The sequence below is a fragment of the Nicotiana sylvestris genome, chromosome 12, assembly GCF_000393655.2.
Source record: "Nicotiana sylvestris chromosome 12, ASM39365v2, whole genome shotgun sequence".
Taxonomy (NCBI): domain Eukaryota; kingdom Viridiplantae; phylum Streptophyta; class Magnoliopsida; order Solanales; family Solanaceae; genus Nicotiana; species Nicotiana sylvestris.
Genome location: NC_091068.1, coordinates 53,698,804 through 53,759,751, shown reverse-complemented (window position 1 = coordinate 53,759,751; position 60,948 = coordinate 53,698,804). Strand labels below are relative to the sequence as shown.

General features: G+C 37.5%; 3 protein-coding genes across 15 annotated transcripts; 1 reads left to right on the top strand and 2 right to left on the bottom strand.

Moving 5' to 3' along the window:
- Positions 1-367: 367 nt before the first annotated feature.
- Positions 368-21,190, bottom strand: LOC104224941 (uncharacterized). 4 transcript variants are annotated; one of them, XM_070164847.1, is made up of 4 exons: positions 21,072-21,190; positions 20,106-20,761; positions 7,996-19,999; positions 368-7,235 (listed from the first exon to the last, which is right to left on the bottom strand). In XM_070164847.1, the coding sequence occupies exons 3-4, from the start codon at positions 8,347-8,349 to the stop codon at positions 7,158-7,160; spliced, it is 432 nt and encodes a 143-aa protein (XP_070020948.1). In that variant the 5' UTR covers positions 8,350-19,999; positions 20,106-20,761; positions 21,072-21,190; the 3' UTR covers positions 368-7,157. The 4 variants fall into 4 exon arrangements, with proteins under 4 accessions (XP_070020948.1, XP_070020949.1, XP_070020947.1 ...); XM_070164848.1 differs by having other exon boundaries at positions 368-623; XM_070164846.1 differs by having other exon boundaries at positions 368-8,391; positions 12,868-19,999.
- Positions 20,997-35,094, top strand: LOC104227906 (amino acid transporter AVT1A-like). 6 transcript variants are annotated; one of them, XM_070164841.1, is made up of 13 exons: positions 20,997-21,486; positions 21,931-22,144; positions 23,950-24,233; positions 24,591-24,805; positions 26,501-26,524; positions 26,614-26,794; positions 26,873-27,092; positions 27,171-27,306; positions 27,382-27,405; positions 27,502-27,643; positions 28,795-28,838; positions 33,686-33,748; positions 34,769-35,094. In XM_070164841.1, exons 2-13 carry the CDS (start codon positions 21,957-21,959, stop codon positions 34,859-34,861), a joined length of 1,614 nt encoding a protein of 537 aa, XP_070020942.1. In that variant the 5' UTR covers positions 20,997-21,486; positions 21,931-21,956; the 3' UTR covers positions 34,862-35,094. The 6 variants fall into 6 exon arrangements, with proteins under 6 accessions (XP_070020942.1, XP_070020944.1, XP_070020943.1 ...); XM_070164842.1 differs by lacking the exon at positions 20,997-21,486 and adding an exon at positions 21,521-21,819; XM_070164840.1 differs by lacking the exon at positions 20,997-21,486 and adding an exon at positions 21,521-21,834.
- Positions 35,095-43,125: 8,031 nt separating this feature from the next.
- LOC104227904 (uncharacterized) lies at positions 43,126-49,539 on the bottom strand. 5 transcript variants are annotated; one of them, XM_009780273.2, is made up of 4 exons: positions 49,453-49,539; positions 45,749-45,948; positions 44,234-44,257; positions 43,126-43,601 (listed from the first exon to the last, which is right to left on the bottom strand). In XM_009780273.2, the coding sequence occupies exons 1-4, from the start codon at positions 49,476-49,478 to the stop codon at positions 43,300-43,302; spliced, it is 552 nt and encodes a 183-aa protein (XP_009778575.1). In that variant the 5' UTR covers positions 49,479-49,539; the 3' UTR covers positions 43,126-43,299. The 5 variants fall into 5 exon arrangements, with proteins under 5 accessions (XP_009778575.1, XP_009778579.1, XP_009778576.1 ...); XM_009780277.2 differs by lacking the exon at positions 49,453-49,539 and adding an exon at positions 48,181-49,196; XM_009780274.2 differs by lacking the exon at positions 49,453-49,539 and adding an exon at positions 48,210-49,196.
- Between the last annotated feature and the right edge of the window lie 11,409 nt (positions 49,540-60,948).

Below are 60,948 nucleotides of genomic sequence, written 5' to 3'. Positions count from 1 at the left end.
CGTAGTAGATAGATATATGCCCTTTTTAGACTGCGTAGACTGCTATGATGTTTTATACTTTAATACCACACAAGAGGGGCGTGATTTGTGTGGCACCCAATTTTCGCTTAACTTGATTATAGAAGAACCTGGTTCTTCTATGTGTTCCAACTCCTACTATTTGCAGAATAATAAGTAAAGAAAATAAAGAACACAGAGATTTTTACGTGGAAAACACCTGGCTCAAAAGGTAGAAAAACCACGACCTACTACTCAGTAGGATTTTCCCAAACTTCCACTAAAATCACTGAGCCAAAACAGCATTTACAAAACTCTTTGTAAACCTAAGAATTAACTCTAATCCCATTGTGAAACACAGCCTCAACTGCTGCGACAACTTCAAGTTGACTCTAATTTGAATACTCTAAGTACATAGTACAATTGCTTCTATAAAAGCTGAAAGGTACAATGTAAAATCACCTACTACAATTGAACTAGAATAAAAGATAGACACTTGAAACTGGTTCTTCTATCTGGTTCAAGTAGCTTCAGCATTGCACGCTTGAATCATACATAAATTGCTTGCAAAATTGTCTTGCTATTTTGCTCTCAATTCACGTTTAACTTCTGCTTAAGGGCATTACCTGTAAAAGATAACAACACTGATATTTAATGGGTTAGTAATTAGAGATTAACTGGGATACAGATGCTACCCTTCTATGGTAGAAGAGTTCTAGTTGATCTCATACTCTAACACTATCCTCTTCATAAACTGTATTCTCTTCATGTAAGGAGTCCTTTTCTGTTATCCAATATGCAACCTTTTCGATCAGATCAGGAGATATTACTTCTAATAAGTTAGATTTATCTCATTCACGTGCATCTCACGTGTTTAGGTTCATCACGACTGTGCTTCACCCGATGAACCTGGTCCATGTCTGAGTTCCTTTTGTCAGTCTTCAAAATTTCACATTAACTTGGGCCAACAAATTCCCTCTTTTTGATGATGACAAACTCTGAGCTTTTTACTCACTTAGACCCTATAAGAACTCAGCTTAACCATCAATACAAAGTTTAGAAAATTCACTTATCATCAAGGACCAAGTTAATTAGGTTATAAATATAACTTATTCAGAATATGTAAAGCACAATGTCTCTTTCCCCTTTTGGCATCATTGAAAAGTTGCATAAATAAAGTGTGAGTCCTAGATTTTAATAAGTACTCATGGCCACTGGGGCAACTGCAAGTGCAATCATGGATTAATCATCAGTAATCAAGAAAACATATTTAAACTATCAAGGAAATAGTAACATTCAACAAGAGTAAAAAATAGTAGATATCATTGATAGAAGATATGTTGCTATCACAATTCACAACCAGAAAGCAAAAATATTCAAACTATGAGCAAAAAGAAAGAAAATTCCCTAATCCGGGTCACTGAAGGTACTAGACAGGTTCAGGATATAAAGGCTAGAATTCCTAAGGCTTGGGGGAGCTAGAGGGTTAGTTTTGGGCTTGGAGAAGATTCAGCATATTGTGAAGAATCCCATCATTCTTCTCCTTTTTCTTGGTAAGCTCAGTGCTGAGAGCATCCCTCTCAGATTCAACCTCTGCCAAACGAGCCTTTAGCCTAGCTATCATAGCATTCTTGGCCTCACTTTCCTGAACAAGAGCCCTGACTTTACTGTTGATAGGTGTCTTATTGGACATTTGGAATGGCATTGACCAAATAGTCACAAGCAAGCAGAGTATTAATGCCAAAGTAATCCTTGCTTGTGGCCATTTCCCATTTCTTTAGAGGCACATTGCACCTATCCATAACCATAATCAGAATAAAGCCATAGGGGGTGGCATGAGCCTTGGAGCCATTGATAACCCTGTCCAGTAGCTTGATGATAAATGCAGGCTAGTTAATTTGCCTTCCACTTTCAAGGCACTCCATCAGAACTAAGTCCATATAATTTGCAATATGCCTTCTTTCCTGCCTAGGCAGTAGGCACTTGTTGACAAACTCAAAAATGACTTTATGATGTGGCTTAATTTCACTCTTGTGCACAAACTTGGCCTCATTCACTTCAGCAACATGACAAAATCTCCTAGTGATTGTAAGGGCATATGGAAGGGAATCCAGACTTGGTCATCTCTGTCTGGTGTAATCATCATATCCCTCAGCAGGGATGTCTAGAATCTCTCCCAGCTTCTCTACATCAAATGTCACTTAAACTCATTTGATTTGCTTGTAACTTTGCCATCTTTTACCTCAGCATTCGCCATGAATTCAATGATTTCATTTCTGACCAATCTCCCATCCATCTGAAGGACCATGTCCTTCCGGCCCTGAGCAGCTAGGGTGTCAACCAAACAAACCATTCCTAGTTCCATCAAATCTTTCAGCAATCTTCCCTTCAAAATTTCCTTTTGCCAAACTTGGCCAGCTTGTCTTGTTCACTTTCTTCTTCACCACTTCATTCCTCATCTTCAGAAATTCTAACTTGTTTGCTTTTCGCTACAGACCTTGTCCTCTTGGCCAGTGAGGGTTCAGCAGCCTTAGTCACAGAGGAAGACTTCTTGGAAGAAGTCTTGGTCTTTTTGGGCTTGAAGGTCTAAACCTTCATTGTTGTATGGTTCTCCTGATGGACCTGTTCCATCTGCTCAACCTCAACCGCTTCAGAGGACTCTACAACCTTACCTTTTCCTTTATCCATCCTCTTCTTCTTACTTTCAGCCAAAGCCTTCTGTAGGTCACTCTCACTCTGTTTCATCCTACTTCTTGAGGCTCTTCCCTTTGGTAGAGGAGTTTCAGTAGTTGTTGGAGAGGAAGCCTTTCATTTCTTGGAAGACTTAGCAGCACTGAGAGCTTTTGGTTTTGGAGTTTTCCTTTTCTTTGGATCATAACTAGAACCTACCTTTTTCAGAAGGTCTGCTAGGGTCTCTTCAGTTGATGAACTAGGTTCATCTCTCTATGAGCTTAGATTAACTAGCCCCTCAACAGCTTCCCCTGAACCGCTTTACCCTGACTTCTTGCCACTTTCTTCAATAGTTTCTTGTGCAACCCGACAAATAGCAGGTATAGGAAATTCAGTAGTGGGTGAGTAATCAGCCATTCTTTTTCCTTTTCCCCTCACATCACCATGTTCACCCTCTCTCTCCTTTTCTTTTCCAAATTTATTTTTACCTCCACTCCTTCCTAACTCAGATAATTCCACATCACTAATAGGCCCAACCAAAACAAACCTATTTTCTAAATTTTCAGCCAAAGAGGAACTTACCTTAGAAGGGGATTTTTGAGCATTCTCAGAGTCAGAAGACCCAGGTCCTTCCCCCTCACTAGCATATTTGAACGAATCAGAATCAGAGTCAGAATCAAAATCTTGGGCCTGACTTTCCTTTAATTTCTCATTCAATTTCTTTGAACGAGCACCAGATGCCACCATTTTGCGAGCAAGCATTTTTACTCTCCTTCACCTGGGTTGGGGAGTCGTGCTAGGTGGAGGAGGGGTAGATGAATCTGAGGGAGTAGGCTGTGGAGGGGTTTCAGGGTTGTCTTGTGGGTTCGTCATTATAGCTGATTTCTTGAGAGAATTGGTGAGTTAAACCTTTGGAGAAGAAAGCAATTGAGAGTGAAGAAGGTTTTTTTACGGTTTTGAATTATGAGGGTGGCAAGAAGTAATAATGAGTATTTAAAGGGAAAGACTCATTTAATGGATAACGGTAGCTTTAGCGGTCAACTAGAGGTCTAATCAACCTGAAATTGCAGGTTTAGATTTTAGGCAATTTTTGTGGTTAGAATTCTTATAAGGACGGAATTGGTTAAAAAACAAACGGATAGGATTTTCTAAGGAGTTGAACAATTGCAGGACTCTACTCATGATTTAAATATTTATATTTCTAATTGTGCAGAGTATAGAAAATATACCTTGGCATTCAGATGAACCAATACTGATGAACCAGGTTCTTCATTTAAAATTCTCTTGATTATGCCTCAATTTACCACAGTGGAGAAAATTTTGTTAGAGATCAGTGAGTCATATTAACACATGTCACAGGAGTATACTAAGCTGGTCCTATTAGGTAATCTTAATCATCCCTAATTCTAACTTGTTCCTTTCAAAGCTTTCTCTACTCAGTGCTTTAGTAAAGATGTCAGCAATTTGTTTATCAGTAGCACAGAATTCTATGGTAATCAATCATTTCTCATAGTTCTCCCTTAAGAAGTGATGTCTAACATCTATGTGCTTAGTCCTCTTATGATGAACTAGGTTCTTTGTCATACTTATAGCACTAGTGTTATCACAAAAGATAGGAATGCAACCAACTTCAATGCCAAAATCTATCAGCTACTGTTTGATCCACAACAATTGAGCACAACAAGAGGCAACAGTAACATATTCAGACTCAGTAGTGGATAAGGCCACTGAATTCTGCTTTTTAGTGACCCATGATACAAGACATGAACCAAGAAAATGAGCCATACCCGAGGTGTTTTTCCTATCCACAAGGAAATATGCATAGTCAGCATCAGCATACCCCACTAGATTAAAATTACTACCTTTAGGGTACCAAAGACAAAGATCTATAGTGCCTTTCAAATATCCCAGTATCCTCTTGACAGCAGTCAAGTGAAATTCCTTAGGATTTTCCTAAAAACGAGTACAAAGCCCTAAACTGAAAACTATGTCAGGTCTACTAGCAGTAAGATACAAAGTGAACCAATCATACCCCTATACAACTTCTGATCAACAGATGAACTAGGTTCATATATGTCTAATTTAGTAGCTATTGCAATGGGTGTGTCTATTTCCTTTGATTCATCCATTTTAAACTTCTTAATCAACTCTTTTGTATATTTCTATTGATGGATCATGGTTCCATTTGGGTTTTTTTTATCTGTAAGCCTAAGAAAAATTTAAGATCACCCATCATACTTATTTCAAACTCACTCCCTATTAATTTGGCAAAATCCTTACTCAGTTTGTCAGTGGTTGCCCCAAAAATTATGTCATCAACATATATTTGTACTACAAGAAGATCCTTACCTTTTTCCCTCAGGAATAGAGTACTGTCAATTTTACCTCTCTTGTAGCCATGTTCAAGCAAGAATTTGGACAGTCGTTCATACCATGCTCTAGGAGCCTACTTGAGTCCATAGAGAGCCTTGTCTAATTTGTACACATGTTTCGGACACTCCTTGCTCTCAAACCCTGGAGGTTGTTTGACAAACACTTCTTCTTTTAGGTAGCCATTCAGGAAGGTACTTTTGACATTCATCTGATAAAGAGTGAATTCTATGTGTGTTGCAAAGGCTATGAGGAGTCTTATTGCCTCCAGTCTTGCAATTGGAGCAACGGTCTCATCATAATTTATGCCCTCCTCTTGGCTATAACCTTGGACCACCAGTCTTACCTTGTTCCTTGTAACTGTTCCATCTCCATCAAGCTTGTTTCTGAAGACCCATTTAGTGCCAATTACTGATCTATCCTTGGGTCTTGGAACTAGATGCCAAACTTGACTTCTCTCAAACTGATTGAGTTCATCTTGCATAGCATTTACCGAATCTGCATCATGTAATGCCTCAGCAACAGTTTTAGGTTCATTAAGAGATAAGAAAGCATCAAAACCATACATATTCTTTAATTGTGATCTAGTTTTGACTTCAGATATTGGATCAGTAATTATATTCTCAATGGGATGAGAACTTTGATACTTGTAAGGTTTCACAACAAACTAGTTTCTGCTTGATGTTTCTTCCATGTTCTGTTGCTGAGGAACTGGGTCATGGATAGGTTCCATTAGGGGATTGGTTTCAGTTCTTCTTTGTTCAGTTCCCCCGGTCAGGTTGCCATGGATGGAAGAACCTGTTCCATCACTTGTTCCTTCTTTTAGTGTATCTTTAGCTTGAGCTGCGACTTCACTCAATTTTTTTACCAGCCCAATAGCTTCATCTTCATGTTCCTGTCTCTCAGAAAGAATGTTAGTTTCATCAAAAACTACATGTAATCTTTCTTCTACATATAAAGTTCTTTTGTTGTACACTTTATAAGCTTTGATATGTGAAAAATATCCCAAGAATACTCCCTCGTCACTTCTGGGATCAAACTTACTAGAGAGTCCTTTCCATTATTATGCACAAAGCACTTGCATCCAAATGCCCTAAGATGGGATATATTTGGTTTCCTCCCTTTAAGTAACTCATAAGGAGTCTTCTCTACAAGAGGTCTAGTAATGCATCTATTAATGATGTAAGATGCAGTATTTACAGCCTCTGCCCAGAAGCTATGGGGCAGTTTACTAGAAAGAAGCATAGTCCTAACCATATCTTCAAGAATCCTATTCTTTCTTTCAACTACTCCATTTTGTTGAGGAGTCCTAGGGGCAGAGAAATTATGATCTATACCATGTTCATTATAAAATTCAGCAAACTTAGCATTTTCAAATTCAGTTCCATGATCAGACCTGATTGATGCAAGTTGATTACCTAGTTGTTTCTGAGTTTTTCTAACAAAGGCAGTAAACATGTCAAATGTTTCATCCTTAGATGTTAAAAACAATACCCAAGTAAACCTAGAATAATCATCAACAAGTACCATCACATATTTCTTACCACCTCTGCTCAATGTTCTTATTGGACCACAGAGATCCATATGAACCAATTCCATCATCCTGGTTATGCTTACCATTTCTTGCTTTTAAAAGATGATCTTACTTGCTTCCCCCTTGCACAGGCCTCACAAACGTTGTCTTCTTTGAACTTGATGTTAGGTAACCCTATCACCAGGTCCTTGGAGACTAATTTGTTGAGTTGATTCAGACTTGCATGACCAAGTCTTCTGTGCCATAGGAGGGGATCATTGTCTAACACACTCAAGCAAGTGAGTTCATTTTCTGAAAGAGTGGACAAATCTACAATGTAAATATTGTTAACTTTTTTTCTCTACAAAACAATCTTGTCAATGGTAAGATTAATCACAAAGCATTTGGTAGAGGTAAATGCTACAAAGTTACCTCTGTCACATAGTTGTGATACACTTATTAGGCTATATTTCAAGTCATCTATCAAGTAGACATTCTCAATAGAATGTGAGTATGTCTTACCTACCTTTCAGACCCCAATGATCTCACCTTTCTTCCCATATTCAAAGGAGACATTACCTCCTTTTAGATCCTCAAGTGAAAGGAACTAGTTCTTGCTTCCAGTCATATGCTTTGAGCAGCCACTATCCATGTACCATGTTTGGCTACTTCCCTTCACTTGGACCTGCAAAACAAAATCAGGGGCTAATCATAGGAACCTAAACTAGTTTGGGTCCCTTTCTATAGGCAAAGGGGTGAATTAAATTCCTTTTGGCCCATCCAGGCAGCCTATTTTTCTCTTGAACAAAGGTTTTATTCTTTTGACTTGCCTTTTCTTGTGCATTACATTCACTTTTGTAATGACCAGTCTTGCCACAGTGTGTGCAGATTTTGTTTTCAGAAAGTGTGATGTATTTTCTTTTGGGATCCCACTTAGGTGCTGGGGCCCCATAGCCAAGTCATCTCTTGTTGCTACTGTGGTGCTCTTGTAGCCAGGATAGTGCATCAGAGGACTTATTCCATTTGCAAGTTCTATCCAGTTCATGCTTCACCTTGCCTAGATCTTCTTTTAGGACTCTTATTTGCTCATCTTTCTTCTACAACTCATCATTCATATTTCCTAGATTTTCTTCTAAGGTGAGATATATGTGATCAGCTTTCTTCTTACCTATTCCTAATTTCAATTTGAAATTTTCAGACCTAAGTTCTAAGACACTGGTGTCAAGTTCAAGAACTTGGTTCTTCAACTCAGCATTTTTACTGTCACTCTCACTAGCCCTAGATTCTAGATTTTTGCACTTGGCTTTTAAGATCACACACTCCCTAGACAGTTGTTCCTTCTCATTGTTTATTACCTCAGACTCATCGATGAAGTCTAGCAATAATTCAGATAACCTTTCTTTAGACAAAAATTTAATCTTGTTTTTTAGATAAATAATACTTACCTCTTGTTCATCATCTGATTCTCTAATGGCCATAAGTGCTTGTTGATCTCCAGCTTCATCTTCTGAATCCTCATCTGATGTTTCTCCCCAAGCAGCAACCATAGCCTTTGTTGATCCTTTGTTCCTTTTGGGTTGAACCTGTTCCTTCTTCATGTTCCTTTGTTCAGTCCTTTTCTTCTTCCATTCTATTTCCCACTGAGGACAATTCTTGATCATCTGGTCAATCTTGCCACATTTGTAGCATCCCTCGTTGGTCTGCTTCTCAGGAGGCCTTGGTTTGTTAAAGGTTGTACCTCTTGAAGAACCCTTTCCTCTCATCAGGTACTTCTTGAAATCCTTTATGAACATGGCCATTTCATCATCCTCTAGATCTGCACCTTCAGCTATTCTGAGCCCCTGTAAAAATCCTCCCAAAAATTGAACATAGCCCCTACTTGATTTTCTCCTCTTTTTTTTCAAGTTCTAGTTAGATGAAAACCTAGGGTTTGAAGAACCAAGATAGAAGCTAAGATATTCAACAAATAATGTAAGTTTACTTCTCTCTTTCATCTATTTTTTCTGCTAGAAATGTATGGAAAGTCGTTCTTTATAGAATATAAGGGTCCACCAAACACTATAGAGAACTAGGTTCTATATCAGGTCCAACAGTACACGCACACACACAACAGTAATTAAATGGCAAGAGGAATTTTACGTGAAAAATTTCCAGCTCCATGGAACCACGACCTACCCTTGTAGGATTTCAACTTCTCTACTAGCAACTTTTAAATTACAATCTATGCAATCTAGAAATTAACCTCTTAATCCCTCACTAAATTGTAATACTCTTATTACAAGCCACTTTGTTATAACTCTATTACAAAGACTTTACAACATGACTAACTCTAGCTAAGACTCAAACATACTGGTTTGATGTTTACAAATGGGTTCCAATAGAATGCTTATAAACAAGCTAGATAGTAATTACAATTAAAGAACTATTACAAAGTTACAACTCAACTAACGACATATAATAACTCTATATGGGAACTGGTCCGTAGTTGCTTTGTTCTTTGTTCTTGAAGCACTTGAAACTTGCTGGCTCAATGGTCACGTGAGTGAGTTTGTCAAATGTTCAAGTATTTTGTTTTACCTCCCTTGAATGCATATATACATGTGTGATATCACTTATAATGATGTAAGAAAGGTAGGTAAAAAGTCTTCCCTAGAAAGTTGACTGCAACACTGTTTCTGCACTGTAACGTGTGTAGGCAGCAACTTTCCAACAGGAAAGTTGACTTTGTATAGTCTCCTCAGGTACTGGTAGGGACCTGTTCCCTCAGTTATTCCTTCCACTCTGAAGATTTGAATCATAACGCAAGCTGGATCCCAAATTGGAACCTTATGATCTTAAGGTCTTGTAAATGTGTAACAGGTTCCTTATCTGGTTCTGGATAGTAAGTTTGTTAGATCATCAATACATAAGGTAAAGTACTTATGACCAAAGTACTTGTAACCTATGAGTTCTATAATTGTAAGAACTCATGGGATGATGATCGTAAGCCGTGAGTTCGAGTTATTCAACTTGTACTGGACTATTATGTGGGAAATTTTGTGTTGTTGTTGGATTGCATGTTTTTCTACTATTTTAGGGAGTTTTGAAGGAGGAAGGGTGTGGAGAAATACCACATAAATTCAAGGTGGGGGCTGGTAATCCGTCATAATATTTTCGGGATATTTGATACTACTACGGTGGTCGTTTTGTATATGAAGAGATTAGGGTGTTTTTGGCTGTTTTGTAGTATTTTGTGGTATATATAAGGTGAGAAAATAATGCGATAGTTGTACATTTTGTAACTTAATGATAGTATTATTATCGTTATTGTAGATTAAGATGCGAAGAAACGAGGTCAACGTGGTTATTAGAGTAAGGTACATTAAGGCTAAACCTTTCCTTCATTTTGGCAAGATCCTGTAACTACATGTGTTTGATAACGAGAAATAAAGAGAAGTTCATATTCCTGAACTTGTGTACATTATCCTAGTCTCATAAGTTAAAGTTGTCACACCTCCTTTTTCCACCCTGAAAGGGGTATAAGTGAGTTTTTTCAATTAAAGTGACAATAACCGAAACGGAATTATTTATTTAAGTTCAAAGTCACCACTTGGGATAATTTATGGTGTCCCAAGTCACCAGTTTAAAATCCCGAATCGAGGAAGTTTGACTATGTTTTACAGTTCGCGAAACACAGAAATTCGGGTAAGGAATTCTATTAACCCAGGAGAAGGTGTTAGGCATTCCCGGGTTCTGTGGTTTTAGCACGGTTGCTCAACTATTATTATTTGGCCTAAATATCTAATTAATTACATTTTTATACCTATTGTGCATTTTTACCTTTTCAATTGCTTTTAATTATTTATGGAATTATTCTGGAACAAGTTGCGATTATTGTACATTTGTTTGTTTGGTACACATTGCGAATCGTATCACGGGACCGTACCCATGATCTACAACATGTTTAATTTAATAATATTATTAGAAGTTTTGGTCGGGTCACATAAAATGTGCACCCGAATTTGAAAATTATGTATTACAACTACGTCACGGGAACCGTACCCGTAGCTATGATGATTTATATTGTGCGCCTAAAGCAAACTATATATGTTTATGAATATTAACGGCCTAAAACATGCTACTAACAAATATAGGAAAGTAACAAAGCGATAGACAATTAAAATCTCAATTTCACAAACTTTCACACCCGAGCTCCTTTAATCTAATTTGATGTAGTTCAGTTGATGAATAGCAACCCAATTTCTATACTGTGATAAAATCATGTTCAGCTATAGCCAATTCGAGTGGCATGCGAGTAGATAACTACACGAACAAACTCAAAACCGGAGATAATAACCAAACAAATCACAGAATCAAATCGCCAAACAAGCAATTAACATTCAGCTATAATAAAATGAGTAGAGGATTTAAGAGTTGAACCTCAGTGAGAGCGAGGACCTTTTTTACTTTAATTAGATATAAGCTGAATGTAATCTTTGAACTCGAACCGGAACTACCACGAGCCGACAAACCCAAGCATACTCCGATTCAAAATTCCAACACAAACTTAACGGCATAGCTCAAACCAGCAAATTTAATTGGTAAAAACTCAAGTAGACATAAATAACCAAATCTGAAGATGAAGTTTCAATCAATTGATATGCGAAAAAAACAAAACACAACTGATGAAGCACAAAAAGCAGCCGCGAAATTCGGTAACAAGCATCAACAGAAATCTGAACTTCGAAGGCACTTGGTAGACAACAATAATTCGAACCAAAGAAAACTTGGAAACAAAAGCTCTGTTAAGAAGTTCTTCAATATAAAAGTGGAAAGGAATCAGTAAATACACAACCCTTGATTCCGAAATCCAATGAGAAAGAACAACAAGGTATAAGAACAAAAATTTTCAATCGGAACTCGACCTAGAACCTCGAATTTTTGCCGTGTTCCTCCTCCTCTCGTTCTCCACTCTTTCTCGTTTCTGTGTGTGTGTGGTTGTGCGACTGTCTATGTGTTTTTTGGTTTTTTGGTGTTCTGTCTGTTTCCTCTATTGTGTGTATGCGTCTGTGACTACGATTGAGCTTCCATTTATGTTGCCGAGTTTGAAGAAGTGAGAACGAGAAGGGTGAAGTTCAGGGGTTAAGGGTGATTGTTTGGCTATGCGGCGTGGTGAGGGCTGACGGCGGTGAGGTGAAGAGAGGAGGAGAGTGGCGTTGGATTAGGGTCTAAGGTTCTCTCATGGCTGCTTCTTTTTTTTTTTTTGTGAAGAAGATGATATCCCAGGTCTCTTCTTTTGATCAGAAACTGTTGTTGGGTTCAAGACTAGGGTCTTTTTTGGTCGTTCATGGAGCTTGGGATTTTTTGGGGTTGAAGATGGATGATCCTCCATTTGTATCTAATGGCTCTAGGACTATTTATATCAAATTCAGAGTCGCCACTTGGAATAATTTATGGTATCCCAAGTCACCGGTTTAAAATCCCGAATCGAGAAAAGTTGACTCTTATTTATGATTTGCGAACACAAAAATCCGGGTAAGGAATTCTGTTAACCCAGGAGAAGGTGTTAGGCATTCCTGGGTTCCGTGTTTTTAACACGGTCACTCAACTATTAAAATTGGCCTAATTATTTGATTAATTACATATTTTAAACCTACGTGCATTTTTAACTTTCTAACCACTTTTAGTGTTTATGGAATTATTCACGATCGTCATACACTTGCGAACCGTGTCACATGAAATGCACCTGCGATTCACAAGATGTTTCATTCTATTATTATTATTTAAAATTATGGTAGGGTCACATGAAATGCACCCTCGAATTGAGATTTACGCATCGTGACCATGCCACGGGAACCGTACTCATAGCCACGATAATTCATTTACACGCCAAAAAGTTGGCCTACCCATATGGTGACGGCCTAAGCATACACCTAACGATGGACAAATGATAAAGCAATAAATATTCTAATTCCAATTTACCTCATTTCGTATGTCCCACGGCCCTTTGTATCTATAATTCCATAATTACCTAAGCATCTAGGTAGACAAAAATCGGCACAAATAAACATTCAAGTAAATCAAATGAGAGCATTTCATGAGGAAACCATTCAAGCTAAGAACCAGTCACGAGAATTTAAGGCACAAAGTACGTAATTCCAAATATTGACTTATCATTTTCAAAAATAGACTAATCTTGTAGACCGAGCAAGAACAAATTAATACACAACACATATAATAGTAATTAACACTGTCACATTTAACCCAAACGCAATCACGATTTAATAGAAAATCATTAATAAAATAAAGATCTAGAGTTTAAGAGAAGAGAAGTGGACCTTTAATTAGCTTTCCCAATAAAATGTTCCTTCGGCAAAACTTTACAGCATTGGCTATTTGACATGAGCAAAGACAGAAATCGACGCCGGAAAAACTCGTACACAAATCCAACTGAACCGCGAAGTTGTCCGGAAACCTCAGACTACGACCTTCGACGAACTCGGAACTCCACGGAAAACTCGAATTAAAGCCAAACAATGAAACCAAATGATTCTCTAACGGTGACTAACTGGAGACCATTTTCAAAATCGAATGGAACCTCCTTGCCTCCGACTAGAAATAATAGAAAAAACCCAGCTATGACATGATGGTAAGCGCAACAGAGTTGCTGATTTTGAGTGTGCGACAAAGATACTCGGTGGTGGAATTTGAGCGACACTCACGGAGGTCAAAATAGTTCCATTGAAGCTATTAATCTAAAAGGGGAACGATGGGTTCCATTCCCCTTTTTTACACTTGAGGATGTAGGATTTATACGAGGGAGTAGCTTAGAGAGAAAGGTCGATCGGTGAGAGAATCATTGTGTGTGTGTGTGTGGCCACTGATTTTGGTAGTGGAGGCCGTTCTCCTCTCTTGGGGGTGGTCTGTCGCCTTTTGCTCATGTGGGTTTGGGTGGAGATGAAGAAAGGGGGGTGACGGGCATGAGTTAGGGTGCTGCTGGAGAAAGTAATGTGGTAGGTGTTGTGTGGAGTAGTGTGAGGTCTATTGTTTTAATGGAGAAGAAGAAGTTCAGGGGGAGGGGGGTCTCTTGTTGAAAAAACGGCTGAAGCTTCAAGACTAGGTCAGGTCTGTTGGGTTTTGTTTGGAGAAGAAGGGTCCGTTGGCCTGGTCGTTTGAAGGTGGCTGACTGAAGATGGGGTCTTCGCCGGTGGTTGGGTTACATGTTTCTCTAGGGTTTGTTTGTGAAGAAGATGATGCTTCTCTTCTCGAAAAACGGTTGTTGTCCCTAGGGTTAAGTCTTAAGGAATAAGAAGAAGGGATCTTTTTTTTAAGTATCTTTCTAGGGTTTTAGGGGTATTGGGCTTAGGACTTATGGGCTAGGTCCGAAAATTAGGCCTAAAAATGGGTTGTTTGAGCCCAAATAGTATTCTTTTTCCTTGAACAAGACTAAAAAAATACTACCTCATTTACTAATTAATCCTACTTAAGTAAATAACTATGAAAATTAAACTAACCGTTAAAACAAACCTATTTTTTGGTATTTTCAAATATCGCACTAAAAGACAAAATGGAATTAGATTAAAATCATCACAAAAATTAAAATAATATTCCTAAAAACAAAGTGGAACTATTTTTGTATTTTTTGAATTTTATGTAAGGTAGATAAATTAAAAGTAACTAGATAAAATATTAATTAACTAAATAAAAGAAAAACTATTTTTGTAATTTTTATTTTTGTGACAAATAAAGTAAAAGAGTCAAAACTATTTAGAATAGCGATACTAAACCTAAACTAAATATTTACGCTAAAAATATGTAAAATCTTGGGAAGGGTCAAAAATTACATGTCTACAAAAGTATTGTCCCTTATCGGGACTTTATATTTAGTATAGTATTGTCTTCTTTCAGCGAAGAGAGTAGAGAGTCTATATATATATAGTATTACAGTATTTTCACCACCATCAAGCTATAATCGGTGGGCAGGCCCCTATTGGGCGATCTTTGATCAGATGGTAAGTTATATACTGAGCCTACTGTGGCCGAGTACCTATGAGCGAGCCCATAATGGACGAGATATCGAGCCAAGTATGGCCGAGCGCCTATGAGCGAGCCTGCTACTGCCAAGCAGTTACACGTGCCGAGGCTTATAAGGTCGGGCATCTATTTTACTTACTATATGGAGAGAGTTGAGTCAGTATTAGCAGGTAAGTATATCTTCGGATCATCTTTGACTCCCAGTTACTTTCAGTTATTATATTATCAGTTCAGCTTCAACTTTTGGTTATTTTATTACCCTACATACTCGGTACATTATTTCGTACTGATGTCCCTTTCTTGGGGATGCTGCATTTTATGCGTGCAGGTTTGGATAGATAGACTGGTAGACTTCCTCCGTAGGTGTTGTCCGTGTTCAGCTTGATCGGGAAGCTCCAGGTCTATCGGAGTTGTCGGGTCTAGGTTTTTGAGTACATATTGTGTATATATATTATAGGTAGGTCGAGGCCCTATTCCAACCACAGTACATTTTTCAGTAGAGGCTTGTAGACATACCCTGTTAGTCAGTGCAGTATGTTGGGCTTGTAGGCCTTATATGTATATTTTTGTTGGTTTGTCAACTGTAGTAGTTATGACAGCCTTGTCAGCCCAGCTTTATATTGATGTTTAGGCACAATAAGTTTTCATTCAGTTTTATATTTTGTTTCACAAATTATCTTGCAATGTAGCCCTATGGTCAAAGTATGACATTATATGTTCAAAGTCCCTTCGTCTCAAGTTGGTACGCTTGGTTAAGTGAGGCACCGGGTTCCAATCTCGCCCCCTCCCCCCTAGGTTCGAGGAATGACAATGAGGTTAGATATTTCAAAGCATAGTCAGGTTCTAGCTTGCATGGCTTTTCGGGCTTCTTTATTCGAGCGCATCAAAGAGCGTCAGTATGACGACCCCCATTTTCTTGTCCTTAAGGACATAGTACGACACGATGATGCCAAGGAGGTTTCTATTGGAGATGATGGGGTGTTGTGGATACAGGCTCGGAATTGTGTGCCCACTGTGTATGGGTTACGTGAGTTGATTCTTGAGGAGGCCCACAGTTCATCGTATTCCGTTCATCCGGGTGTCGCGAAGATGTATCATGACTTGAGGTAGCATTATTTGTGGAGAAGAATGAAGAAATATATAGTGGAGTATGTGGCTTTACGCTTGAACTTTCAGCAGGTGAAGTACGAACAACAGAGGTCAGGCGGTTTGCTTCGGAGACTTGAGATTCTTGAGTGGAAATGGGAGCGTGTTACCATGGACTTCATTGTTGGGCTCCACGGACTTTGAAGAAACTAGATGTAGTATGGGTGATTGTGGATCAGTTGACTAAGTTAGCTCACTTTATTCCGGTGGTGACTACCTATTCTACAGAGTGGCCGGCTCAGATCTATATCCACAAGATTATTTGTCTCACCGTGTGCCGTTGTCCATTATTTCTGATTGAGGCACATAATTCACGTCGTAGTTTTGGAGAGTAGTGCAGCAATAGTTGGGCACATGGGTTGAGTTGAGCACATCATTCCACCCTCATATGGACGGATAGCCCGAGCTCACCATTCAGATATTGGAGGATATGCCACATGCTTGTGTTATGGATTTCGGGGGTTCTTGGGGTCAGTTTCTACCGCTTGCTGAGTTTTTCTACAGCAATAGCTACCAATAGAGTATTCATATGTCTCCTTATGAGGCCTTATATGGGAGGCAGTTTCATTCTCCAGTTGATTGGTTCATGTGAGGCTAGGTTGTTGGGTACTGATTTGGTTCAAGATGCCTTGGAGAGGGTCAAGTTGATTGAGTATCGGCTTCTCACAACATAGTCTAGACAGAAGAGCTACACGGATCGGAAGGTTCGCAGCGTTGCATATATGGTGGGTGAGAAGGCATTGCTCATAGTATCACCCATGAAGGGTATGATGCGGTTCGAGAAGAAGGGCAAGTTGAGCCCTCGGTATATTGGTTCTTTTGAGGTGCTTGAGAGGATTGGAGAGGTGTCCTACAAGCTTGCATTGTCACCTAATATGTTGAGTGTTTACCCGGTGTTTCATGTTTCTATGCTCCGAAAGTATTATGGTGATCCGTCTCATGTTTTGGACTTTAACATGGTTCAGTTAGATAGATATTTGACTTATGATGTGGAACTGGTGGCTATTTTGAATTGGCATGTTTGAAAGTTAAGATCAAAGGATATAGCTTCAGTGAAAGTTTAGTGGACGGGTTGATGACCAATTATGAGTCATTTTTTAGTTCTATTCATTCAGCGCCAAGTCCCCGAGCTAGCTCGAGTCCTGCAAAAATAGCTTCATACTTGGCTTCGTTGTAAGTCAGTGAAGGGCATTTGATCGACTGTTGGACTGTCACACTAATCATGATAAGTAAACTCCGAGCCCAGACCCTTTCATATTAGATGAACCAACTGTATACGGGGTCAGGGTTTTTGAGCTGGTCTCAGAAGCTATTAATGCCTTCTTCTCTGCCTCGGAGAGTATATTAGTGCTAAAACGATGTTCGCTAGGACTTGAGATTTTATAGTTGTTCGGAGCAAATACGTGATAACATATGCGCTTAATTCGATTGCCCATTTGGTCACTCATTTCGAGAGTTTTGGCTTATGGAGAATACTCCACATTGGGAAAGTAGAGACCACCGAAATAGGACGACATTGAAAGAATGGTCTTAAATTTTTGCGCAACCATTACGATTGCTAGTGCAAGTTTTTCTAAATGAGGATACCTTGTTTAGCATCTATTAATGCTCTCCTTATATAATAAATAGGATATTGCGTACCTTCATTTTCTCAGACAAACAAAACACTTGCAGCAGTTTCTGCCATGGTCGGGTAAACCAAGAGTCGCTCTCCCAATTTGGGTTTCAACAAAAGAAGTGGGTTGGATTAGTACCTTTTCAAGTCTCACAGGGCCTATTGGAATTTAGTAGTCCATTCAAAGTTCTTGTTCTTCTTTAGTGCCACAAATATTTTGTGGTACTTCTCAGAGGAGCGGGATATGAATCGCCCGAGTGCCGCTATCTTTTCGATCAGTCGCATCACCTCCCTCTAGGTCATTAGCACTTCAGGTATATTCTTAATTTCTTTGATCTACATAGGGTTAGCTTCTACACCTCTATTCAAAGCTAGAAAGCCAAGGATTTTACCTGAACCGACCCCGAAGGCACACGTTTCTGGGTTGAGTTTTATGTTGTATTTTTTCGAAGGCTTCCTTCAAGTGTGATAGATGATCATCGCTCAAACTTATTTTACTAATATATCATCAATGTATATTTCCATATATCTGTCGATGTAGTCCCGAAATATTCAAGTGACTAATCTCTAGTACGTTGCTCTGGCATTTTTTAATCTGAATGGCATGATGTTGTAGCAATAGGTTCATTTATTGGTAATAAGTGAAGTTTTTTCTTGGTCCTCTGGGTCCATTTTGATCTGGTTATATCCCAAGTATGCATCCAAAAAGCTTAATAATGGTAGGGGAAAGCAATTCTTTGGGCAAGCTTTGTTCAAGTCTTTGTAGTTGATGCATGCTCTCCATTTTCCATTCCTTTTGGGCACCACCACAATGTTTGCTAGCTATTCTGGGTATTTTACCTCGCGGATAAAGTCGTGGTTGAGCAACTCGGTGACTTCTTCATCCATCGCTTGGGCTCGTTCGAGCCCAATGTTTCTTTTTTTTTTTTTGCTTCACGGGTTGGTAGTTTAGATATTCGTTTAATTTATGCACCATGATATCCATCAGATGCCTTTCATATCTACAGGAGACCAAGCGAAACAATCTGAATTATCTTGAATAAATTTAATTAACTTATGATTCTACTTAGGAGTAAATCCCGGCCAAAAAATAAAGAGAATTAATTCTTCTAGTCGCTCCGCCGTCAGTGAGGAAACGTCATCTTCCTCGTGCTCGACTATTCTGTCCAGAGGGGGCCTATTCTAGGGGTATTAGTTGCACTCTCTCCCTCTTATCGCTATAGCTGTTATTTGGCAGTTTCCGTTTTGGAGATGTCATTTGTGGCGCCAGTTGAATTAACTACCCGGGATGCCCTTTGTTCTCCACAAATTTGTTGTATCCCCCATTTGGACGGGAATTTTATCACCTGGTGTAAAGTTGAAGGCACCGGGTCTATCTCATGAATCCATGGCCTCCCTAGGATGACATTATAAGCCATATCTCCTGCCACAACCTAGAATGGGGTATCCTTGGTTCCCCCTTAAGCATTGGTCACCAACATTACTTCCCCACGAGTCATCTCACTATAGTTGTTAAACTCCAAGAGCAATCGTACTTTAGGAATGATCCGACCGGTGATCTCCATTTCTTCAACCATCTGGGACTTGATGATGTTGGCTAAACTTCCTGGGTCAATTAAAACTCTTCTCACGTCAGTATAAAAAATTCATAAAGTAATTACCAGGGCGTCGTTCTGTGGCATTGTCAATTCGTCCACATTTTCGCTGTCGATTGTTATGCTCTCCCAGTTAGTGTTGGCCGAATATGCTTCTTTTTAGGAGCCGTGAAGCTGACTCCGTTTTCTTCTCCTCCAAAGATAACGTGACGATCTGATTAGGAGCCAGAACCTTCCATGGCTACTTCTTGTTCCGATTTTTCATGTATGATAACTTCGCCTTTTTATTGAAGAGTTTCATTAAGTATCCCTCCTTGAGAAAATGATAGACTTTGCATCAATGGAGTCTATAGTCCAAAGTCTTGTGTACGTAATCATTATGGAATTTGCACTAGAATTCCTAGATTCGCTTGCTCGGATCAGACTTAATCTCTTTCGACCATCTTACTTTGTCTCTCATATCCTTGAGTGCTGATTCTAACTCCGTCACGTTCATGTTGGAGCTATAATCTACGAGATTTGGCCTATAATGAAAATCACTAACTCCGGGCGTCTCTGGTTCTTTCCCAGGCCGGTGCATGGGTGGCTCATTTCTTCGGCCAAAATCCTGTTATCACACGTATTCCTTTGTCGCTGACCAATCTCACGTCGTATGGATATAGGGCACGGTTCGTGTCGTATTCTGGAATCCTGATGCCTAAGTTCATCTTGTTTGTGAATTCCTCCCAGTCGGTGATCACATCTGTGTGTATATCTCACTCTGAATTAGGGAAGTACTGAGATGTCTTCTTCTATCTGAGCTATGTATTGTATTGATGGTATACATCGGTACATGTCTTGGCAAGGAATTCTTATAGGCTTTCCTTTAGTTTTCGAAAGGTCTCTGAACTGTCCAGGTTCAGATTCCTAGTGAATGCCATAGCGCCCAATTGTTTTCAACCTCCGGAAGCGACATATTTTCTCTCTGGAGCCGATCAATGAAGTCCTAGTGTGACTCTGTCCTCCGTTGTATAATCTAGAAGATATCTTTCACTTATTTTTCCACCTTTTGCGCTCCCAAATAGGCTTTGATGAAAGGATCTGCAAGTTCAGGAAGACTATTAGAATATTTGGGTAAATGTTAATACCAGGTTAGAGCTCCTTTTGTAATCATCTCCCCATATCTTTTTATGAGCATCGATCTGACCTCTTCCATCGTAACGTCGTTCCCTTTGATTCCACTTGTATACTCCATGATAATCATGAGATTCCCATGTACTGCCACATTTCGGAATATCGAGCATTTTGAATTTCTTCGGGATCAGCACCGGGGAGTTGCATTGGGCTTCCACGACTGCGGTGAATACTTGTTCACATCGATCCTTTTGACGATCGATGGCACTCTCGGAATTTGTTCAATCTTTTTGTTTTATTCCTTGAGTTGCCTCTGCAAGGTTAGAATAATATCTTGACATTTAGTAGTTAAATCCATACCTGAGCATCCGACTCTATCTTCTCCTAGAAGCTCCCGAGTTGTTGTGTGAGCCGTTTTGGATTTGGGGGTTCCATCAGCACCATCCGTTCTCTGAGGTGGGGTTGGCGTCATTACCGTTGCTCTACTCGTCCATACATTCAAGGCTTCTCCAACTTCGGCTGTTCTGACATGAAATTGTGCACTTTCTTCTCCAACCCTCGAATATTAGGATAGTCGCTACTAGATATAGCTGCCAACTCATTTCGGTCGTGAGGGGGCGTAGATCCGGTAGACTATTCGTCCGGAGTTCGGGTTCCTTCAGATCGTTCGATCGTTCATCCAATTACGGAAATATTGAGTTGCTCATTGGTTCCTCACATGGTGTTCTCCTTCAACAAACACATAAAAAGTAAAGTTAGAAGAGACCGTAGGCATAATAGCGGATGTGAATCAAACTTTTAATTTCCAAGGGCACACAGTGGGTGCTAAACTATTTGTCCCAAAAATTGATTTTGAGATTAAACAATAAAATTTGTATTTTTCAAGGTCCACTAACAATTTGTTTGATTCAAAATGGTTGCAGATAATGAATAAAGACAAACAAGAAATAACAAAACAGGTTAAAAAATGATGCAACAGAGAAATTCTTCTTTATTTCAAATTCCGACCGGTCTCCAATCGCGAGTATGATTGACTTACCAGGCCTAGTCAGGAAAAGGCTTGCACAAGATGATGTTTGAGAGAGAGTTTTCCTTTTGATTTTCGATGCCCTTTCTTTGGAGCCTTGGGGCGGCTTTTATAGCGGTTGGAAGAGAACTACCATTCCTAATTTCGAGCCAACACACCACTAGATTAGGTAGTGGGAAGAGGGATCCTTGATAATGGCTTTCGTTTCGGCATAACGTAGATATCCACGATTTGTGGATAAGGTTGGTTGAGTCGTCGAATTCATTCTTTCACCTTCCAAATACTTGACCCTTCGATGACCACAAGCTCAGAACCTTCCGAACTCGGCAACGGTCCCATCACTTGATTTTTAGATCTTTATTGCCACGCGGGACTTTTTTATCACGCTGCTTGGAGAAGATAATTTTTACCCATACCACAAGCACAGGTGAATACTGGTGGTTGTAATTTGGTTGTCTTATTTGATAACTGATTACCAAATCTCAGTCCCAATTCGCAATATTATCGAATAGGCACGTGATGATCATGAACGTACAAAAATTGTGTTAGCCACCCTAACTACTGTAGTATGGAAGTTTCAATTAAACTTGTAAGAGGAAAAAAGGTTAATATTAATTAGTTTCATTGATTAAGCTGAAGCAGCACGTCAGTGTATATGTGTCTCTTCCTCAGCACCTCTCGTGATTCCTCCTCTTTCTCAGCCACCGAAAACCCTTGAAATCCTCCAACCCATCGATCCTCAACATTTCGTCGTTTCTATGTACTATATTTCATAGTAATGTTTTTCTTTTCTTGGATATTTATATAACAGACTTTCTCTAACTGGACTTATGATTCTTGTTGTTTTCTGATTGATTCTTTGATTGGTTAGTTTTATTTTGCGAGTTGCAAATAATAATGGCGCGGAACAAAGACGGGGAAAACGAGGAAGATGAGTTTTTCTGGGAAGAATCAGATGATAATGTTGAAGCTGGTCATATTAATACAGAGGAAGACATGACAGAAGATGATGAACATGAAGAAGGAGAAGGTAGGCCTTCTCGTTCCTCTTCATTTGTTTCTCAACAATGGCCAAAGAGTGTCAGGTAAGTAAGACTCTACTCTTGCTTATACATGTTCCTGAACTAAATCAATTTCTGTATATGTACTCTGTGTCTCTCCCAGTTTCAATGAAACAACACGATCCTTTCAATTATGGCTGCCAGTGAATGCTAGTATCTAGAATAGACAAACCTTGATGTGGTTGAGATGCATTGCCATAACCTCACTGTTGAAGACATAATTAATTAAATAAAATGTACTCTATCTAATGGGTTATGGTTTTAGAATGTCATACAATTCAACATGATATTAGAGCATGAAAAAGTACAGAGTTCAAGTCTCGGCACCATCTAGTATAAGAAAGAATTTCTTCGTGCTTGGCTTATAAAAGTAATCAGGTGAAGGGACGTGGTAAATATATTATTAAGTAAATAAATGTATACGAGGTTGTCACGCAATTCAACACTCGCAAGGACAATATTACCTTTCCCCTCTATGTGACGTGCTATCAGTAGTCATTAGTGCTCTGAATGACAAACTATTTGTAGTTCGGTACAATCATGGAGCTTTCACTTATACAGGAATAGGAATTTTATACATCCTTGGTGATGTAACCACGAGGCGAGATCTGTAAGTTATGGTTACTAGCACATTTAACCTTCAGAAATTAGCCAAATTTAGGGGTTTCAGTGGGACAGGTGGCAATATTCAAGGGAAAATTCAAAAGGACTATGATTTTACTCTTCTCAGAGCTTTTAGCCAACCTATTCTCTCTCTCTCTGGAATATTCTTCTTCTCTGTTACTCTGAAATCCTCAATTGATGGACCTTATTAGCTCATTCGCTGTTATTTCATCACCGTTCCATGAACGCTTGCAAGGGGATAATAAGTTTTTGATGGTCGTTTGGGGGGACAAACCGAGGTAGTAAATGGAGGGCACAAGTAGTATTTTGGCTCCCTGTAAGCTGCCCGGAGGGCTAACCCAACTCCTCTTGGGAAATAGAAGGTTAAATATGTTGATACAGAGCTATTAACATCAATATCTACTTAAAATTTATTTAATATAAGTAGATCTAAACCTGAAGTGTTCAATGTTGTGGTGATTTTTACAAATGATGTAATTGTAGTAGCTTAGGTATACATTGAACTGTTCTCTATGAATTTCCAACTAATTAGAAGATATGTGCTATGTTTCATTTTTCTTCCATGCGAAGGTAGAAGATCAAGTATTCATATTTACAAAATGTTGTATTGCTTACAAAAGTTAGTTTTCCAATTGTATATGCCTCCTTATTGTCACTATTTTTATGTATGAGCTATTTCATATTTGTATTGTTGGAACTGAGAAATTGCTGATGCCGTGGACTGTTGTGAAGTACTTCAGTGCAACCATAGTGAATTGCAGAAGGGCTACTGAGTAGGGCTTGTCCCATGAGTTGGAGTTAACACTCCAAGGTGTTTCCTAGTGGTTGTGACATTCTTAAGTTTGGCTTAGACTAAGGTTTTATTACAGTGGGAAATTTGAAGATAAATTGATTCTGATCTTTGTATTGCTCTGGGATGTTGCCAGGTATAAATGAAATTTGGAAAAAGTAGAGAGAACAGACTAAAACCTCGATCAAAATATTTAGATTATTGTGTTAAGCTATCGCTGGATGCACCTTGTTTCCACTCATATGGCTACTGCTTGTACTAGAATTAGAATTCATATGGTAACTTCAGGTGACATCAATTACAGGCATAATTTATGATTGATGGATTACAGGCAAATGTTTAGCTATGTTCAACTCATTTGAAACTATTCGGGCCTTAATTCTCTTTTGTTTCCCAATTCCGATTCTTCTTTCAGGGAGTCTATGGATATTTACACAATTGCTGCATCACCAAACTTTGGATCCTTTCAGCCTGTAGCCAGCTTTAAGTATTCGACTTCTGATATCTCTAGTCAAAATAACTTGGTTTGGAGTGTAAAGACCCCTTTGCTGTCTATTGATGGGAAGAGTCACCAGAAAAGCGACCTTGATGTGCCCGGGAGATCACAAGCTTCATGGCCAGAAAAGGTTTCATCACGTATGATCACGGGAGAACTTCCAATTAGCCACGGATGTAGCCTTGTTCAAACTATATTCAATGGTTAGAATCCTCACTGTAATCTTCTGGGAATGCAAAATCCTTTGTTTCTGGATGGTATTCTATCTGCAATTTCTGATCAAGATTTGGGCTCAGAGAAGCACTCTAGAGAGGATATATAGTTAACAATAGAACAAGGTTAAAAGATGAAGAGAAATGGAAAAAGAAAAATATCAATGAAATAAAAAGTTTACACTTAGTGGGAACGGTCTATTCCTTTGCGTCATTTGCAGCACCTGTTATCAATATAGTGGTTTTCTTCTTTAATTTTTTGGTCATGATTACATTCCAGTGATTCTTTGCTTAATTGAATTGTTTTTATTTTATGGAATTTCAAGGGCTTCTCATGCTATGTAACAGGAACAAATGTCATGGCTGGAGTTGGACTTCTTTCTACACCTTATACAGTGAAACAAGCAGGTTGGGCAAGCATGGCAGTGCTTGTTCTTTTTGCAGTAGTCTGTTGTTATACTGCTTGTCTTATGCGATATTGCTTTGAAAGCAAAGAGGGAATTACATCATTTCCGGACATGGGAGAAGCTGCATTTGGAAAATATGGACGTATTCTAGTATCTGTAAGTTCATATATTCAGCTTTGCACCTAATTATAGGCTAGTGGGCTAAGGAGATATTTGGTTATTATGTCAAAGACCATGAGGTTTGTATTATTTCATTTGATATATACAGTTAATTACCTAGTTATATGGCAGTGGGCTAGGGGGATATTTAGCTACTATGTAAAAGACCATGATGTCTCTTTTCTTTCATTTAATGTAAACATGGTGGCTTACTAGCCCGACAAATTGTTTGCTACTCTCAGCAATTATAGCCTGATAATATGCCTTTTCTTTGCTTTTTAAGAAAATCACCTGACAAGTCCTCAGAAGTCGCAACTATAAGATTGCTTCGACTAATGATCTGAGGGCATAAAGAATCTTGGTCATTTCAGGTGACTGAAATAAGAGGGAAGGGAAAGAACAAAAACAAAGAAAAATAAAAGGCAAAATACCTTAAACCACTCCTAAACTTGGCTCAGATTATTAGTATCCTCCCCGAACTATGTCCGGTCTTAATTACCCCCCTCAACTTGGCCTTTTGAGGGCCATTACCCCCTAGACGTTGATGTGGCAAAAAGTGTGGGTGCACTCGTCTGCCACGTGAATTTTTCTGTCTATGTGGCATTTTTTGGAAAAATAAAATATTTTTTTTACCTTTTTAAGATCTACTTTTTTAGATAATTTTTTTCGAATAAAATTTATAATAAAACTTGGATATAACTACATTATTTAGGCTAAATATTTTTATTTGGCCAATTTTAGTTAATCTTTTTTTTGAATTTGACCTGAAAATAAAGATTTATACAACTGAAATAAATAGTCAAGATATCTAAAAAGCTATAAAAAATACATAGTTTGAAATTAATTATTTTGACTATAATTTTTTATATATCTCTAAATTACGATGCTCTAATTTTGTTTTTTACATATTTACCTAAAAAAGTAAAAATACACAGTTAAAATAAATAGTCATTGCATCAAAAGAAGAAATAAAAAGAGTGTACAATTGATTGTACACTCTTTTTATTTCTTCTTTTGATGCAATGACTATTTATTTTAACTGTGTATTTTTACTTTTTTAGGTAAATATGTAAAAAACAAAATTAGAGCATCGTAATTTAGAGATATATAAAAAATTATAGTCAAAATAATTAATTTCAAACTATGTATTTTTTATAGCTTTTTAGATATCTTGACTATTTATTTCAGTTGTATAAATCTTTATTTTCAGATCAAATTCAAAAAAAGATTAACTAAAACTTTATTATTTTTGGCCAAATCAAAATATTTAGCCTAAATAATGTCGTTCTATCCAAGTTTTATTATAAATTATATTCGGAAAAAAATATCTAAAAAGTAATATTCTTAAAAAGGTAAAAAAATATTTTATTTTTCAAAAAAATGCCACATAGAAAAATCCACGTGGCAGGTGAGTGCACCCACACTTTTTGCCACATTAGCGTCTAGGGGGGGGTGTAATGACTCTCAAAAGGCCAAGTTGAGGGGGTAATTAAGACCGTGCATAGTTCGGGGATGATACTCATAATCTCCGCCAAGTTTAGGGGTGGTTTAATGTATTTTGCCAAAATAAAACAAGTCAATGAAGTGGAAAGGATTAAATATGTGGAGTAAGACTTATATATAAGCCAATAATGAAAAGGTGGTTTCTAAACTACTGAATGTTAACCCTGTGGTTTTCTTGGTTTGGTGCAGATTATTTTGTACATGGAGCTATATGTAAGAGATGCACTCCTCAGCTGGATTTGCAGATTGTTTGGTCTCGTTTGACATTGCTCAATTCCTAATAAGTCTTTCTTGACTTGCAGTCCTCTTGTGTAGAATTTATCATACTTGATGGAGATAATCTCAAGCAGCTATACCCTGGAGCACACATTTACTTGTTTGGTTCTCGATTGGACTCCATGCACTTGTTTGCAATCATTAGTGTTCTTATCATTCTGCCCACAGTTTGGTTGAAAGATTTACGATTGATCTCTTACCTTTCAGGTTTCCAAATAGTTCTACAGCTGCGACCCATTTTTAGTTCTTTATCAGATCATAATACTACATTGCCCTTTTTTGCAGTCGGAGGTCTCATTTCGACAGCTCTAGTGGTCGTATGTCTTCTCTTACTTGGGACAGTAGATCAAATTGGATTTCGTCAGACGGCTCCAGTGGTAAATTGGAGTGGTATTCCATTTGCAATAGGTGTCTATGGGTATTGCTATTCAGGGCACTCTGTTTTCCCAAATATCTATCAATCTATGGCTGACAAAACCAAATTTACAACAGCAGTCATTGTGTGGTATAGAGGGCTTTATGATTTTTATTGATCACTTTCTTTTTACAGCCACTATAATGTTTGGTTTTGGGTATTTTGCAGCTTTACTTTGTGTATTCTCTTATATGGTGGTGCTGCAATCATGGGATTTCTTATGTTTGGTCAATCTACGCAATCACAGATTACTCTGAATTTGCCAAAACATGCTTTTGTTTCTAATGTTGCATTATGGACGACAGTGAGTTTTGTTTGCTCTCGTCCCTTAGAGCTGTCATTATCATTTTATATTTAATTTATTTCATTTCATTTGCAGGTAGTAACTCCAATTACCAAATATCCTTTTATGAGATTAAATTTTCTTTTAAGAAGCTTTTTCAATGTTGTCAATGTTCTTATCAATTTCTAGTTAAGTTCCTTAACTTTTCACAAATATTCCTTGTTACTGAACCCGTTAGCTAGAAGTATTGAGGAGTTGCTTCCTGCAGCTTTGGCTACTAGTTACTGGTTTTTCATTGTCCTAAGGACAGCATTGGTTATATCTACACTTTGTGTTGCATTTCTTCTTCCCTTTTTTGGTAAGTTATTTTAAACCGTTTAATCTTCCTTCTTGTTCATTGATTCACACTGCACTATTCGTAATCAATTTTGTAATTGTTATGTTTCTTTTAGCTGCCTGTTGACACATATGTGCACATGGCTGCTTATGTGCTGCTTGTGGTAGTTGACCTGTTTATCTCTGCTTATTATATCAAAAAGTATAGCGTACTCTGATTTTCTTTGAACCCAAATATCACTCAATTTACAATCAATGAATCAAAACGGGAGTCTTGGAGCAGCGGTAAAGTTGTCTCCATGTGGCCTATAGGTCAATGGTTCGAACCATGGAATCAGCCATTAACACTTGTGTTATGATAGGCAATCTACATCACACCCCTGGGGTGCGGCACTTCCCCAAACACTACGTGAACACGAGAGACTTTGTGTACTAGGATGCCCTTTATACAATCAAAGAACAGAATATTGTGTGCATATTCTATTACTCCTAGGAATCATAAAATGATTCTCTAATGCAGAATACTTAAAGGAGAAATCCTAAAAGTAAAGATCAACTTTGGTTTCTTGAATGGCCTAGGGTTGTTTGAAGGTCACTTTGATCTTTTATTTCCATCTTCTATGCTTTACTATGGTAGATTGCTTCTTATGAAGATTCTTTTCCTGCTTACATGCCTACTGTTTTCCATATCATATTCTTATGCAGCAGCTAATATGAATCCTTTAGATTATACTCAGATTGGTCTCCCTGGCCTATTATTAAAGTTATTGCTGCAAATGTACCCCTCAACACATTCTGGTTTCCTTTTCTTTGAATTCTATCGACATTAGTTTATGTATCCTGATACAATGGAGAATTAATTTATTGAGATTTTGAAATTTGACTATTTATTTAGTACGGGGCTATTTCTGAAGTAATAATTGATAAAATTTTGATGATGGTGGTTTTTCTAAAAATGGAGCAGTTAGGAGTTTTCGAATTCCCTCCGTGAAGTTGGCCTATTGCAGCTAAATTAGATCTGTCCTATGAAATGTATCTGTTATACCACTAGAGTATGTTTTATGAGTGACATTTGGTGTGGAAGATGTATAGAACTTTTGAATTCATTTTTCACCCGTTCTACTATATCTTTTTATGGCTAGATTATACTGAAATGTCCTTCTCAAAATGCAGGTATTGTGATGGCTCTAATAGGCTCCCTTTTTAGTGTACTCATGGTAAGTATTATGTAAACTTGGAACTCTCCCCCCCCCTCTAGCGAACCGGTCAGTCATTTATATATGTAAGTAATAACTGGTTAGTCTCCCTACCCTTCCAGGGTAGGGGTAAGGCTATGTACATCCTACCCTCCCCAGACCCCACTTGGTGGGATTATACTGGGTAGTTGTTGTTGTAACTTTGCTGCTTGAGTGGTTTGATACTTCTAAAGCATTGAATATTTGTTAAGATGTAACTTCCCTTTGGATAAGTTGTATTTCAAATGGCCTTCCTTTCTGAACTTGCCCATTGAGGATGGGAGTTGTTCTGTTGACTAAGGATAAAACTACTCTGTTCTCCATTAGCTACATTTGTTGACTCCAACGAAAGATTGACATTCAATAGGAAAGTGTTTCTCTAGAGTTGCTTGTTATTTGTTGTATTTAAAAGGCAAAATGGCTTCCGGGCCACTTAACTTGCACCAGTTTGTCATTCCGGTATATAAACTTAGAATTTTCCCATTTTAGCACTCTTACTTGATGAAAGAATATTATAAACTACTTTGACGGTCGCCCATACTTATGTGGAGGAGGTGTAGCTGACATGGAAATAATGCGTGCACATCACTGCTATAAGGCGCCTAAATATAATTTATTTTGATCTTTTAGTTGATAAAAGAACAAAAGGACAAAAAAAAGGAGGGGGAGGGGGGTCCAAACCCCTCGTTTCTTCCGTAACCCTTCCCTCTTCTCTTTCTTCCTTCCTTCTGTGCCTTCGATCCCCTAACTCCATCTTCTCCAATCCCTCACTCCGCTGCTCCCTTCTCCTCCTCTCCTCCAAATCCTCTTCCCCCACTGATTCACATATTTCCATGAGAAAATGCAAAACCCTTGAAATAAACCTCAACCGCACATCAAATTCAAAGCCAAAAGTTGTAGTAATAGTGGGAGCAACAGGTTCTGGAATTCTTTACTTTATTCCAAAAGGTGTAATTTTTGTACTCAAAAGCAGAGATTAGTGGAAACCCATCTCCAACATTCTTAAATCCAATGACCCACTTATAACTTTACAAGAAATTCAAGAGTTCAAAGCCATTAGAGCCATGGGCGAGAGTTATTCTTCTCTGCTTCTTTTTATTCTTTGCTTATTCTTGTCTCTTCTTGCTCTATTATAGATAACTGAAGAACTTTAGTTCTCACCTGTGATGGAGTTTGGAAAGCTATGGTGAGAAGAAAGAGAAAGAAATAAAAAGTAGGACTTAGAAAATGGGGGCGGGGGGGGGGGGGGGTTGGCGCCCCTGACGTGTAGCAATTTTAGTGGTCTTTTGCTGATTAGATGCCCGCGTCTGCATTTTTGTAATACACGCGCTATGGTCGGATGGACGGAAGGGTTTGATATTGTGCAAATGTATGCGTTGAAGTGTTTAAATTGAAAAGTTTTAAATTTATATACCGGTATGACAACAGTTACAAGCTTAGGTGGTCCGATGCCATTTTGCCTACTTAAAATGAGAAGCTAAGTTGGTGATGAATATTTTTCAAGGAAAAGACATAAGTTGCACCTTACGGTTGTTCGGAAAAGTCAGTTACACACTTAACCTTTACGAGCGGCCTAATACCTCCTTATTCTTGTCCGAAGTGAATTAATACCTCTTTGAGATATATACAACCAGTCGCATGGTGGATGGTGTTGCACACTCTCCCTATGTCTTTGCCATGTATTCCCATATCAGATTCAATTTGAATTTTCCTTTTTTTTTCTTTTTCTTATTTTTACTCTTTTTCCTTATTCTCTCTTTTTTAATTTTCGTCTCCTTCATTATATTTGTGTCAAAATCTCTTCCCAAAGACTCCCTTCGTTCAGTACCATCCTTCACCCCAATATTTCAACTTGATAAATTAGTTTGCAAGTTAATTGTAATGATTTTTGGCACTGTAATACCACGAGAAAGGAGGTTGAGATGAGAGATATGAATCTGGTTAGAGGTTGACGGAGAAAACAGAAGCTTGTCGGAGAAACCTTTTTGGCGAACATCTGATGGGATAATATAGTTTAATTTGAGTTTTCCCTTAGTTAATGCACTTTCGTGGGTTTTCCGTAGTCAACAACAACAACATCAAACTCAGTGTAATCCCACAAAGTGGGCTCTGGGGAGAGTAGTGCGTACACATACCTTACCCCTACTTTGTGAAGGTAGAGAAATTATTTTCGATAGATCCTCGGCTCAAGGAATGATGAAAAAGAAGTACCACTAATATGATAATGGAATAAGCAAAGCGAAAAAAATATCAGGAAGTAAAAGCAAACTACAAATAAGGAAGTACAAGAATAATGCTAATATAACTGGTATGGAAAAGCAATACGCTCAATTACCTACTAACTTTCTACCCTAATCCTTGACCTTCACACCCTCCTATTAAGAGTCATGTTCTCGGTAAGCTGAAGTTGTATCATTTTTTGCCTAATCACATTTCCCCAATACTTCTTCAGCCTGCCTCTATCTCTCCTCATGGTTACCAAGGCCAACCTCACCTCCTTACCGGGGTATCTGTGCCCCTCCTCTTCACATGCCTGAACTATCTCAACCTAACTTCCTACATTTTGTCCTCCACGGATGCACTCTCACCTTGTCCAGAATATCTTTATTTCTAATCTTTTCTTATGGTATGCCCACATATCCATCTCAGCATTTTCATTTTTGCCACTTTCATCTCGTTGACATGTGATTTCTTGACTGGCCACCATTCTGCCGCATACAACAAGTTAGGTTTAACCATCACTCTATAGAACTTACCTTTTAAGTTCTAGTGGTACATTCTTATCACATAGAACACAGGAATTGAGCCTCTATTTCATCCATCTCGCTCTAATATGGTGCGTGACATCATCGTCAATCTCCTCGTTATCTTGGATTACTGACACAAGGTACTTGAAATTTGCTCTTGGGGATGACTTGTGAATCATGCCTCACGTCTTTATCCGCCTCATACGCCACATCGCTGAACTTGCAATCCTAATATTCTGTTTTGGTCCTGCTCAACTTGAAATCTTTTGACTCCAAGGTCTGTCTCCAAACCTCCAACGTTGCGTTAACACCACCTCGTGTCTCGTCAATCAATACTATGTTGTCAGCAAATAACATGCACCACGACATTTTCCCTTTGAATGTGACATGTTAGGACATCTATCGCCAAGGCAAATAAAAATGGGTTAAGGGTTGATCCCTGGTGCAACCCCATCATCATTGGAAAGTGTTCCGAGTCTCCTCCACTGTCTTCACGCGGGTCTTAGCTCCATCATACATGTTCTTAATCACCTTAGTATACGCTACCAGAATATTTCTAGCCTCCAAACATCTCTATAGAACCTCCTTAGGGGCTTTGTCGTAAGCTTTTTCTAAGTCAATGAACACTAGATGCAAGTCCCTCTTCCCCTCTCTCTAATGCTCCACCAATCTCCTTACAAGGTGAATACCTTCCATAATCGATCGCCCCAGCATAAATCCGAATTGGTTCTAAGAAACAGACAAACTCCTCCTTATCCTCATTTCCACCACCCTCTCCCAAGCTTGATACCCCTATTGTTGTTGTAATATTGGATATCACCCTCATTTTTGTACACCAAAATCATCGTGATCCGCCTCATTCCTCGGGCATCTTCTTCGCCTAAAAATAACATTAAACAACCCAGTAAGCCACTCCAAGTCTGTCCCGCCTGCGTTCTTCCAAAACTTCATTGGGATTTTGTCTGGCCCAGCCACTCTTCCCTTGTTCATCTTACGTATAGACCGCTCAACCTTCGCAATATTAATACGCCTACAACATCCAAAATCTAGATGACTCTCAGAGTGCTCCAAATCATCCAACACAATATTCCTATCCTCTTCTTCGTTCAAGAGTTTGTGAAAGTATGCCTGCCATCGTCTTTTAATAAGTGTCTCTTCCACTTAGGGCTGTTCATTTGGATCGGATATTCGAAATCCGAACTGATCCGTTCAATTTCGGATTTCTGATTGTGTTTATAAAAATTTCGGATTTCGGATCAGATTCGGATTAGTATAATTTTAATACGATCCGATTCAATCCGATCCGAAATTATTAGGGCATGTATAAAACTAAACTTTAATTTCGGATAGTTAGTAATTCCTTTACATTTTCCTCCAAGTTATTACCTTTACAATTGATGGATTTAGCTATATTGACACCATAGTACTCTCATAATTGCAGAAACATGAATTTTTCTTACTGTATTGCCTCTTTTACAAAGAAAATATACATATGAGTTTGCAACTTTGAGGCATAATAATCCGATCCGAAATCTGAAAATCTGATCCGATCCAAACTATATAATCCGATCCGATCCGATATTAATTCGGATTACATTTTCTAGAATCCGAAATCCGATCCGAAATGTGCTAAATCCGATCCGATCCATGCACATCCCTACTTCCACCAATACTTTGTCTTCCTCATATTTGATGCACCTCATTTGATTCAGGTCGCAAGCCTTCTTCTCTCTCACCTTGTATAGCATGTACAACTTCTTGTCCCCGCTTTCGTCCCCAGTTCGTCTTACATGCGTCCAAACGCTGCAGACATCGTGAATCCTATTACAATATAAACTGAGACATCGATATTTTCTGCTACATTGATACTTTTGAGGTGCTTCAATAATTGATCTCACTTACTAAACAGCAAATTACACCCCTCCCCCCTCACACTCTATTCTCTCTCACACACACTGCAGCCACCTGCACGACAAGCTGTCAAACACACACATATACACACACAGACAAACACTTGTAAATGTTTGAATTCTTTTGTTAGAGAGAGATAATTTTGTATCACATGTTTGATTGATGATGCAGGCGGTAATTATACCAGCTTTGTGCTTTCTGAAAATTTTGGGGAATAAGGCTACAAATAATCAGGTAATCATAGCTCAGGTGTGGTCGTGCTTTTTCATGATTTCAAGCCTTACAATTTTGTCCCACTGCTAATTAAGAGAAGTGGATTCTTCGGGTTACTTCTTTTCTTTTTAAATCCTTTTTCATATTTGATTGTAAGTTGGTTCATTTTTCCCTTTTTTTTTCTTGGTTTGGGTAGTGGAGTGGGCCAGTCTTTGGTTTTGCACATTGGATTTCTTCCGGGCACACAAAATTGTACTGTACTATTACAGTACTTTAAAAAGAAAAGAATAATAGAAAATAATCCCAAGCTCAGCTTTTATGGATAGAAATTCTTGTTCTTTGAGTTCCAATAGTGGCATGCCCCAACCAAGTGAAACTAAGGGTCTGAAAGAGTTCACGATCTGATCTATGGGATGCTAACCCTCAGAGGTTAGAATTGTAGGAAGCACAACTTAGTGGCAAGTTCATTGGGGTCAACTGCTGTTGTAAACTCCTAGTATCCTATTTCTAGTAAATTCTTGGAGAGACTTGGCACATAATTTCTTTTGTGTGATTGTTGATAATGCTGAAGCGGATTTAACTTCAACGGATACCGGTAGATCTTCACGAACACAGAGGCAATTGTGTCTTAAAGGATTCCTTTGCAGGCCCCAATCCATTTCAATCCATTCAGCTCAAAAATGTTTTTTCCATTTGCTAATAGGTGCTGAAACGGCCAAGATTGCATGATTAGAGCCTCTTATATCCCTTCCTTCTTTACAGATCCCACAAACCATGAGACATAGCAGGTCTTATTGACTTGGTTATTTCCATGACTACCCCATCATACTAGCTGGCTTCTCTTCTTGGACAGTTGAGTCTATGTTATAATATTTTGATGATTCTAAATGGAGTTAAGATTATCTAATAATAGGTGGTTCACCATTGCAAATTCAACTAGCTAGAGTTTACTTCCGATTACCTATAAAGTTGATTAGTAACATTAAATGTCTTTTGGTCAATTGCTATTTCTTCATTAATTGATGGTTTTAACAAATGCAGATCACACTCAGTGTAGCCATTGTCTTATTGGGGATAGTCAGCGCGTTCATGGGAACATACACCTCTCTGTCACGACTTGCTGAGGAATACTGAAATATTTGCAACATGTCCATATAAAGCATTATGTGGGGAACCTGAGTTGTTGTGTTACTAATTTGTTAGTACGGAGCAAGAAAAATTATAATGATTCATAGAGCTCACGTTCTTTAATCAGTTGCTAAATTGTTTCTGCCATCTCGGCATCGTTTTTCCTGGATATTTGCATAGAATTTGGAGTTCCATAAAATTTGTTACTCTTGGCATTAACTACAGGTTTTTGCTTTTTAGTTGGATTGGTTATCTTACACGTGTCATGCCAACCAAGATGTTATCTATAAAATCCAAACATAACTACACCAAAAAATATCCCAATGACTGATAGTACAAGTCACAGGCCACAAAGACTAAATATACAAAGCTGGTATGAAACAAATATAGCATCTGTTTGAAATGTACATAAGCAGAATTCAAATCTAAAACTACCAAGGACAAGTGGTAGTTATGTCCAGAAGGCAGGTGCCTTTTCAGTGCTAGCTCCCTGGGGCGGATTTATGCTTACTGAAGCGGGGTCACGCGACATCGCTTCGTCGGAAAATTTTACTAAATATATGTATTAATACTGTACGGAAACAGATAACTAGGAAAAAATGACACCACTTGACATAAATTGTGTCTTGGTGTGTTGATAATGTGCTTGATTTTTCTCTAAGAGGTCAAAAGGTTCAAACCTCAACTAGAACATTTTTCTTTTGCAAATACTCAGGACCTTTTGTAACTTAAGACTCAACAAAATCAATAGACTAAGGTTATTTCTATGATAATCAAAGTTATATTTTAATTCTTTTATAAATTTCGACACCGCTTACAAAAATTTCTGCGTACACCCCTGCCAGCTCCCGTCATCCACAACATCTCAGCCCCAAAATCTGCACACAAGGTGCATAAATGTAGTATGAATACAGCCGACCCCATGTACTCAGCAAGTATCAAACTAACCTCGGCAAGGTAATAGAAGCAAGAATTATAAATGATGCTCGCTACTATACAGTTTATAACTCCAACAAGTACAGAAATAGTATGATCAAGTTATGAATCATAGAATAAGCCATCTTGGTGCATAAAACAACTTAACGTACTCTGCTCACTCAACAATCCAGCATATAAAGGAGATATGCAAATAAATCAGGAAACAACCAAGGGAATTGTAAGTGAAGATGAATGCAATAGCAAAATCAAATAAATCTGTTGTGGCGTGCAACCCGATCCAAATATAAATTACATTACGGCTCTCAAGACCACATCAGAGTCTCAGTAACCGACCAAGCCAATAACCAGCTTTCCCAGAGCTCACATCAACTAAAAACTCGTCGGTTTCTCACAATCCATGTGTACACCATCAAGAAGACACATGAGAGGGTGACCCTAGGGGGATGGATCCATATTCACATGCAGCACAGACAACTCACGTGCTATCATAATCTGCCCGGCATGGTCACAAACTCAATATCATAATCCGCCGAGCGTGGTTATAGGCTTAATATCACGGATCCTCTCGGCGTGGTCACAAGCCCAATATCATAATCCGCCCACGTGGTCACAAGCACAATATCATAATCCATCCGACATGGCCACATGCACAATATCACAATCCACTATGCATGGTCACAAACATAATATCATAATCCGCCCGACGTGATCACATGCTATCAATCCAATCTATTTGCAAAAATACATGTGTATGATCAATGAATATCAAATTTCATACTCTTGGACTGGTATAAGTGACATGCTAAGATGTATGCATGTGTATGTGTGATATCACAACTCAAATCAAGTAAATACATCACTAAATAGCAACTATCAGGTCCAATCAGGAGATTAACCTTTATGTAACCTGAAACATGGCTCAACTAGCTCACAACAGGGGTACAAATAAGAGAGGCATCACAGCAAAAAGCTTAGCAATCAATTCAAGGCATATCATAGCCTGCAGTATCCGAGCATGGATAATACCCGGTGTACGCACATGGTCTTATCCCCACACTTGTGCGCCACCTATAGCACGTTGCTATCACAAATAACTCAGGAAACTAGCGCCTCAACCATGTTTAGGCAAGATACTTACTTCAAATAAGCTAAATCAACACTCTAAGAAGCCCTTCCCGCGCAAATCAACCTTCGGACGGCTCGAATCCAGCCAAATTAACTTAATATCATGTATAAAATCCATAGGAAATGATTTCAAATAATAAAGCTTCGATCTTTAACTAAAATCGAAAAGTCAACCCGGGACCGCACCCGGGAACCCGACAAAACTCATAAATTCTGAACACCCATTCTAATATGAGTCCAAATACATATTTTTCATCCAAATCCGACCTCAAATCGGCCCTCAAATCATCAATTTATGTTTTAGAAAAGTTTTTACTAAAAGTCTCAATTTCATCAATTTGATTCATCAAACAATCGCTAAATTCAAGGTTGGAGTCATGAAATATAAATAAATCCGAGTCAAAAATACTTACCCCAATTTAAATTGTGAAAATTTCCTCCAAAATCTCCCAAATCCGAGCTTCAAAACCTTGTGAGAAAAAGTGACTAAATTCTAGAACAAGTAAAAATATGCGACAGCTGTTCCAGCTCAAATCAAATCCTAGATGATCCCAAAACACACATTTGATAAGCTCAACATAATTCTTGCAAGATTAAACCCAAGATAGCCTTTTGAATCACCCATTTTTGGCCTTAAAATGAGGGATATATGATATTTTGAAGTTTTAAAGGAAGTCTGAAAATTTCAAGGACATAATCAGTATTTTCGGAATTGTTTACACCAGAAAAAAATAACCAACGACAAAAACATTGTTTTAGCACCCAAAACCCATTCAAAACCTTCTGGACACAAAGTATATACGTATTTCAGTTATAAAACACGTTACGAACCTACTCACGCACTCAAAATACTGTAAAGATGTCGTCTTGACCCGATATTGACCGTAGTCAAACTCCAAATCCTTAACTTAACGAGTTTATCAACTAACGATCCAAAACACAACCGAGCCCCTCGGGACCCCATCCAATCATACCAAAAAGTAAAATAACATTATCTAAACTTATCCAAAGGCTCAAAATACCTACGAGAACATTACAACAAAGAATCGGGATTCAAACCGAATAGAATTCCTCTTACGTTGTTACATCTTCATTCCTTCAAAAAGAGTGTCCTAATCACACTTACACACTTTGGATTACTTCCAAACTTTACACACAAGTTCAATTCAACTCTATGAACCTATGCAAAGTTTCGGAACACCAATTGGAATCCAATAACATCAAAGTCAATTATTGGTCAAACTTATGAACTCTTAAGTTCTTCAAATAGCCAACTTTCGATAAATAGTGTCGAATCCTTCTAGGAACCTCCAAAACTGAATTCGAACATACTTACAAGTCCAAGATCACCATACTAACCTATCAGGACCATTAAACCTCGATTCCATGTTCGTTTACCCAAAAGTTAAACTTTAGTCAACTCTTCCAACTTAAAGCTTCCAAATCGAGCGTCAGTATTCCAAGTCAATCCTAAACCATTCGAAAACTAAAATTGACCATACACGCAAGTCATAATACATTATATGAAGCTACTCAAAATCTCAAACCGCCGAATAGAATGCTAAAGTTCAAAGCGACCAATCCAGTTTTTACTTCATCGCCACTTAAACATACGTTCGTCCTGAAACGTGCCAAGAGTCGTTTCAAAGCCATCAAATCACTGTATAAACCCGCCATACACATATAATGGGTGATCCCATATCACCTCAATCCATAAAAGCCCATCGACACAATCTCGACTGAAGATTCTTCCTTTAACCTTAACCAATAAGCCTTAGAACAAAATTTCAATATCCAGGACTCATCTTAAGATCTGATTCTCGTATACACACACTGTATCGATCTCAACCCGCTGCAACAAATCATAAATATATTCAAAAGATATAACCACATAATGTAGCCCATCGCTCATATGCCCATAACACTATCTCTGACCGTAATAGTGTCACGACCCAAATCGATGGGCCGCGACGGACACCCGGTACCTTACTCAACCGAGTACCAACATAATGTATATTTCTTATTGTATTATCATTGGTAACTGGGCCAAAAGGGCCGTCATGGGATAACTAGATTAAACATAAGGGAATACTTAATATAGGACGACCCAACATGTAGTACAAACTTATACATATGATGTACGGGCCTGTAAGGCCAAAATGATCACTCGTATATTGAACATAGGTCGACAAGGCCATACAACCTTTTATATACATGACATATGTCTACAAGCCTCTAAGAGTACATAAATGTCATAAGGCCGGGACAGGTCCCCGACATACCAATCAATACATGTCCAAAGAAAACTGACCAAACAAGCAACTCCGGAGTAAATGGAGCGCACCAACACCTTCTGCTGAGCTGATAACCTACTTGGAGGACTCTCAACCTGTCTATCGGGACCTGCGGACATGAAATAGAGTGTCCCCAAGCAAAAGGGACGTCAGTACGAATAATGTACCGAGTATGTAAGGCACATAAATAAGTATATAAAAGACATGGAAGAAATATGAAGTAAATGGCACTGGCTGTAGGTCTGGATAACTCTGTAAATCATGAAATACTTATAGTGTCATACATATGCGTATGAATGTCATGCCGTGCATAGGTACATGTGTTCATAACATCATCAAGCCTCTAAGGACATCCCATCATATCATCTTAACCATTGTGGGCAAAATTATCAATGTATACCAGCTGATCTGGTGGTGGTGCATATATAACGCCGTAACCTTTTCCTATATCCCATATACATATAATATACATAAATACGTATATATAACGTCATCTGGTCATGGGTCAATGTATATATATAAATGAATACAATGCATGAGAAGTACGTCAATAAAATCTCTCGGAATGTCATAAGACCAGTATACCTTTGAGTAATATCATGAAGTAAACTTTTTTTCAACTTACGTATTTTTCTAAGACCCATGAACAGAAGATGTAATAATAAGACACATGGGAATTCAAGAACATATGCATATCTAATACTTCTATGAATAGAGTCATTTATGGAAGTTGTGCATTTTGCTCGTTTTATTTGTATCGTATAGATCATGCCAAAAGGAAAAGAGGGATAGCCTTAACATACTTGGGACGATTTTCTTGACAATCCCTCTAACACACGTCAATTCTGACAACACATAACGGCAGATCGAAGTAGGAAAAAATCCGTATGATGTTCATGAGAAAGCTAGTACCGTGCTCTCTTAGAATTGCAAATCCAGTTGCTATTATGCAGTGTAACTTTGTATGAAATTTTTGCTCAAAATTCGTTACTTTGCCAAATTCTAATTCACGTTCCTTTGTGAATTAGAAGTCGTATAGTGAATAAAGAGATTCTTGAAATTTTTGAGCTTCAACCTGTGAGCTTTAGCAAGCATATGAATTTTTCCTCTTAACTTATGTGTAATAATCCCTTACTTTGAGGTTTGTGTGCCACCAATTCTATTAAATATGCCACATAGCACCTAATTGAAGAGTCATTCTTTGGGGCTTTTTATTGGCTGCTACATTGGTTTCAAGACTTTATCCAAAAGACAATCCAAAATGTCTTAAATAAATTACCAATTTCCTAATTAACTTGGAAATTTCCCACTAATCCAACAATTAATCAATTACCCACATAATTAAGAATCATTTCAAATTACTTAAAGTACTACTTATTTTTAGCACACCTTATATACCTTACTATCATGGTCATGTGGTACCTTGTAGGGCATAAGTCCATAAATACCGGGTATTATAGTTCAGACCGTATTTTGTCCCAAAATGTCAAATTTTGACGAATTTCATTTTCTTCGATTCGCTTACCCTCTTACCTTCACGAATTTACTTATTACTTGTTTGAAATCGCATAATGCGTATAGCCTCAAAATAATCTCATTCCCAAGCTTACGTCGATTAACTTACGACGAAACTTTAACGTACGAAAATACGGGATGTAACATCTCATTTCCGAGCTTATATTAATTTAATTATGACATACTTTCACGTGCAAATACGGGGTGTAACAAATAGCAACCCAATATCAAACCTGATACCGGTAACAAAGCTCATATCAAATAAAACCTTGTTCCAAACCTTCGTACTCTGCGAATGATGAAAGAAACATGTAGAAACTCATAACCACTCACCTAATCAACAAGTCGTGGAGTTCTCTCTCCCAACAAGAACCATTGCCAAACTCTAAGCTGATTAATGATATTATTATCCAAACATACCTTATCCAAGTCCGATTTCACTAATTGCAGGTCTAATGATTTTATCTCAGCCAATACAAGCTATTCGACTGACAAGCCATGCCGAATTCCACCTAGTCACACACGACTCAATTCGTTCCTCCAACAAGTAACAACTCGAATATAATCAGAGATAGAAAGAGAGCCAAATAAGAGATTTAGGGCCTTGCCGATGCTCGAGTATGGAGCCTTGCTTGCTCAGTGAACGAGCTTGATTAACCCCCCTCGAAAGATTTGGGGGCTATATAGATGAAGCAGATGGTCAAGGGTGAGCCGAGGTACTTCAGTGTTGTTCACGAAGTGTCGGAGGAGGATTAAGGTCCTCCAAAAGGAAGGGTGAATTTGCCTAAAGCACACCTCCCTTTTGCAGAAGTCGAGGACTATGGGGTCTACCGGGGCGAGCGTGAAGGGGTATGTATAAACAATCAAATACCCTTCCACGTGAATAGTAATGTTGTCATTTGGCCCGGGGATGACCTCCCCCTTGCCCTCCCAGTTAAAGTCTACCCGGACTGTGGGTACTGTTTCCTCGGTAATGGAGCATATGTACCTCCATGTTTCCTTACCTCGGTCATGTTAACTAGAGGCCTTCTCGACGTTGAAGTCGTTCCTGATGGAGTAGCCCCCGGGTACGAAGCTCTTCAAGGGAGGCTCCTCGGCCACCTAAAAAATGATCACTTCGGTGTTTGTGGACGGGTTGGAAGATGAAGGAGCAGTTTGCTGAGGCATTGATTTGGAAGTTTTTTCCATTGGAATCGGGGAAATATAAAGGTTTGAAGAAAAAAATGAAGATTTGAAGATGGATGAAGATATGAAGATCTGGGTTGAAGATTCAAAGAGAATGTATGAAGATTGGGGATGAAGATATGAAGGTCTAAGGAGCAATGTATGAAGATTTGAGGGAGTAAAAGGTAAGTAGATAATTCGAGGGTAAGTCGAGGAATTCTAGAATCGGAAATTGAAGAAGTGAAACAGGGTCGGAGTTTTTATAGGGGAAAACAATCAATGCGCGACGTTTCGCATTCGAGGACAGTCAATCGACGGCTGACACGTGTCCGAAGTCAAAATGACGCGACTGATGGGACGTTTCGTTGACCCAACAACTCAGTCATAACATACGAATGAAAGAACCGAGGTTAACTTTTCGCTTCCCGTCGCTTCGATAAATTTACCCTCCGGAAATGAGGAGACTATTTGTGCACGGGTAAAATTGGGGGGCAACGTCTACCCCGATTCCCCGATGAGAGAATGGAGGGAGAGCAAAGATTCGCGAGATTGTAGTCGAGGTCAAAGACCCTTCATATCGATACCCTGAAAGAATGAACGGTATATCCGACATCGGACATGGTAAAGCGGCACGTCCCTGGCCGAGTGTAAGTTTTAGACCTCGGGAGACACGGTGAACGGTTATGCATGACGAATAAAGGGCCGTAATACCCGTCCTCAATCGGATATCACGGCGTGAATCTCGCTCGATGTCGATTATGGATCAACAATTACCGGGAAAAGAAGATTTTTACCTTTTTTAGACTTATACTAGGATTGAAACTCTTCTATTATATAAAGGAAAAGTTTTTTCTTTTGTAATACATGTTGTAACATGCAATTCATGGCAATAAAAGTATATTTTTACCTTTTGGCTACTGTTAAGAACTTGCTTACTTATTTCTGTTCTCAATTCACGTCTGGGCTCGAACCGAGGGTTCAATCGAGGACGAGGCCACTGTTCAATCTAATATCAAGCTTGGTCATAACACTGCGATTGGTTTGATCGTTTATTTCGTCTTTAATTCAGTTATTGCTATTCTTAACTTTTGTGTTGAATTATACCATGTATCCTTTAAACCGCGTACAACTTTAATTTTTGCCTAATTTAGGGGTAAACACTGTACTATGTTCTCTGCACTTCTACTTTATCAACAATCTATTAATCACATGCATATTTTACTGACACCACAAAACAAAGAATGAAGACCAATTAACCGGAAATACAATCTCAAGTACAAAGAATGAAACCTAATTGGCAAAAACAGCAACCGTATTCACATGAGGGGTAATTTAGTCAATAGGGTGCATATCCACGCATATGCCAAAAATGTTTGAATGGTTAATTTCCTTGAATAAAGTCTGTCTTCACTTGTCTTTCCATCCCAGCTCAATGGCTCTTCTCTCCCACAATGCCGAGAGCTTGCGCTCTTGAATCAATGCAGCTTCCGCCATTTCCCGAGCACCCTCGCATGCTTCCATCCCCATGTTGCATTTCTCCGTCTCTTTTTGGTAATGTGAAGATGCTCTCTTGGCACTCATAATTAGAGCATTGGTGTGTTCCAGATTGTCATCAGTGACATTTTTGTGCAAGTTAATTTCCCCTGACAATAGACTAATAATGTCCTTCTTCATCTCGTCATTCATATCACGATCATCTTTACCACAGTCTGCATCCACAAAAAAAAAAAACATGATGCAAGGGATTTTAAGACGCAGCTGAAACAAGAGTAACAGAAATAAAGAGCGACTCCACTGCATGCAGCCATTCTGCATTAAATCCCTACTCGGGAACGGGTCACTTCCTCTCCTTCAATTCAAAGTCCTATACAAGTTGCAGTGATATACTCAGCTTGTCTACAATCTCAAACTATCATCTAACGGAATTACTGCTTTCTTTCTCCTTTTTTATAACCGAGAAATTCCCCAGGGCCAATAGCAACAGAGGCAACAGAATTACTGAATTCTTAGGTTCCTAACTTGATAGAAAAGGCAAAAATGGGTTAAAGGCTCCTACATAGTGTGGCATTATTAATCCCCCGCCAAAGCTAATCATCATACAACTGTGTGGGCAGTTCCGAAATTTCTGGAAGTTCGGCACATAAATTCTTAAACTTGTCTGAACAACTTTTTTTTTCCCCTTTTTTCCCAGTCCACTACAACTTAAGAGAAACATATTTAAGCAGAAAACAAAAAACTTCAACCAGAAAACTAAAGATGCAACATTTCACTTTATATCTTGAGATTGTATAATTTTACGTAAGACAATTTTCAGGCTTTGAAACAAGAGCAGTGAGCTAACCTTCCAATGAATTGTTGATGACATCTGCAAAATAACACATAAACCGAAGATAAGTCATAACAGCCAATACTAATATGCATCTGGAACCAAAAATATCACAGTTGCTAATTTTGCATCGCGACACATAAGCATTTGCACAATTCCTACAAGTTTTCCACCATAAAAAGGCCGGAAAAAGAAAGAGGAACTATGAAGAAAAGGTATAATTTGTCATTTTTCCTATAAGCCATAAGAGTTTGGATGGTGCCAGCATGATTAAAACCTTATTTATGTTGCTTTGAAAAACTCTAAAGGACTAGCACTGCAGTATACTGAATAATAAGAAAGTCATTATGGGAGAATCAACATTTATATGTAAAGAAATCAATCTAACTCTCCTATTGACTTGAAAGGCTAGACGGTCACTTCTTATAAGCCAAAAATAATTTGGCAATACATTTCACTGCCTTGACTTACTTCCTTTTGGACATTCTATTACCATTAAGAACCTTCAGTTGAAATATGTGGTTCCTTCCTATTGTTAAGAAAGGACAAAGGATTCTACTTCATTTTCACTATAACAAATACAAAAAGATAAACCCCGTGGAGGGATAATGTGGGGTTCTGCAGTATACTGCAGTATACTGAATAATAAGAAAGTCATTATGGGAGAATCAACATTTATATGTAAAGAAATCAATCTAACTCTCCTATTGACTTGAAAGGCTAGACGGTCACTTCTTATAAGCCAAAAATAATTTGGCAATACTTCTTTCCTGAATACTTCTACTGCATTTGCTGATACAAAATTATTGAAACCGAAGTTAGTCAGGTATAGAGAACTTTTCCCATATGCCAGCAACATTTGTTTCAAGATACATCAAACTTAGTTCCTGCCTTTTTCCATAGCCAAACAAATATCAAACTTTAAGGTACATTTCACTGCCTTGACTTACTTCCTTTTGGACATTCTATTACCATTAAGAACCTTCAGTTGAAATATGTGGTTCCTTCCTATTGTTAAGAAAGGACAAAGGATTCTACTTCATTTTTCACTATAACAAATACAAAAAGATAAACCCCGTGGAGGGATAATGTGGGGTTCTGCTAAGTAGGCAGCTACAATTTTCTAAATTCTCACCGATTCCACATCTTGATGACAAGCACTGCAATGAATGTAAATCATAGCTTTCCTTTTAAACTGTTGGTTTATTAGTACATTAAACCAAAATCAATCGGTGTATATCTAAAGAATAGCGCGTGCTCGCTGCAGATAATGGCATATTGCCTCTAAATGTATTAAACGCTTTGCTGGTTAGAAGCAAGAATTTCAGCAATTACTACTTTCTCAGCAGTTGAGCACTTCAAATTTAAAGCATCATCTTCCTTCATCAAATAAATGTGTAAGTGAATGTAACATGCTTCAGAATGTAATGACCCATAAATTTTATCTCTAGTAAAGAAGCATAGAAATACAGGAAAACTAGATACAGGTAGATTTTGTAAATGGAAGGTTATATAAGAAAATGAACAGACCTAAAGGCAGAGAGAGGATAGAATCCCGAGAGCAATCACAAGAACAAGGAGGACATGAAGCCAAAAGAGTAGAGTTGTGCCACAGCCTTGGTGGTCTCACAATGTAAAGAACCAAACACAAACCCAACACAACCAAAATAAATCTCACACTACACAGCCTCTGCTCTGATGATGAGTGACCCATAAATGTATTTGCTCTCCTATAACAGGAGAAAAAACAAAAGATTGAACCAATGTCAGATTTCACAGCAAACACATAGGATCAACCACCCAAAAACGCACACACACACCCACATTTTACCTAGGTGAAAACAATCAAGATTTAACTTTAGCCTTCAACTCCAAACATTTGACAAGTCTTAATAGAAACCCACTTTGAAAAAATGGGTGTATTCGTGACCTCCAAAATGTGTAGAAACAAACCTTCGCCAGAGCGAGAGGGGGGAAGGGGGGGGGGAGGATTGGTGTTATCAAATCTAATTAGGACTTTGGTCTTCTTGAATCTTTTTAGGAAGATAAAGGGTGACCCAGATCCCAAAAAGAAGAGAATAAAATGCTTATAACAATTTTGAGAGAGAAAATCGCCAAAAGGAGGAGGACTCCGAGTATGGGGTGAAGAAGAAGTCTCTGCTTTTAATGCAAGAAAAGGGAGTTTTCATCATGACTTTGGACTGTTGGACACAAATTTAAATTTATGGATTTGTTAGACTTCATCTGAAGTAGTATTAGTAGTAGAAATCCAATTTAAAGAGAAAAAAAATCAGATTCAACTGCATCGGCATATTTGGATGCGAGCACTTTATGTGGGTCTAAATATCACAATGGAACTTTACATTCAAATTAGATATTTTTGTTATAAATAATCATATTGTGGAGGTCTGGAGGATGTTCATTCCTCATATATAGCTAGGTCTAGCAAAGCAAGCTTTCTAGAAGGAAAAAGTTAACTTCTCTATCTAAAACTTTTCTGTTGAAGATGCTCAGCAATGGCGGTTAACAGAAGAGAGAAAAGAGACGAAAGGAGGAAGCAATGAGAGACTTCATTGTTTAACCAAAGATAAGAACTTAGTGATAATTATACGCAACTGCCTACTACATCTATTGTGCTAACCGCTAACTAACATATGCTAACTACATTTTAATTTAACTGACATTTGTACACAGCTATTGCTCCACTAATACTATAACTAACTCATTATCTCAACACTTCCCCTCAGGCCGAGGGAGAAACAGGTTCTACATTCCTAACTTGTCTATCAGATAGTTAGTTGTGGCTTACACAAATTCTTTGTAAGTAGATCAGCTAGCTGCTCTTTGGTTTCAATGTGTTGTGTTTGTATTTGCCCATCCTAAATCTTTTCTCTAACAAAATGATGGTCACTATCAAAATATTTTGTTCGTTCATGGAATATTGGTTGAGCTGCGATTTGTATTGCAGCTTTGCTGTTACAGAACAACTGCACAAGTAGATGTACTTCAGTCCAATCTCTTTAAACAATCCAATTAGCCAGGTAAACAATCCAACTCTGCTTCATCAGAACTTCTAGAAATAGTGCTCTATCAATGCATCACCAAATTTTAACATGTATCCAGTGACTGATTTTCTTGTTTCTACACATGCTCCTTAATCGGAATCATAGCATCCTATCAATTGATTGGTTCTTTTTGTTGTTATAAACAATCCTAGACCTAATGTTCCTTTAATATATTTGACAACCCTCATAGCTGCATCCATGTGTGACTGTTTGAGAGCATGCATATGTTGATTGAGCACTTGACAACAAAAGCTATATCAGGCCTTGCCAATGTTAGATACAATAACCTGCCAATCAATCTCTAATAGTTACTCGAATCCTCAAGATGTGTGTCTGTTCATATTGCACCTATGTTATCATTGTTCATAAACTTGTCAAAGTCCTCAGAGGTAAGCTTATAGTTGAACTCAAGGGGTGTTCCCACTGGTTTCCTACCTGCCAACCATATTCCTGACACTAGTTAAAGGGCATACTTTCTTTGGTTCATTAGAATACCCTTCTTGGATCTAGAGAACTCAATGCCTAGGAAATATTTTAATTCTCCCAAATCTATCATCTTGAACCTAGACTGCTAGTCTTTCCTTACCTTCTGAATAAGCTTCAGACTGCTCCCACTAAACAAAAGATCATCCACATACACTAGTAAAATTACTAGATCATAGCCTACCTTTTGTTTAAAGAGGGAATAGTCATAGTGAGATTGAAGTGCATTGGTCAGCTTCAAATTCAATTGCCTAGGGGCTTGTTTAAGTCCATATAATGACTCATGATGTCTACACATCTTTTGTTGAAACTCCCTCTGGCTGGCAAAGCCATATGGAATACGTATGAACACTTACTCAAGTAAATCACCTTGAAGAAATGCATTATGGACAATAATCTGAAAAATATACCAACCAGATGCTGCATCCGAAGCCACTACAGACCTTACAGTTATCATATTTGCTACAAGTGAAAAAGTCTCCTTGTAATCTAGCCCTTCCAGTTGGCTTTACCCCTTAGCAACAAGTCGAGCTTTATACCTTTCCACCTCCCCCGTAGACTTGTACTTCACTTTGATGACCCACTTACACCCAATAGGAACTTTACCCTGGAAGATCAACAATTGTCCAGGTGTGATTATCTTCAAGAGCTTCAATCTCAGCTTTCATAAAATCTATCCAGTTGGGATCAGTGTTAGCTTCTGTATATGATCTAGGCTTAAGCACATCTACGTAGGCAGCAATGGATACTCTATAGCCATGAGGACAACTTGTTATAGCTGACATACTAAGAAATAGGATATGTGCAAGAGGATCCTCTGGACTCTACAATATAATCTTTAAGCCATATGGGGGGCTTAAAAGTTCTAGAAGACTTCCTCAGATCAGGAGGAGCCATAGGAGGAGTAGGATTTAATGAAGTGGAATGTTCACAATAATCAGGCAAGGGAGGCACATCAACTGAAGAAGACCCTACATCAGAAGGAGACTCTCTACCAGAAGAGTCAGAAAGATGTCAATCAGACTTAGGAAGAGTGATGTCATCTTCTGAATTTCATAACATGAAATAATGGAGAATCATCAGAAACCATATGTTTAAAAGGAAATATCTCTTCCTTAAATATGGTGTCTCTACTAACAAAGAAAACCTTACTGTGGAGATCATACAAAATATATCCCTTTTGTACAGAGGAATATCCTAGATGGACAGTTGGAACTACTCTAGGACTAAATCGTTTTCCTTAGATTGGTTGCACAGCGTAACTTCTAAAGATTCTCAGGTGCTGCAAGGCTGGATTACTCTGGAACAACATCTTAAAGGGCAAGACCCCTTTCAACAAAAACATCAGGTAATCTATTTAGCAAGTAGACAGCATTGGTGACACATTTACCCTAGAACTTTAGCGGAAGAAAGACCTAAAATCTCAAGGCTCTTACCGTATCAAGGATAGACATATGTCTTCTTTCAACCCTGCTATTCTATTAAGGATTATACATATACGAGCTTTGATGAATGACACCGTGACCCTGTAACAAACTAGTCATTTACTCATTAAATAATTTAGTGACACTGTCTGACCTTAAACATTTAACTTTGCAAGTCAACTAATCCTGTTCAAATATCAAATAATGCTTCAAAATCACTACATATTCAGCCTTGATATCCATTAAAAATTTCCAAGTGTACCTGAAGAAATCATTCACCAGAGTCATAAAGTATCTCTTACGATCATGAGTTGGGACTCTATATGGCCCCTATATGTCAGCGTGTATAATAGCAAAAGGATAAGTAAAGCAAGAAGTACTAACAGGAAAAGACACTCTAGTTTGTTTAGCAATAAGACAAACAATACAACAATAGTCTTTAGTTGAGCATTAGGCAAACTACTTGTTCACTTCAGAACCTTAAGAGGTGCATGCCCTAACCTCTTATAACACATGGAGGTAATAGTAGAACTCTTATCAACATTCAAATTGACCACAATAGTATTATTCTTACTAAAATCACTAGAAGTAGTATTTACAAATGTGATAGAAGTAAGGGTGTTAAACGGGCCGGGTCAACCCGTTTTTGGACCTGCCCGGACCGATTGAAACCCGGACTGGCCCGGACCGGTACATAGGGGGCCGGGTGGGCTGGATTACTGGGGTTAGGGGGTTGGTCCGTTCACTTTCATTCATCCGGTTAACTGGACCGGTCAAACCTAGTCAACCAAAATCCTTTTAGAACCGGTTAACCAGCCCGGCCTGGACCAGTTTAATGGCTAGATTTCAATTTTTTTAAGGTTGAAGAACGTTGGCAACGGTCAGCTGCCTTATGGCCGTTGCCCAACGTTATTATTGCACAAATAGCATTTTTGGGCAATTTTTTTATAAAATAACACTTTTTGTAATTACTAATTTATCCCTTTGAAAAAATATAAATGCACCCCCTTCTTCATTTCTTCACTCATCTCTCATTTCTCAAACTCATATTCTCAATTCAAGTTAAATCATGCCCCGTACTTTTAGAGTGCACTCATATGTTTGGGAACACTTTGAGGTGGTAGAAGAAAATGAAAAAGTTTACAAAGTAAAGTGTAAGAACTGTGGTCTAGTTTTAAATCTTCGTCTAAGGTGGGTAGGCACGGGTTGTTTAAGGAGGCATATGAAGAGTTGTCTTGAGCGTCCTCTAGAAATTCGTATTTAAGTTGATTTGAGATAATTTGTGTTATTTTAAAATTATTAGACATATTTATGCTTAATGTTTTAGTTTGTTAGATTAATTTAAAGTATTATTATGAAATGAAAATTTAGTTTTACTCTTTTTTTTTTGTTAATTTACTTATTGTTAAATGCAAACTTCAATTTGAAAGTTTGAAATAAAAAAAGCTCTTGCAAATTATAAGTGCAATTTTTTTCATCTTCACTGTATTCTTTATATGTTTACTTTATATTAATATAAATTACAATAGTTATACAAAATACAAAAAAAAAACACTAATCCGGCCCGGCCCCTTGAACATGTAACCCTTACGGTTCATTTTTTATCCGGATGGACCCAGACCCGTTAAGCCCGGTAAGCCCTAACCCATAAGCGGTCCAGATTGAAACCTGGCCGGTTTTATTTTTTCCCAACCCGGCCCGGCCCGGCCCACCTGTTTAACACCCTTAGATAGAAGACACAAGCTCATGTCTAAGAACTTCACCGAACCTTCCTGTCTTGCTGGCTTGAGAACGTAGATACCACATTCTTCTTTACCAATCCCCACTGCCTTCCTAGTAAAGAGCTCCTGAGAGATACAAAATTCAGTAAAGAAGGCAACAAAGCAATCAAGTTCCTTTGTAATCTTTGAAACTCAGAGCAAATTGTATTTGAACTCTAGAATATATAAAATATTCTTTTGTAACGACCCGATCATTTTTTGTAATTGCACCCTCTTTTCCCTTTTTATACCTCACACATGTGTATTTATGGTTTTATGACTTGTGAAGCCAGTTATTTTCATTTCGGGAGAATTTCGGATTATTTTGGACCCTTTGATTCCTGGTGTAGAAGCCGAAGTTAGAAATGTTGAACAAACTTTTACTTTTGTGAAAACGACCCTGGAATGGTATTTTGATGGCTCTAATAGTTTCGTATCATGATTTCGGACTTGGGAATATACACGGAATTGAATTTGAAAGTCCATATATTGATTTGTGTTGTTTTTCCGAAATTTGGCAATTTGAAGTTGAAAAGTTTGACCGTAGATTGACTTTTAGCTATCGAGTTTGAAATTTTATTTTGGGACTTAGAATAGGTCTGTTATGGTATTTAGAACTTGGCTACAAAATTTAGTATCATTTGGAGTTGAATTGATAGGGTTCAGACTAGTTGCAGTTCTAGAAGTTCTTGAAGTTTACTTTGAAACTTATGCGTTATAGGGTTCGACTCGTAGTTTTAGATGTTATTTTTGTGTTTTAATCATACGAGCAAGTTTGTATGATATTTTTAGACTTGTATGGATGTTTAGTTTGGAGCCCCGAGGACTCGGATGAGTTTCAGACATATTTTAGAATGGATTGAACTGAAAATGAATTGTTGGTGCTTAGTATATTGCAATTGTGGGAACCAACCTCGCAAATGTGAAGCTGACAGTGGGTGCTCAGATGTCGCAATTGTTATTGCCCCTTCTCATTTGCGAAATCAGCATGCTTTTGACTTGGTTCGCATTTGCGAACATTTTTTTTGCTTTTGGGAGATTTTCACTTTTGTCGCAATTGTGATAATGATTGAGGTTGTTAGGGTTCGCAAATGCGAAGCCTGTGTCGCAAATGTGACCCCTGCAGCTGGACAAAAGGGCTGGAAGATAGATTTTTCAATATATTCTCTCATTATTGAATCCTAGACTCGGTAGAAGGCAATTTAGAGAGGGGATTTTCATCTACAAACTTTGGGTAAATGATTCTAATCTATTTCCAACTATATTCAATCAATATATCTTAGATTTTAACATCAAAATCATATGAATCAAAGTGAAAATTTGTGAAACCTTGTCAAGTTTTTGAAAAATAAGAATTTAAGTTTTGAGAGTAAATTTGGACTCGAATTTTGAAACTAATCATATATATGGACTCGTGGGGTTATAGATAGTCGGAATCTACCCTTGAACCCGGGTTTTGACTGGGGGGCCCCGGAATCACTTATGTTGACTTTTTAGGAGAAGTATAAAAATCATAGCTTTATATATTGTAATTAATTTTTCTTGCATTGTTTGATGATATTAAGTCAATTTTGGTCAGATTTAAGCTGTGTGGAGGCAAATTTTTGGGGAAAATCTATTTTCGAGAGTCGAATTAGCCTAGTTGAGGTAAGTATCTTGCCTAACTTCATGTGGAGGAACTACCTCTTAGAATTGGGATTGATTGATTCACTTGTGCTATGTGAAAGCCTTGTACGTAAGGTGACGAGTGGGTACACGGGTAGTACGTGTTATTTGATCGATTTAGGCTACTTAGACTCTTTCCATGCTTTAATTGAAATGTTATATCATGTTCTAAATTGTCATAATCAATCTATTCTTGTGTTAGTCTACCCTTACATGTCTTAACTGAGTTGTTTAATAACTATTCTACGTCCTACTTGATAAATTATCCTCATGCTTTAGTTGAATTTGTTGCCTCTTTTATTGTCACATGTTATCTCTTTCATTGTTGACTATCATCATTTGAAGTCATTGTACATGTTATCTCTTTCATTGTTGAGTATTATTATTTGAAGTCATTGTACATGTTATCTCTTTCATCGTTGATTACCATCAATTGAAATCATTGTTACACGTTATCTCTTCCTTTGTGGGTTATTCTTCTTTAATATCGTGGTTACACATTATCTTTCTCATTGTTTAGTTATTGGTATTGAAGTTGTGAAAACCGTTATCACGTGGAGGCGAAGTTGTTATTTGTTAAGATATCCTTCTTGTTGAGAAATTTACATGCATTGCGTTTGTTGATATTCTTGTACACACCCGCTTCCCCAATTTCACTAACACCCCAAGTTGTTTGTTATTACAAATTATTACAGGCCCAAAGAATGTAAATATAAATATTACACAAGAAATAATAATAGGCCTACAGTAAGCCCAAAAGGAGATACCCAGTATTGCCTGGGCCTTCAACAAACTCTTTCTTCACAAATAGCATACCCAGATCCCAACATGGGACTATACTCATTAGTAGAGCCCAAAAACCATAGAGGAACTAAAGCCAAACCAAATAGTCACAGGTTGACCATATGACCCAAATATTGAATTATACAGAAGTCAGTTAAACAAACCAGTTTGCAGATTATACAAATAATTTGAAGAAGAGAAGCTAAATGTCAGAAACATCTCAAGTTCCAGTAGCAAAGAGAGTGACCAAAGAAACCCAAATCGTAGTGTGTCAGAGTTCACAAGGGTCTCAAATGGACCCCGAGTAGTGCTCACACTAGGGAGGTCAATAGAGAGAGTTTTGGTAGCCTTGTTTTCAGCTGGCCAAGAGGGATAAATTCAGAATAGTGTAGGTAACAAATGAGGATGAGAGAATAGTGATCAAATGATACAATTTGAATAGGTGCACTTATAGTTTAGAAGCAAATATAACATGGGTGATTAAACAAAGAACATACAAGCAAAGAGAATCAACAAAACTCAAAAAACAGGTTGATATCACAAGTTCAAACACCAAGCATATTAGGCAGAAAACATTTCGTAAGAGACAAGGGCATCAATATTTCAGAGATTACAAGATTAACATACGAAGGTACATAATACCAAACGAGTCTAAAGTAGAGCTGAAAGGATTTAAAACTAAGGGTCCAAATTATGCTGAATATCCATCACAACACCAGAAAGCAGACATACCAACTTATCAGTAAGACCAAAACAATATCAAACATTGTAAGAAAACACAAATTAAGATAGCTACTCTAAAGGTCCCAACTAATCACTTAATGATACAAGATTAAGTGGATCAAAGGCATAGTGAGTGACAAAATAGCATGGGAGCAGGTCATAGCTAGAGTGAAGGTCTCAATATAGATTAGAGTACATTCTAAGTACGAGCTAGTCATTACAAGAATTAAAAACAAAGTAGGGAAACCACTCATGGTAGGCAGTAAAGGTAGACGTTCAGGTACCAACACATCAGGCCAAACAAACTTAAGAGAGCCTAATTTATTCAAGTTAAGCATGTACAAATGACATATCTCAGGACTGAAAATTTTAGGCAAAATTAAATTCTAAGGAAGTTCAAATCACAAAATAAGTTCAACGTTAACAAGGTTGCATACAGAGATAGCCCAGAAAATTAGGTCACGAATTTCAGAGGTATAAATATGCAAATCATGAACACAGAAGAACAAAATTGTAAAAGCCAAGAGACCTAACAATTATCAGTTGAATAAACAGACAACAAGAAAGAACAAACTCCACAATACTCTGAATATTAACAAAGAGCAGTAGAACCCAGAATCATAGTGCGTTAGAGTTTCCAAGGGCTTCAAATGCACCCTGGGCAGTGCTTGCACCAAGAAAAGTTGAAAACTAAATTCTGGTAGTCTTGGCGTTCAGCCGGCCAAGAACCAAAGTATAGAACAAGAGAATGATAGAACAACTAGCTTTGATTTTTTAGTGAATCTAGTGATTAAAGATCTGTTTCAAAGGGGAAAGGGGAGGGATTTATATAGTAGTTAAATCAGACGAGTAAATAAGGAAAGAAGCAATCAAACATAAACAAAGAAAAAAAAAATATACATGCAATCATAAAGCAACCAGTAAAGGAAAGAAATCGAAAATCAATCCCTAATTAGGGTTAAACATTTTAAAATCCGTCTACTAGTATGAGAAATCAACTATTCTTCCGTATATATGGATGAGATATTGTCCAAATCTTAGAGATTGATGTTGAACGGGCCCGAATCTTAGAGATGGTACTTGCCAAGTTTAGGCAAGTACTAAGTAACACCATAGTCTTGCAAGTAATACTGAGGTAACATATAAAAGGTAAGAAAATCACAGAAGGAATCCATGATTGAGATAGATTCGGAGAAGATTGAGATGACGACTAGGGTTTCTGAAGGATGGAGGAGTGCTTAGAGGCAGCTGATGAAGGGAAATGGGGATTAGGGTTTGGGTAAGGGGATATAAGGAGAGTGGGGGTTTTAATTCGGTCCATTGATCATTTTAGATCAACGACCAAGATTCAGAGGAAGGTGGGGCGGGTCATTATAAACGAGTTATGCCCGGGTTTAAAGGGCCATTTGGGCTATTGAGGTCACTACCAGAAAATGGGTCTATGGCAACGTAGATAACACCGTTGCAACATCCACCTAAACCGTTACCATAGCTCTGTTGCAACGGTTTCTAGACCATTCCATAGATCGCGTGCTAGTAGCTTTACGGCAACGGTTCCTGTAACAGTTAGTTTTGACTGTTTCTTTAGTCATATCTACCGCAACGGTTATTTATTTCCCATGAGGCAGCGAGTTTTTTTTGCTATTGCAACAGTTTAAAACTGTTACCATAGTTTTAATGCAAGGATCATATAAGCTATTGCAACGGCTAATTAAAGATATTGCTACGGTTTTGTAATGCTATTGTAATGGTTTTACTCTATTGCTACGGTTTCTTATTGTCGAGCAATAGCTATTGCATCGGTTTGAATAACCTAGTGCAATGGTTTACATATCCTATTAGAATGGTTTTCATGACCTATTGCAACGGCTTACATTGTCTTCTAAAACATATTTTATGGCCTATTGCAACGGTTTTGGTGGCCTACTGCAATGGCTTAATTGCAACAATGATATACACCTATTTATATATAAATATTTACATATACAATAAATTACAATGCACTAAAATTTATATAAATAACAAAATAAAACTATAAATCAACAAATCATAATCTAAAAATCAAAGAATATTCTCCATATGTAAAATAGACAAATAATGTTTGACAATTCAAAAGTTAGCATACATAAGTTAAAAAAAATTGAAATTAAAAAAACTCCCTAGAACATAGGTCTTTATAGACCAACAGGCAACAACAATAATAACTATGCCTCAATCCCAAACCAATACTTTTCAATAAAGTCTTCACTGCTTTCATCTTTCCATTGCTTGTTTGCTTCACCAACATATTCAACTGGCACAAAAGTATTCTGAGGGAAGAAAAAAGAAAAAGAAAACATTTTAAGATACATCAATAATTAACAAAGGGTAAAGAGTAAGATACACCCAGTAAGAGTCCATTTTAATAAGACAGAAGAAATAAGCACTAAGATAGAAGAAGCAAAAAATACAAATGTCGACAATCCATAAATACTAGTTTGCATAAATTTTGCTTCCAAACATAACGTAAAACATTAACAATAAAATGATTTTATAGCATCTTAGAGTAAATAAAAAGAGGTAGTTGAATTCTGAATTCTTATAGAAATTGTATAGACAGGGAAAGAACCTGTAACAAAGTGTTCCTCATTACAATTAGTTTGAGATCAAAGCCACCTGATAGAGTTGCTAAATCTAAAGGCAACTCTAGTTTCTAATCATTAACAGCAGCCAAAATGCACTCCTGCTTGGGAATTGCTCAAGTTTTCTCTTTTAGGAATGTGCGTGACTTACACTTCTAAAAAATAAAGCAAGGATCTCAAGTGGCATTATTACCGTTAAAAGAGAGTTATCCACAAAACAACAACCACATACCTAGTATATTACCATATGTGGGGTCTAGGGAAAGTAGTGTGTCCGCAAACCTTACCTCTACCTTATGCAAGTAGACAGACTGTTTCCAAAAGACCCTCGGCTAAGGCAAGCACTGTCGCAACAATAAAGAAAACTGAACTATAAAAATCGTAGAGCTGCAAACTATCATATATTAATAATTGATTGATAAACAATATACTGTAAAAAAGGAGAAAAGAACACAACCATTTATATTGCATTTTTATATTACCACCTTGTCTTTTCAACAATTTGTTGCTCATGTGGGCTTCAACTTATATGGATGCACTACCAAATACAACTAAATATAGTCAAAAAATCCGAGCATTAAGACATATGATATGCTTGAATCTACAATGTAAGAGAATCTTCTACCAGCAGAAACCTTTGCAAGCTCAATAAATCTTGAAAATCAGCTTCAAATTAATTATTTCTTGAAAAAAAAAGGATTTTACTTATTAAGAAAATTCCCATCGTAGTAAACAACTAGAGAGAAAAATACTACTACTATTTTTCCGTCAAGCATAAACTCAAACTTAATTACAACCTTACGATTACAACAACTATACATACACTAAGCAGAATAATTTAAATAAGTTTTAGGCTTAAATTTATGATCAAAAAAGAAGAAAAAAATAAAAGAAAGAGAGAAGTCAATACCTTGAGTCATGCTGATTAGCAAATGTTTTCACTCTTCAAAGAAACCAAATATTTCGCTACAAACTTAGCATCAGAAAACTCTTAAGTATAAGGATCTCAGTGGTATTAGAGAAGAATCCCAGTCATGTTAAAATTTTTACCTGACAATACACTTGATTTCAGGAAGACATTCATTGGTGAAGTCTTTGTAGGTTTCTCAATAGCATAGTACCAACTGAGGCAAGTTAAAATTATTCATTGAAGTCGCGTAGAGATATATGGACCAAAGCAGTCTTTTATGCCCTTCCACCTTGAAATTTGAAGAAGCGACTTCTCTGGAAGAACTGTAGATTTTTACCAACAAATCCTATGTCCATTAAGTGCTTCATAAAAACCTAAAACAACTGAAATTTTTTAGAGAGTTGTCTGCATGATCGAAAAGCTTGAATAAAGTAATTGTATTGTAAATACTAAATAGAATCAGGTGAAGCCATATTTTAAGATAGTAATATTCTTTTGATGCAGAGCCTTTTCTGCAACATCTCCTCGGATGTGTAAAAAAATAGTTGTTGGTAGGTTCTAAATATTCATGTAATCCTCATTATATATATTCCTTTTGCTTATTACAATAAAAACTACTATCACAATCCTAAATAAGTTGGGGTCAGCTATATAAAATTTCACTAACTATAATATACAAATTACAGACAAAGCATAAAAGTAGTTTACAACGCTTTTCACCACACAAAACGAGACATTCATATGTCTCTTCACAGTTTGAATTAATTTATTTCATGTTTGCATAAAAGGAGTGTACTTACGTTTAAATTAAGCTCTTTCATGATTGTGTACTAAATGCATCCCCAATGATAGTTACAACAACAAGTTTTATCTAACATAAGAGAACCACAGAAGGTAACCGATTTTGAGAGAACTACCCTATGTGGAGGAGTTAACACATTTAGAACAAAAGGCGAATGGAAGAAAGTACAAAAATTAAAAAAACATTGTAACCAAATCTCAGAAGAAGACATGAGAGAAAAGTAAAAGCTTTAAGGTTAAACTCGTGAATCAATAAAAATAGCTATAGTGACATCAAAATCCATTGCACCGCCACAAAATAAATCATAAGTAGAAAAGAAAAAATAAAGTGAATCATACAATAATGTATGTACTTTCCTCGCTCTCTTCCTTTATCAAAGTGAGTGTACATTCTCGAATATCACCGCTCACCGGGGTAGCATCCGCATAGACGTAAACAAAAATTAGTATAAAATGTTCAGTTTTATTGAAAAAATCAAGAAGAAAAAAGAAGGAATTATAGTATAAGGAAAACCCTAACAAATCCCAATTTTTTTTACCTAAACCAATTCATTAAGCCAAGCTAAACCAAATAGAACATATATTCCACTATTAGGATTGCATAAAATTATTGACCAAAAAAATCAGTCGCAATACATATATCAGCCAAAATTTTCCAATCAGCTCAAAATAATAATACACTTAAACATTGCGATCTATAATTTAAAAATAAATTATAGCATATTGTTCAATCGGGCAGTAACAGCTCGAAGCTTAGAATAAATCTTACCAGCAGGAGAGCCCAATATAACGCTACAAAGTGAACCCCTAGCGATCTTAATACTCGAAAACGATCTCAATATATGTATCTTTGTATCCGCAATCACAATACTCGTCTTTGTCGCATTCTCTATAGCAAATCTCATTTTCCCTCCTTTCCCAATAGCCCTAAATAAACTAATACCCAATTTAGATTCTATGCTTAAATCAAAAGCAAAATAATAAACTTAACAAGAAATTAATAAGCCAAACAAGAAATGAATTAAAGAATAAACCCCCAAAGTCCTCATGGAGGAGAAACCTCGATCTGAGCTCTTTCATGACCTACCTCTTCTTGATGTTCGGTAACCTCCACAAGACTGAGAGTGTTTTAGCCTACTTTGATGTGATTGAAGCTATATACATTTTGAGATGTGTTCTTCAAATACTTTCTTCATCTGTGATTGAAGCTACAAAGAAGTGTTTGAAGCTATGCGTTATTTAGTTCTGAGAGAGTTAAAACTTTATTTTGATATGTTTCGAAGCTACCTGGGTTTAAGAAAAAAAGTGGGCCTAAAGATATTAATATTATTATTAAGAATAAAAATAGAAATTTTTCGGGCGGGACCATCAAAATTAGAAGGAAAAATAAGGAGGCAACTAATAACCGTTCCAATTGGCATTTTTACCAAAAACCCGTTGCCACAGTTTACTCTATTGCAACGGTTACCAAAATCGTTGCACAAGTACCCATATTGCAACGATGCTTAAACTAATGCAACAGTTTGACGGCAAAAATGTTTCAATAGCACCAAACCCCTTATGCAACGGATATAACCGTGGCAATAGAACTCTATTGCTACGGTTATGTAACCGTTGCGAACATATCCGTTCCCATAGGTCCAATTTCTAGTAGTGGGTTATTGGGTCAGGGGTTCAATTGGACCTTAATTGGTCCGAAATTAGTCTCAATTTTGGGCCAGATTTTAAAATAGGAAATTAATTTAATAAAAATAGTTAAATAAATTATAAAAATACTATTTATGCAAATTAATACTTTAAAATAATAGTAAAATATTATAAAAATATAAGATATTATTTTGACCTTGAATAATATGACAAATGAAATAAAATTGTAAAATATAGACTATTATTGCAAGATTGTGCAAATGGATTAAAAATACTAATGTAATTAAATAAAATAAAGTAAAAATATTTGAAACGTGTATTATAGATGAAAAATAATAATTTTAGGTAATTAAGTCATCACAAAATAATTTGAAGGAGTAATTAATAAGTATTCAAGTAATTTAAATGCAAGAAAATCAATTTTAAAGCTTTAAAAATTATGAAAAATTATAGAAAATGCTTGTATAGATTTTGTAAACTAAATAATGATGAATTATGATGTTTTGAAAGGTATATATACTATTTGAGAAAATATGAGGGAAAAATTGGGTATCAACAGCTCCCCCTCTTTACCCGGGAATAATGAAAGAGTTGTCGGATAAAGAAAATGATGACAAATTTTGGTCGAATTGAATGAGGAATGATGTGATTTAAAAAAATGGGGGCCGAACCCTGGTTCATGAGTTGCCTACATATCCCTGATGTTACGGGAATCAGGCCGTGTGTAGTTCTGGTGCCAAAGATGAACGAAATCAATGGAGTTGTTATAAGAATGGTCGTATGTCTTGGAAAGGGTTCTTTTGGATAGAATAGTATCAGATGAATTTATGCGGAGTTAGAATGTGAAT

Bases quoted from the DNA above. Each gene is read 5' to 3' on its own strand.
- LOC104224941 (XM_070164845.1), bottom strand. From the start codon at position 8,349: ATGGCCATGTTCATAAAGGATTTCAAGAAGTACCTGATGAGAGGAAAG.
- LOC104227906 (XM_070164841.1), top strand. From the start codon at position 21,957: ATGGCGCGGAACAAAGACGGGGAAAACGAGGAAGATGAGTTTTTCTGG. The intron at 24,806-26,500 runs GTAAGTTCATAT...GGTTTGGTGCAG, and splicing joins ATGGACGTATTCTAGTATCT to ATTATTTTGTACATGGAGCT. The intron at 28,839-33,685 runs GTAAGTATTATG...TTGATGATGCAG, and splicing joins CCCTTTTTAGTGTACTCATG to GCGGTAATTATACCAGCTTT.
- LOC104227904 (XM_009780273.2), bottom strand. From the start codon at position 49,478: ATGACTCTGGTGAATGATTTCTTCAG. The intron at 45,949-49,452 runs GTACACTTGGAA...CTCCTGTTATAG, and splicing joins CTGGTGAATGATTTCTTCAG to GAGAGCAAATACATTTATGG. The intron at 43,602-44,233 runs GTTAGCTCACTG...TTGTGGATGCAG, and splicing joins CATCAACAATTCATTGGAAG to ACTGTGGTAAAGATGATCGT.